At 57.9% G+C, this 69,849-nt stretch overlaps 2 long non-coding RNA genes across 3 annotated transcripts; both read left to right on the plus strand.

The window, feature by feature from the left end:
- Positions 1-10,986: 10,986 nt before the first annotated feature.
- Positions 10,987-13,695, plus strand: LOC118989369 (uncharacterized). The gene is made up of 2 exons (XR_005067002.1): positions 10,987-12,067; positions 12,305-13,695. It is a non-coding gene; the product is annotated as an uncharacterized LOC118989369 (long non-coding RNA).
- Positions 13,696-22,566: 8,871 nt separating this feature from the next.
- On the plus strand, positions 22,567-25,536 carry LOC118989363 (uncharacterized). Of its 2 annotated transcripts, none has more exons than XR_005067000.1 (4): positions 22,567-23,028; positions 23,292-23,377; positions 24,374-24,653; positions 24,834-25,536. It is a non-coding gene; the product is annotated as an uncharacterized LOC118989363 (long non-coding RNA). The 2 variants fall into 2 exon arrangements; XR_005067001.1 differs by having other exon boundaries at positions 22,567-22,894.
- The last annotated feature ends 44,313 nt before the right edge of the window (positions 25,537-69,849 follow it).

The raw sequence follows: 69,849 nt of genomic DNA on the forward strand, positions 1-69,849 counted from the left end.
GCCAGCCCTCCCTGTGGCCAAGCGGCGCAGCCCCGGCGCCATGTTGGGGCGGCTGGTCCAGCCGGGCTGCTCCAGGACTGCAGGCGGCCCCACTGCTCAGGGGATAGAGGCCGCATTGTTCCCATACTGGGCCCTGCAGAGGGGCAGGCGGCCGGGGTGCTCCCCAGCCGTGCTCCCCAGGCTGGGCTGCCCAGCCCCACCCCGACAGCCCCAGCCCTCCGAGGCAGCCCATCCTAACCGCTGCCCCAGGAGGCTGTGCCGTGGCCACCAAGAGCCCAGGACGAACCCTGAGCAAGCCACGCCACCTCTCCTTAGCCTCAGTTTCCCCATCTGTGTGAAGACCAGAAGGAAGGGCTCCAATCACCCGGGCTACTGTGACCACAGAGTGACAAACACATGGGGACACCTCTCGGGCTGCCGGTCAGGAGATGGTCGCCACCCCGAGGGGCCGGCAAATGGCCAGGCAGCCCTCTGGGGCCCAGGTACAGCACCACTGCCTGTCCCAGCCACAAATCCTTCCATCTCGCCAAAGCCAAAACTGACCACCACAGGGGCAGGGGGTGGAGGGGGAGGGAAGGCGGCTGAGCTGTGCTGTGCTCCAGCCCTCAGACCCGGGCAGGGAACGTGAGCTTTAACGTGGGCCCTCACGTGGGGAGATTGATCAGACTTCCGTGCCCTTTGTTACAGGCATCTGACCGGGCCTGCATGGCCAACCCTTTACCCGTGTCTCTCCTTTGGCCCTTTATGTGGCCAGAACCACCCGGCTGGCTCTGTGCAGGGGGCGGGGGCAGCGTGGTGACTGTGGCTATGCCTGCCTCCCAGCCTCCCGTCCGTGACAACTGGACAGAGGGAGGGGCAGCCCGGACGCCTCAGCCCGGGCTGCCAGAAGGACGTTTTAATGCTGCTTTGTGCCCGCTCAGGGCCGGCCGTGCCCAGAGCGACTGTGGTGGGGAGTGAGTGAGCCAGCAGGACGCACCCAGAGGAGCCCTCAGGTCCTCCCTGCTCCGGCCTCGCACACACGGCCACGTGACCAGCTCACCAGCTGACGCCAGAGACAAAGCAGGTAGGATTCCGATGCCACGCACCCGGCCGGGAACGCTGGGAATTCCATTCCCGCAATGGCTTGGCAGGCCTGCCAACAGCCCGGCCCCCGGAGGAGAGGGTCCCTAGGCCCCACGGGGGAAGCCCCTGAAAACCGGGTGGCCATTTTGGGGTCTGCCCTTGAAGGGAGAGGAGGCAGCGCCTGGGTGTCAGCAGTGGGAGGAGGTGGGCACCCGCACACTGACACACGCAGGTCGCCATAGCCAGGAATGTGTCCAGGCACAGCCGCCACTGTGCCCAGCCGGCCACCCAGGAGATGACGGCCTCTACCCAAGGGCCTGCAGGCCAGCGTGGGACCCAGGACAGGCCAGAGCAGCCAGGCCAGAGTCAGGCTCTTCTCAGATGGGGCAGCCGGCCGGCAGCTTTGGCTGTCTCTCCCTGGTGCTGGAGCCAGAAGCCCCATTGGCGAGCCCTCCTCCTCCGGGCAGGGCAGGGAGGGCCCCACAGGGACATGCTCGGACCCTGACATGCTGAGGACACATGTGTCCCTGTGGGCCCAAACCTGCAGACCCTGTGCCAGCTGGGAGCCCCGGTGAGTCTGGGTGCTGAGATGTGCACCCCACAGGCGGCTCACGGCAGCGTCTCTCACTGTTACAGCATGTGCCGTGGATGCCCGGGCACCCTCATTTCGTTCTGATTTAAAACGTAATTACGCAAGGCTGATTGGAATGCAAATATCGCCCTTAAACATATGAAAGGCAAACCTAGACTTAAGAGCCCCAGATCGGCAGGCAAATATTCCCCCTAAACACTCTTCCTGCCTGCCGTCTGAAATTCCAGGGTGGTGGGGGGGCCGAGGCAGGGAACATAACCTTCCTCTATCAACTGTTACGGGGAAAAAAACCATTACTCCTTAATAAAAAAAATTGGCCTTTCTACTCGGTCCACCCCAGGCACACTCGTTCTGACTACGACCCCCAGTCCCTGCTGCCGGGGAGAGCCACGGGCGGTGTGCCCACGGCACCACTCAGAAAGCCCTGCAGCCGCCGATCCAAGGGCGGGCCTGCCACCTGCGGCTCCAGCCCCCACCCACACCGTGTCTGGGCTGTCCCAAAAGGCACAGCTTCTGGATCCTGCCTCGAACCACAAGTTTCCACCTCACATTTCATGAGATGACTGGGCAGAATTTTACTTGTGACTTCCTTCCCCCGCCCCCAAATAAATACATAAAGGTGGATAAAAGCTTGCGTTTTGGGGTTCTTCCGCCCCCTGCCACGAGGTTTCAGGGTTTTCCATGACAAGCCCCATGTGGGTCAATGCCTGTCTGAGTCCCTGCCGTGAGCCTGGGACCCGGGCCGCCCTTCCCAGGGCGGCCTCCTGGCGGCACGGAGGCTGTGGTTAGCAGGAATCTGGTGGAGCTGCTTCCGCACCATCCCCAGCAGCCGAGCCGGGAAGGGGAGGTGGTGGGGCGGGGGGGTCGTGGTGGGCAGGCCTCAGAGGAAAATTCTGTTTATTCTACTAACGCAGACAGCTTCTGCCCAGCGCGGACTCTGGGCCGGGTCTGTCCGGGGGCTACAAAGGCCGCCTCTCCGTCCGGGGAGGGTGTTGGCGGGCCTGTGAGTTCCTTCGCCGAATCAGGCTAGACTCCCATAAACCTGCAGGCCGCCCCAAGTCCGTCAGAGAATGGGATTGGGGGAGGAGTAAGGAACACCAGAGAATCACCAATATTGTCCCATATTGCTCTCTATGGCTACTCTCCAGCCCTGCGGGACAGACCCTTTCTCCTCCAGTCCCTGTTTTTCTCACTTCCATTCCGCAGACCCTCACACTGCCCCCCCACCCCCACCCCCCACCCCCACCCCCCGCCAGCAGACAAAGGCGGGCAGGGCCTGGCCAGAGGGAGGAGGCCCCGTGCCGTCCCTGACCGGGACCCTGGCTACCTTTCTAGTGCTTGTGAATGTGTCTCTGGGGCCGTTCGGAAGAAAAGAAACCACAGAAGAAAACAAAATAAACTTGTGAAAGTTCTAACTCCACTCAACAAAGAAAGTCAGGCGTTCCCACTGAAAGCCCCCAAGGACCCGCAGGCTGGGGGACCTTCTTTCCTCCCTCTCTATAAATCTCTGCCCGGGACTGAGCTCTCGGGGTCTGTGACGGCCAGACACTTGAGCTCTGCTGTCCCAGCCAACGGGTCGGCCCGAAAATAAATATTTCATATAAAAGGTCCATTGTCTTTGCACTCAGAGACAACTGTTGCTTTTTCTTCCTCTTTGGTCCCAGAACATCAGAAAGCGGGACCGGTGCCTTTTGGAGCCCTTTCTTGTCCCAACAAGACGCTCGGAGGGAGGCAATCTCGCTGGGCCTCCCCGAACGCCTGGCTAAGAGAGAAAACGCTCCTCGAACAAATAAATGGGCGTCTGGGTTAGCTCCCGTGCGGGTCAGGCTGAAGAGCAACACACACATCCTGGCGGTGAGCCCTCCCCGCAATGGCCACCCGCCTGGCCAGCTAGCACGGGGTGGGGGGTGCTCCTCAAAGAAGAGGCACCTCTTCCGTGAGCACATCCTGGGGACCCCCCCAGGGGACTTGGCCCCATCTTGTGTGCCCAGGGAAGGCTGGGCTCTGCAGTCTCCTTGGTCTCCCTTGAAAATATCACCAACGTTCACTGTCACCGCCATCTGCGGGGTGGGGGGTACACTTCTAGGTGCCTTTTCTAGTGACGCCCCAACTGGCCTCTGCTTCTTACAGACTCAAAAATATAATGACCACTAGCAATAAAAACCGTGATTACCGCTGACAACAATAACAATGATGACGGCGGCAGCCATTTACGGCACCCCTGGCACGCGCCCGGGCCTGTGCTTCGTGGAAATAATTTCATTGCCCCCCCAAACGACCCTCTGAGGTTGGGGTTATTATTCCTGCTCCCAAGCTCGGGGCACAGGCCCAGGGAGGGGATGTGACTCGTCCAGGCTCATGTGCTGAGCCAGGGGCCAGGCTGGAGCTGCCCGGATGTGAGCCAGGACACCCCACTAAACGGGGTCCTCTCTGTGGGTCCCCCAAACACACAAGTCTGCCCAACAACAGACAAGCGTGCAGGTTTCCAGATGTTTTCCTGCCTGGTCTTGAAGAACTTCCCCATCTTCCAGGGCACTGTCCCTGGGGGTGGGGGCACACACAGGTGCCTTACAGGACGCTTTTCTGGACACTGGTGGGTGCCCCCCAAGGTGGCCAAGCCCTCCGGCCCCTCCCTGGGCCCCCGGGGGGCTGCCTTCGAGTCTGACCTGGTCCAGGCCAGGAAGGAATGGGCCCCAGAGCCCTTCGGGAATGGGAGCGAAGAGGGCAGATTCCCAAAGTCAGCGGTGGGCAGGCACGAGCCTCACAAACAGAAAGGAGCCCTGCTGCAGAGCTCCCCCCCCCCCCCCCCCNCTGCAGCGCTGCCCCCCCCCCCCCCGGTTCTGACCGGGCGAAGCAAGCGCGGTCTGCTGCAGTTCACGTGGTGTGCTCAAGACTGGGGCACGGTGGAGGCTCCCCATGCCCTCACACGCCGCCCAAGTGAGCAGCCAGCCCCCTCCCCAGCACCCCGGGGACCCCTCACACGAGGTCTGGGGCCACAGGTGGCCAGGGGCTGGGCATGGCGAGGCCCCAGGGCAGGAAGGGGCTGCCCTGGATTAAGGCAAAAATGAGAATGCCAGGGCCATCTCCCCACCAGCCCACCCCAGCCCACAAGCGCCTGGCCCCCGATAGGTGCTCAGAACTGATGAAAGAAGGAGACAAGACAGGAACCAGTTTCGTTTTCAGAACACTGTCTTTTGTGCATGCGTCATCAAAAACGAAATTTGGCCTGGAGGGGGTACCCCAACACGTAAGAGGACCCTGGCGGGACCGCAGTTGCCCCCGAAACAGGGCTGGCCCTCAAGAACAAGGACAAAGGCAGAGCCTGGGCCCATGAGGCAGCCCCTCCGTGTCCTGGCAACTCAGCTTCGTCACATTCCACAGGCCAGGGGCACACTTCAGGGCAGGAGACGGGCCTCCAGGGCTGTGACGCATAGCAACCCCCGTGAAGCGGCCCGAAGGGCGCACCCTTGGGCGCTCAGGCCTGTCCCTGTGTCTGGCCCGTGGGCCCGTGGGCTCGTGGAGGAGTGGCGGGCACCCCCTGTTTTGCAGTCTGTTTTAATCCTGGGGGATACCCAGCAGCAGCGGCAGAAGGCTGCGCGTTACAGGTCATCTGTGCACCCAGAGGGACAGTCTCCCACATTTTGCAGGCGAGGCCCCGAGAGCAATGGAGCTTCGCATAATTACCCACCTCGTCACCGCCAACACCACACGCCGTGCACGGCTCCCAGCTGGAGTGCACGCCTTCAGCAGCTGCACCCCGATTCTGAGACCACTCCCAATTGTTCCACCCCAGGTTTCTTGTCTGCCAACTGCCTCGGATTCAGTCAGAAATAAAAATTCAAAATGGGGGGAGTGGGTTATGGGAGGGGGGTAATGGCCTAGCCAAACAGCCGGGCCAGGTGAACCTGCGGTACCCAGGCAAACTTACAGCCTCCAGGCCAGGGAGGGCCAGACCTCACAGAAATGCTGCCCCGGTTCTTCCGGGGACCCAGGCAGCCAGGCAGCCCGGAAGAGGGCGGCGGGAGGCGGGCCTGGGCTGCTCAGGCCTCTGTCCACGTTCCCGGAAACGCGGCCTCCAGCGCCAGCTCACAACTCCGAGTGTTATGGAAACAGGCCGTCCCTCCCCAGTACACTGTGGTCGAAGCGCCCAGCAAGCTTGTCCGAACCACACCAGAAGCTGGGGGAGAGCGGCAGGGAAATCGTACCTGCAGATGTGAGCGGGCTGCATCCCCCACAGGGGTGGGTTTCATTTTAACAGGGAACACAAACACAAGTACGAGCAGGCATTTTCCAATCCCAAACAGCGAGAACCCATGCATGAGAACAAAATGAGGCCATGCTGGCCTGCGGGGCCGGCCTGGGCTCCGGAAACCCAACTTTGAAGAAATTCACGTCAGCATTACCTGAAACCCCTGGACCGACAGCAAACGTCCTTCACCCCCTTCTCGCTCCCCACAAACTGGCCAGAGCCGGGGCCAGGCCTGCGTGTGAGCCACCTATAAAGAGGGGTTTATTACGCAAAGTTATGAGTTGTTTTCGTTTTACGCCGCCATAAACAACAGCTTGCACGCACAGCCTTTCGCCCTGCTGGCCCGGCTGCTGCCAAGTGCTCGGCCAGGGGACCCCTAAATCAATGCTCCACAAATGTGGGGCCAGCAGAACAATTAAGAGGCAGCGCTGGTGTAGGAAGTGAATGAAAAAATTTTCAAGGAACTGTAGCTTCCAATAACCCTTCCAAACATATGTAACCTTTACATAGAGCTTCCTCTTTCTTTCCTTTCTGTTTAAGATGCCTGCTAATGCTACTTTATGCGTTCAGCAAAATTCTCTCTGGCCAATGGCCCACACACCTGAGTTCAGAAGCCTTATTTTTCAAATTCTAAGTTCCAGGATGTTAATGACGGCCGTGGAGTTCTCGAAAGCTGCTGAGGCTTCGGGTTCAAGAGCAAGCCTCTTCGTGTGCCCCTGGTCTGCAGAAGGCCTGCCCCACACAAGGGCTCTTCTTAGAAATCTCTTCATTAATATTTAAATACCCACTAAGTAGTGAAAGTGAGAAATGCACTTACCGTTCTCGGGAGTCGCCTTGAACCCGACGGTGACCCGTGGCGCGAAGGTCGGCAATCGTGCCCTTGCGGGGAAACGCGCCCGGACGCAGCCCGCGCTGCGCTATGGTGCCCACAGCCCTTGCACAGGCCCCCGGCCCTCGGTCTGAGTCCTGGGCTCCAAACGCTTCCCTTCCTCAGGCGCCCAAATGGCAGAAAGCAAAACGGTGCCGTCTCCCGAAACTCTTCGCAGGGCAGGTCGGCTCCCTCACCGCGCGGGCAAAGCGCACGGCCAGGCCCCGCTCCCCCAGACCCGCACCGCGCCGCGGACTGCACTGCTCCTCTTCTCCCGGCTCCGTCTTCCCTATATTGAACCGCCAGACCTCGCCGAAGAGTGGCCCGCCGGACCCAGTCTCCGCGTCGGCGACTAGCGCCGCGAGGGACCTTTGTCCTGGACGAAAACGAAAGCGCGCCGGGCCCGGGGCGCCCACGCCCTGCCGCGGAGGTCCGGGCCAACACGCCCCGCGACTTTCTCCAAGTTCACGTGCATCCCCGGGCGGGCGGACGCCGTGGGCCCGAACTTGCAGTGCCTGGCCATCGGGCGCGCTGCAGCTTTCGGGCGGGATGGGGGCGACCTGGCGGCGCGGGCCCGAGGCACAATGGGCGCCGCAGGGCTGGCGGGCTGGCGGGCGGGCGCGGGGACAGCGCGGGCCCGGCCTCCGCGCGGCCGATCATCTGGTGCGGCCCGGGCGCCGAATGCGGCGGTGGCGGCTTGGCACAGACGCGCCTCGCGCCCGGTGCATGCTAATGGCCGGCGGCCGCGCCATGAATTATTCAGCAGCGGCGCGGAGAGAGCGAGCGCGGCGCGGAGGGCGGCCCGGCCCGCGCATCCCCCACCGCTGCGAAGCCGCCGCGGCGACTTCCCAAACTTTCCCCGGTCCGCACCGAGGATGCGGCCCCCGCGGCTCCTCCGTCCCCGCCCGAGCGCGCCAGCCGCGCTTCCCCCGTTGCCGCCTATTTTATGTCTTTTGTCTCGGAGTTGGCACCTGTCCCAGAGAGCGCGTTTCCCTGCCCACCCCTTCGCCGCCGGATCGGGGCGGGGGAGGGGGCACGGGGGGCCCGGGAAAGGAGGGGACGGTGGGTGGGGGAAGCAAGGCGCCTACGGGCCCCGCAACCCCGGGAGACCGCCTAGGGGCGACGGCCGTGCCCGCGAGCCCGGGAGACCGGGAGCCCCTGTTTCGCGGGGAGGTCAGAGCCTCGGCTGTGCCTGGAATACCAACGAGGCCTCCCGGGGCCCCGGCCATGCCCACTGCAGGCGAGGACAGGGCGCGGCCCCTCCCCGACTCCCCCCTCCGCCGCGCACCCTCCTCCCGAGGCCCGCGCGCGCAGGCGGGGCGGGAGGCGCGAGCAGCGGATTCGCCACCCGGGCCCCGCTCCTCGCCCCGCAGCCCCGCGTGCGCGCCCCCGTGAGCACGCTGCCCCGGGTGCTCCCCGCCCGCGCGCCCCCGGCCCGCGACCCCGCCCGCCAGCACGCGCGAGGCAGGGGGTACCGCGTTGCGGGGACCCAGCCGCATTTCGTTTCGCGCCCCGTAGGCCGCGCACCCAAAGCGGGTGGCAAGCGCGAGTCCCAGCCCGGCCCGCCCCCGCTGCCCTGGCACCCAGGCGGATGCCTGAGCGCGCTCGGCGGCTGCGCTCCGAGGCCCCGGCTGCCATGATTGCGGGCAGCGGGGCACGCGCGCGCGCACTCCCGAGCCGAGCCTGGGGACCCCGGGCCGACAGACTGCCCCTGGCCTGACCGCCGCCCCGCGAGCGCCGCGGACAGCAGCCGAAGTCGCCAGGCTCGTCCTTGCTGGGGCTAGTGTGCGCCATGGAGCTCTAGACGAGGCTCCGGCACAGAGCTCGGGGTCGTCGGTGGCAGCGGGTTTCCCCCGGGGCAGGGCGCGTGCCACGGCGACCCTGTGGCGGCTTCCCGGACACCGCGCGGGCCGGGCCGATCGAGGGTCCAGACTCCCAGTGTGGTAGGGAACGGGGTGCACGGGATCTGGTGAAGTGGAGGAGAGCAGCGTCCTGTACCCAGAGATGGAGGGGGTACGCAAGGTGCCTTGCCGAGGGGGGGTCCTCACGGTGCCTGAGGAGGTGTGGGATGGGCGGGGGCACCGTGTCCGGAGCCAGTGCCCAGCTCCGAGCTCGATCTCTTCCTTCCCCGCAGAAACAACTTCCTGCTCCCCAGGCCCAGGGCGCAGGAGCTGCGGGGAGAAGTTACAGGCCGCAGCTTTGCTCTTTCGGAGCCAGCCGACTACACCGCTGCCCGGGGTCGCGCTTCTCCTTCCCGAGCGCCTTCTGGGGGTCCCGACCGCCTTCTGGGGGTCCCGACCGGCCAGGCTCCAGGGTCAGGACACCGGTTAGAACGCCGGGGAAGCCGCAGGAGTTTTCCCTGCCTGCGCTGCAGGAACGCCTGAGTGGTTTTCCCGCAGAGGGGCCGGGCCGGGCTTCTGGTGCTAGGAGACATCGACACCGGGTCACTATGCCTGGACCCTGTCCCCCTGCCAGGGCATGCCCTAACTGAGAGCCAGATGGGCCTGGCTGTCCTCGGACGCCCGCGACGGGTGCCGGAGAGAAACGAGGACTCCTGGGCCCTATCCCAGTGTCTGTCTGTGCCTGTCTCCCCCCACACCCCCAGCCGGCCTTGGCATTCTAACCAGTGTCCCTTGACGTCACATCTCGCCACTTCTGTGAACCAATTGAAACTTGCCCGTTGTCATAAAAATATATATACTTTTTATGCTATTGGTAAATTCAAAAGTTCCTCGTGTGCCCTGCTTCCTAGGAAACTCCATTCCACATTGGATTGGATGGCCCAGGGAGGGGGAGAGGCCACAGGGGCCAGGCTGGGCTGGGGCAGCTGGAGCAACTCTGCCCGGGACTCTGCTGCCCACTGACTGCCTCTGAGGCTCCCCAGACCCCCATGACCTTGGCCTCAAATTGTGCTGGACACCCACCCACCCCCACACATCACTGCCCCCACTCGGTGACATACCCCAACTGGGGGGAGGGCAGGAGGGAGGAAAGCAGGCTATATTAAGAAATCTTCTAAAACTGCTTTCCTGGGTGTTAGATAGAGTCTCACTGTAGCTTCTTTCTAGGGATGGCCCTTTCCGCCCCCACCCCGCCAAGAGAAAATTCAGCTTTAGAAAATGGCGTAGAAATGTTTTCTGGTTAAATCTTTTCATCGAAATCCTGATCAACTTTCACTTTCCACGGCTGCTGACAGCCAGCCGAGACAGGGTGATTTCACAGTGAGCTGGTTTTCCTTCCTCTTGACGAAGGTCCAGGAGGGTCCTCTTGGCTTCAGGGGCCAGGGCTCTGGAGCCCAGGCATTCCATGCCCCTTCCTCAGAAAAGGACTCTCTCGGCGCCCCGTACTCAGGTCTCAGCAGCACGGCCGGGACAAACGATCTCTTGTCTGGCCCAGTCCTGGAGAATTTTCTGCACTATCACAGTCCCCTGCTAGAGGAGGATGCGTGGAGCAAGAGCACGCGTTCCCGTGAGACAAGTGTGTTGGGGCAGTCCCAAAGCCACATGCCCTCTGTCACCCCTCCCGCTCCGGCCACACCAAGGAAGAGCCCAACCACTAACTGCCATTAGAAATGCCCCCTCTCCCCTATCTTTATACTGTAGGGTTCAACTACTTTAAAGAACAGATTAAAGGCATTTTGTGGTTTAGCAACTTCAGGGTCTGCAAAGCAACAAAGTGCTTTAAAGGCTGGGCTGAGTGCAGACATGCAAACATCATAGGTACCGGCCCTCTCAGTACCAAATCTCGTTTTTCCAAAATAATGAGCAAGCTGGGTTAGGACCGAGTGGGCATTTTGCAAATAAATATATGGTTGATATTTTCACCTAAAACTGCTCCCAAAGGCAGAACCTAGAAATGCTGCATACCTTTGAGATGTGCGCACTCACACACGCACGCACACTGCGTCCAACAACCACACTGTAATCTATTTATAATCATTCCCTTAAACACAAGAAATATTATAACTAATATGATATATGCTTTGTGATTAAACGGGTGGATTAAAACATTGAATTTAAAAAGCCACAAAAAAAGGGAAATTATCTTCCATCATGCCACTTACAACTTTTGTTTCATTGGTACAAATACAAATCTGACAACTGTATCATTACTGAAGGCACAGGCTAGATACCATGATATTAGTGTTGTAATTCTCACCTGAAATCATGGCATAATCACACTGCTTTCTAACCTTCCTATTAGCTGATTTTTTTTTTTTTTGCTCTTACACAGGCTGTAAGTTAATTTAATGCCCTATTCCTTCCCAATTTTTATTTGGTAAAACAAGAAATTGGGGGAGTCAGAGCAATATTTGAGAACACACTCTTTGTAAAAATCCCCTCTTACTTGGCGGGGATTTAGATAGAATTTGGTTGCAAATTCAAAAATCAAATTCTGCTTTTGTTCATGGAAAATAACGGCATCCGGGGGATACCTCTGGGTGCTACTCAGCTTGGTTTTTTAAAAGTCTTTTCCTAACTCGCTAGCGTGTTCTGTTATTCAAAGTAAATAATGTAAAATAGTGCGTTCAGATGATCAAAAAGGAGAGCCAGAATATCTGCCCCTTGTCGTCCAGCGTTCTGACGGACGCGTTTCCCGGGGCAGGGGTCTGCCTGGGGGCCGCTTGGAGCCCGGGGTCAGAGAGTTGAAAAATCAGTCACACGAAGACTCTCGGTTGTACCAGGATGTTTATAGTATCAGCCTCATACAGTTATTTTTTCCTGGTTTCTCCCAAGACCTGCCTAATGGGAGGGAATGCAGCCGGCAACTTCCTGCTCTGCCGCCGCCGGCCCGAGTGTCCCGCCTCGGAAGGCTGGGGCGCTGCAGTCTGGCTTCCCTTTTCCCAACGTGGGGCCGTTTAGCAGTTTAAAATATTCCGTCTGCAGCATTCGTGGGTTTGGGAAGCAGATGCATTTAATCTAATTCAAGCAGGAGGATGAATGTGAGTGAAACTTACATTTTTCACTTGGTTTGGACCATGTAACCTGCACACCCCCAGAATAATGCAGAGCTTAAAGCTGGCCCAAGAAACTCGAGACTGGGAGTCTGCCGCAGCCACTTCTTCCGTGACCCTGTGTGTTTTTTTGAGCAGCCGGCGGCTGAGCAGCCTCCGGTCCTGTGTGCAAAGGCAGACCAGCTCAGGAATTTCGCTCTTTCGCCTTTGTCTCGGAGTGCTTCGCAGGCCTGGGGTTCCATTCTGATAGGCCGATTTTGTAATAACTTGTCCTACTTTATGAAGCTTCATTTTTACTCTCAATTATTTACGCATGAGCCTGTCAGCGCCGATTTACCTTGGGTAAGCATTTTTTTTTCCCTCGTGGAGATAGTTGAGGAAGTGGCGAGGGAAGCCTGCTAGTTTAGAAGTAAAACAGCGAACAGAGGAAAGCCGTTTACAGGGTCCCGGGCTGAGTATGGAGATGTGAGCGCACACCCACAGAAAGGCTTCTTCCCTTCCCAGCATAATGAAGCAATTTCCAAAATCTTGTGCTTTATAGTTCACTAAGTTTTATGTCAATCGTGGTGTGACAACCAGCAGCAGAAAGGAAACTCTGGCCGTGGGATGAGCGTGTCTGAGGGATGAAGCACAGGGCAGGACCCGGCACCAGCAGCCCCCACCCCACCCCCAATAAAACCAAGCACGCGGCAGACCACTTCTGGGTCTCCTTTCCTTTTTAAAAAATATATGAAGAACAGACCCGGGCGCCTGCAGCTGACAGCGATCGGCAGCACCTTCTCTGGGCTCCTGACGGGACCGCGGCCACTCCACACCCACGCAACACCCCCCTCCCCAATCTGTTTAGAAGCCTTCGGTCGGCAGCTTCTTCATCATATTTCACACACCTGGGAAGTCCACACATCGACTTTCGTAGGTACATGAAAAAGTCTAACAACCCTCAAAGCATTCCTAAGAAGTTAATTATTATTTTTCAAATAAAAGAACATAAACCTAGGAGTCTCAATAAATGTGCATTCTTCATATACACATATAAGTGCGCGAACACTTATATGTATAGGATGCATAAACGTCCGTGTGCAAAATTTCCCTCGCCGAGGAGGAATCGCCGCTGATATTTGCATTCCGAAGTAGCAGCAACACAAACCAGAAAATGTGAGTTGAGGATGAAGGGCCAATACCCCAGACGCACACGCTTCCGGACCTCAGACGCCAGAGCTGGGTCTCCACCTTCGCACCAGGCAGGGGAGAAAGCACGGCTTCAGGGACGTTTTGTAAAACTCAACTTCCTTTCAAAGCAAAGTGGGTGCTGAATTTATTTTAGTCTCTCCGTTCTGCGACTTCTGAAATGGAGTCACATAAATTGGGAAAATGAACATTTTTCTGAAGAATTTATTGTGCTGCTTACAGTAAACTTTTATGAGCAATTAAAGATACATTAGAGTGTGGCGTGTGACAGCTTCTGGTGGAAGAAGGTGCCGGTTTCCACCCAAGCGCAAGGGCCGCAGAGAACGCCTGACAAGAGCTTCACTCCCCAAACGTCCCAGGAATGTCTTCCCTCCACGGTCGCAAAGCCTCGGCGCATTTGAAGTATTTTTAGATCGTATTAATCCTTTATAGGGGCCTGGAATAGTCATTATTTTAATGATCACATCTGCTTTTTAAATCACATCCAAGGAGAATTTAGCTATTAAAAATTTAAAGCAATTTTAAACTTTAAAAACTGTCAAATGTTTATTTTAGAAATTTTTAAATAATGCTGAAATGCTTGTGAAAGTCTGTTGAAATTTTTTCTTCCCCACACACAAAATGAGAATTTTAGTACCCTTTCTTAGCCGTACAGCCCTTCAGGGAACGGGGTAAATTATAAGCCCTCTAGAATAAGGGGGGGGGGTGTGGAGGAAAGAAAATAAACCCTGCTTTAGAACTCAAATAGTTCATTGTCAAATTGCAAGAGACAGCAAGAACTTTAAAAAAAAATCAAGGCTTCACAAATCGCTTCTTTAAAATGATGACAACAAAGCCCGGGCTGCCTGCAGACCAGACACAGGCAGAACGAGGGCAGCGGGGAGGGGGGGCATCAGTCACAAGGCGTTTGAAATTTGACCACACTGGTCTTCTTTATTAAAATACCCCCATTTTATTTTTTTAAATCTAATGCAATTCCACACAGCACAGGTAAGTAATATGCTTTCTATAGAACGACAGTTTCGTTTTCCTGACTCTGTCTAAATCCCAGAGCTTTCAGACCCTGTTAGCAGAAGGCGAAGTTCAGGTCAGATTTTTCATACATGCCCTTTCTAGAAAGAGTAAAGAAATGTCTTCACTAAATTTATGACTGCAAGAGGAGATAACATTCAATGGCTACAAAGAAAAATGCGAGAGAAAGAAAGAAAGAAAGAAAGCAAGCAAGCAAGCAAGCAATGCTTTCGTTCTGTTTTGTTTCTTGCTATTCGTGAAGCAATTTCTGCTGTAATTCTGGATTTTATAAGAACCTGAAGTTTCGTGTTGTTTTGTTTTAACCAAAAGATGGTGGTCACGTAAATAATCCAACAAGGGGAAACATTAATTTCGAAAATAAAAGTCTACATAATTTTTACGCGATGAACATGTATTTTAAAGATGTGTTTTAAAAGAGGAGAGGTGGGCGGGCATTTCCACTCCTGGGCTTGCTTTTCGACAGTGTTCACGAGCAGGGATTTTTAACTATCAGCAAGCGTTCTGCTTTTGCTAAAACTGTAAGACTGGAAAACTTTTCAGCCCTGTATTCTACAAATCCTGCTTCCAGAGCGGGCCCTCCCAGCGTCCTTGTCTAAGAGGGGGCCGTGGACACAGGCACCGCAGCCTCTCTCCCCAACTCCCCCGCTTCCCTGAACCTGGCAGTCTCTCACACGTAGGACGCCGGAAATTTCTGGGACTCCAAGCCTCACTGGGAAACTTCTCGTGCTGGGAAAAGGCGTCTCAACGCACACCTGGATCTACAGATTCGGAAAAATTAACCAGCTGTGGCCAAAAACCAAAACACTCAGCCGCCCGAACACAGTCTGCCAGAAACACAGAGTTCTTTGACGCGCGTGACAAGAACACATAAATAAAGCAGCTCCAAGGCTGAATGAGCCTTTTAAGACAGCCTGTTGGTGCCTCAAACTTTAATATTAGAACATTAAATGTTAGCAGCATGAGGAAAACATCCTGGAATATGTGTGTGTGCATGTGCGTGCCCTTGAACATGCATGGGTGTGTGTGTATGGCGTGCCTGTGCATGTGTGCATGTGTAGAAACAAAAGTTTTGCTGCCCTTCGAGGGTGTGAGGCTGACTTGAGGTCCTAAGAGCACCCCGACATGGCTAAAAGGGAGGCCCTACCTGGGCTGTCTTTGGGTCACTCCCCCCCCCCTTTTTTTTTAATTCTAAAGTGCGGACACTTTTTCATTGTTCTCAGAAAGTGAGAGAAAGAGGGAGGGAGAGGGAGAAAGAGAGAAAAACCAATGTGAGAGAAACATTGATTGGTTGCCTTCTTGTATGCACCCCAACCAGAGATCGAACCCACAGCCTGGGTATGTGTCCTGACCGGGAATTGAACCTGAGACCCTCTGGTCTACGGGACACGGGACACAGTTCCAAACAACTGAGACACAACAGCCAGGGTGGGTCACTCCTTTTTCATTGCGACATGCAAACACCCAAAGCCAATGAAAACATTGCCCGCCGCAGATAACAAGGGCCAACCTGAGTGCAGGCCTCTCCCTGCAAGACAGGACTGTGTTTGCCGAGCGGCCGGCCAAGCCGACCTCAGGCACTGCCATGAGGACAAAGGCAGCAAGGCTGGTGCTGGGTGTGAGGCTGAGTTTGCCGGGGGGTGAGCTGAGGCCTCTCCACCTAGCAGCTCTGGACCCCTCGGGAGGGAAGAACAAACAGGGGGGACCGAGCCATGGCTTGAGCCCCACAGACCCTGGCCTGAGCTGGTGGGGCCTGCATCAGACAGACTCGGCCGTGGGCCTGGGAGCTCCTGCAGCGTGTGTGCCAGGAGGAGAGGGTTCTCCAAACCATCAAATCCAGTCCCCCAAGTTGGGGGTCATCTTGTCCAGCTCCAAGGCCGGATAGGACTGGAATGTTCTTTATCTTGCCCAGTTTCTCACTGGGCTTGGCCCACACCCTCCTGGGGCCACAGCAGACGGTTTCGACACAGTTCAAGTCAGCAGAAAGGCCCCATGTGTTCGGTGAGTACCAGGTACCCAGTGAGTGGCCAACATTTTTGTCGTAAACCCAGCTCTTCCCAGGCCGGGAGGCTAGCACCCTGGGTGTCCGCTGCTAGTGCTGCTGACCCGCCTCATGTGACACTCACAACCGAGAGGAAGGCGGAACAAGAACCGTCAGGCCACCAGAAAGACCAGGGCAGCGGAGGCCCGCTGGGTGCGGCAGGGGCTTGGCTGACACTGCACAGACCAGGGGCCTCTAGCCACGGCATGCACACATGCCACTTGGTTATTTTTTTTAATTTTGCTTTTTTTTTTTAAAGAAAAACACCGCCACCCCCCCTCCTCACGCTCCTACACACACAGGCTTATTTTATAGGTAAGAACAGTTCCCAGGAAAAACAGAGCTTCATTGAGATCTGGGTCCCAGAAGGGCCTAAAGCCGCCGGCTTGTGTGCCCCCCTCCCCCACCTCTCCCCTCCAGCCGGCTTCAGTCATCTGAGGCGCCCACCCCCCCTGCCAGGTGCATCCTGGTCACTCCCACACGTTGGGCTCGGAAGAATGGACCTCCGGTGTGAAGTCACAGGCCCGGGCTCCCCGCTGAGCCTGCCAGAATCCTCCTCACAAAGCCGCCTGGACTGCGCTGAGGGGTCCCAGTGCACTCCGCCTGCCGCCCTCTCTGCTGGGTGCTGGAACCCTGCGATTGAGTGCCCCCTGGCCAAGCAGCCCCACCGGAGCTTGCCCCCTGCTTCAGGCCCTCTGGAAACCTGGCAGGCTCCTGTCTGTGGTCTCAGGAGGAAAGGCCAGGCAGGCAAGCAGAAGGGCCTGCAACAATCCTGGTCGGCCATCAGTAAGGACACCTGATGACGGGCCCCTGGGGAGAGGCTTACTGTGGGGCTTCTCTCCTGGGGGGGTGGCCAGGGTGCTGGACACCAGCATTCTGCAGGGGCAAATATCTGCCATCAGATTAAGTTAGGAATCCTCCACAGAGGGGGAGGGGGAGTGAGCACCGTGGCCGCTGAAGGAGGGGACAAAGGGAGAGGGAGCCGGGTTATCTGGGAAACAGTTCTGGGGTAGACAGTAAGAGCAAGGCCCCGTAGGGCTTTCCTATCCAGCAGAAGTCTGCACAGCAACCTAGAAACCCGCCGAGCATCTGGCTCCCCACCCCCGCCCCACCGGTTACTGGCAGGACCCCAGGGCTGTCCTTGTTACAGCGAGGCACAGCCCCACCCCCCAGAACAGCAACTCTTCCCCAGGCCAAATTCCACATCAGAATGCCCCACCCCACAAAGCACAGAAACAAACTTCACATTTTAAAAAGTCTCCCTGGCCGGCTCTGGCCAGGCAGCTGGGTTACTTGGATCATCGTCCTGATACACCAAGGTTGCAGGTTTGATTTGATGCCTGCTCAGGGCACATCCAAGGATTAAGTGGAACAACAAATTGATGTGTGTGTCTCTAAAATTAAAAAAAAATCAAAGCATAAATAAAAATTAAAAGTCTCCCTGGCAAAGCCAGGTGAACAAAACCATGAAATCAGTGAGGAGCAGACCAGAGGCATTTGGTACCGCCAGGCTTGGCGAGGACGGGAAGCCACTCTGCCCTCCCTCCAAGGCCGAGGCTTTTTTCTTTTCCTTTTTTAACATAATCACAAGAGAAACTGTTTTTTTTTTTAAACAGACAAAACCCTTTAAAATAAGGTAAGTTACAAGATACTAAGTCTCCAAAGCTTCTTGGGGTGAAAATTATAACCGTGTCTAGTGTCTGAAGAAGAAAAAAGAAGCAGAGGACACGGACTGACCGAGGCCTGAATTTCGCGTGGACTGCCCTCGTCACACATGGGCATCCAGCGGCACCTGGAACTGCCCGGGATCCTGGAAAGGTGGTGGTCTCGGTAACAACAAGCCTGCGGAACAGAGCCCACTGCGGAAACGTGGAGTGCGCCAGGTTCCCCTCACTGGGGGCTCTGGGTTCTGCTCCCCTTTCCCATTTGCAGGATTCCCAGCAGAAGTGAAAAGCAGAGACAGAAAAGCAGGGCACAGTAAGTCACTCCTGTCTGCGCCTCCGCTAGCACCGGAGACACGATGCGGCTGCCCCAGCCGCGGAGTCGGGAGGCCTGCGCGCGCCTGCAGCAGATCGCGCCGGGCTCGCCGCGCAGGGCCGCAGCGGGTCCGCCGAGCCGAGCCCAGGCTGAAGCAGAGGCAGGAAACAGGGTGGTCTGGCGGGCGTCAGGTCTGGGGTCTGCACGTGGTGGCGTCCGAAGTCCAAGTGCGTGGCGCAGGTCCACGTGGGCCAGGGCCGGGTCTGCAGCAGAGCCAGGTGGGGGCTCAAGATCGACTCCGTACGGAGCGAGCCCGCGTCCAGGGTCGGGATCTGAGTCCGCATCCAGGCCAGGGTCTGCGCCACGGTCTGAGCTTGGGGTCCAGGTCCGTGTCCGAGTCCGTGTCTGAGTCCGTGTCTGAGTCCGTGTCCTGGACGCAGCCTGGTTCAGGGTAAGAGGCCCGGTTTGAGTCCGAGTCCGAGAAAGAGCTCGGGTCTGAGCTGCGGGCTGTTCCGGACTCGCAGTCCGAGCTTGTGTTCGGGCAGACCCGCAGTCTGGGGCAGGAGGCCCGGGTCCCAGCCCGTGTCCAGGGTCCCGTCTGTAGGGCGGCTGGTTGGGGTCGGAGAGAACCGCGGTCTGGGGGACTGTGGCCGGGGCGCGTCAGGCAGAGATTGCCGCGCGAGCGAGGGGCGCGTCCCAGTCCGAACCCGGAGCTGCGCCGGGGTCCAGGCTCGGGATGCTTCCGCGATCGAGTCAGGGTCTGAGCCCGAGTCCGGGGCGGAACTGGGGTCCAAGCTGCGGTCTGTTTTGGAGTCGGAGACCGAGTCCGCATTCGGGCAGAGCCGGGATACGAGGTGGGAGGCCCGGTGACAGACTGAGGAAGAGCCGGGATCCGAGCTGCGGGCCGTTTGGACTCGGAATCCGAGTCCGTGTTCCGGCGGACCCGCGGTCCGGAGCAGGAGGTCCAGGTCCCAGTCCGTGTCCAGGGTCCCGCCTGCAGGGCAGCTGGTTGGGCCCCGAGAGAGCCGCGGTCTGGGGGCTGCGGTCTGGGCGCGTCAGGCAGAGATCGCAGTGCGAGCCGAGGGTCCGCATTCCGGTCTGAACCCTGAGCCGAGCTGCGGTCCCGGATCGGGATGCATCCACATCTGGGTCTTGGTTCGGGGTTGAACCCGGGTCGGAGCCACGATCTGGTTTGGAGTCCCAGTTCAAGTGCAGCCCAGGCTCGGGATCCGAGTGCGTGCCCGGGTGCGCGGCAGCGGCGGCGGCACGAATCCCAATCGGCCGCGCTCCGAGCCCCGCTCCTGGGGTCTGACGACAGGTCCAAATCCGGAGCTGAGCGCGTGCACCGGGGTTGGGACCCGTGACCGGGTTCGTGTCCGTGGCCCGGTACGAGCCGTGGTCAGGGTCCGACACTGAGTCCGGGGCGGAGCGGCAGATGAGTACCAGTTCGGTCTCCCGCCGAGTCCGCGGCAACGGCGGCGGCAGCAACTCAGCGATCAGCCGCGGGCCGCTCTCGGGGACGCGCCGGCGTCCGTGTCCGAATCCAAAGCCAAGTCCACGTGTCCGTATCCGGGGCAGAGCCACGATCCGAGCCACGACCCGTGTCCGTGTCCGTGGCCAGGTCCGTGCCCGGGCCCGCGGCGGCGCGAGCCACAGTGAGCCATGGTCCACGCGTGGAGTCCGTGTCCGCAGCAGCGGCCCGAGTCTGACACTGTTCGCGTCCGAATCCACGTCCCCGTCCCGGGTGGAGCTGCGGTCCGTGTCCCGGTCCACGTCCGCGTCCGCGTCCGCGTCCGGGTCCGCGTCCGGGTCCGCGTCCGCGTTCGGGTCCGCGTCCGAGTCCGAGTCCGCCTCCGCCTCCGCGTCCGCGTCCGCGTCCGAGCCCAGGTTCCAGGCCCCGCCTGGGTCCAAGTCCTAGGTGGCGGGCGGCACGCGCCCCAATTAGCCGCAGGCGGGCGGCCCCATTGAGGGCGAACAAAGGGCACGACCCCGGGTCAGGGAGTCGCGGGCCAGCGGCCGCCGCTTTGTTCGCTGCACTGTTTACTTTGCCGAGCGAAGCGCACAATATAGTGACTAAAGCGGATTACAGGGTCGCGCCCCGGAGGCCTCGGGACCTCCCAGCTGGGCCTCCCGGGCGGCCAGCCTGCCGGGCGGGCCCTGCGCCTCTGGGGGGCCGGGAAGCGGAGGGCCCGAGCCGGCTCACCTGCGCCGCGTGGCGGCGAGCTCGGCTACTCCAAGCGCCTCCCGCCACCACCACCGGCCGCGAAAGCCAAGGGGCCGCGCCGCTACTTCCCGATTCCTCCTGTTCGCGGGACTGTACCCTTCCCGACGCTGCCGGCCAGGGAACGCATTTTACAGGGAAGCAAACGCCACTTGCTTGAAGGCTAAAATGTTTTACATGAAAACACAGACAGATTTTTTCATCTTCCTACACCCTCTGGCATTATGGTGAAAAAAGAAAATTCCCGCCTTTTACTTTACACAAACCACGCACCCCTGTGAATCAGCAAGAGATTTAACGGTGCAGAATAATAAGTTGTGTACAGAAGTCCTGAGAAGTGCTGCTGAGAGGAAAATTCTTTCTTTTTCTTTCTTTTTCTTTCTTTCTCTCTCTCTTTCTCTCTCTCTCTCTCTCTCAAGACAGCAAACAATGCATATCAATAAACTACTAAGATTTCGACCCAAAGACCACAGTTTATCATCTGGCATTATGAATTCAATATCTACGTACTTCTACAGTAGAAGCTTGCAGAATCTTTTAAATTGCCCTTAAACACCAAGCAGTCGACGCACGAAGCACAAACTCATGATTCCCGCACAGGGTCTACCCAGGGGAGGGCGCTCATCTGGCCCAGCACCTAAAGTGGATGACTTTTTTCCCTTTCTCAAGGCTACTGTTCAGAGGACAAAAAACACTTCTCCTTAGGTTCACAATAAATCTTGAGATGCTTCTGCCAGGATTGGGCAAGTTTGGGTAGGAAACCCAGTAGTGTTTATTAATAAGCTACAGACGTGCAGATCTTTTGTAAAAGAATGAATATTTACTCACTATACATATTTGTTGGCCTAAAGAATATTCCTGCGACGTGCCGTCTACCCACATCCACTGAGGCAACATATGCCATTTGTCTATATTTCCACTCACAAGCCTTTACAGAGAATTTCCCCCCTGCTTATAAAAATGCCGTGTGTTTAGAGAAGGCACGGCTAAGTCTAAAATGTAAGTCATTTAGGAGTAAAATGGAAAGACAGAAATTTAAGAGACAGACCATTTAAGTAGTCAGTGTAAAATATAAATAATGTGAGTACAAAATGCATGGAAAGAGAAAAATTCACCTATACGCCATTATCCAGAAATAACATTCTTTTCGTATTTCCTTCTCCACAGTCCACACGGGCCTGCAGTCACATTATTTGCATGTGCATTTCCTGTTTCTGAAATGTATCCCCTTGTCGTTACAAATGCTTTGTCAACAGCGTTCGCACAGCGGCACAATATCCCATTATTTTGTTACATGAAAATTACTGCAGGGTTCCCTGTTATTCCAGATTCCTTTTCTGGGAACTACTTCTATGCTGTGACGAACGCGGCAGCCAGCGGTCTGGCCTGAGAACTTTGTCTGCAGGGACGTCTGTCACTGAGAGTGTTGAAGCTGCTGCGTATTCTAAGGGGTTCGAACAGACCCTGCAGATTCCCCTTCTCTTCTCAGACATGAGCTCAGAAATTCTAGAACCCCCCTCGGCTCACATGGGTTCCAGAAGGCAGCCTGGAAGTCAGACCCTTCCCTGCCAGAGGCCTGGGGATAGTGAGGGTTCCTGCCATCTCTGTCCGGCAGATTTGGGGGACCTGCTGAGGCACACATCCACCTGATTTCACCACGGCGTTTGGGGTTGTGCGGGCTGACCCCTGCCTCCAAGTCACTTGGCACCAGCCTCGACTGCTTGGTGGCTTTAGGTCAGGACCAGAAGGTGGAACACCTGGGAAACATTATCTCAACAGTTGGATGAAACTTTGCCCGGCTGAGAAGTGGCACCTTTGATTTGGTCCGAGCAGTCCTCTTTGCTGAGTCTTCTGACCTCAGACTCGCTTCTTACTGGGCTGCAGGGGCCCTGCTGTCCCCCCACCGCCCTGCCCGTCCTGTGTGGGGAAGGTCTGTCTCCACGCTCAGGCCCTGCCACGCACACCCTTCTCCCCTGATCAGCCTGCAGGCCGGGCTCTGCCATGGGGTCCTGTTGGCAGTCTGTCTGATGCCTCCAGCCCGAGGTGTGCCCCCCCCACACACACCAGCGCCTGTGCCTGTGGCCAAAACAGAGCATCCGCCGGTGAGGAGCAGGGGACCCGGCCACAGGCACCACAGAGTCCTCCGAAAGGAGACGCCGCTCCGAGAATTGGCAGGGCCGGGAGGGATGGCCGCACAAGCCCGTGTGGCCGCAGCTTCAGCGGCCTGGGAGGAGGAGGAACAATTTTCCCCTCACACGAATTTTCCAAACTTTCTACGAGTTTCTGTTGCTCTGATAATTAGAAAATGATCCTCTTAGGGATGCAACTGTCTTTCTTGCACGTCAAATCGATCTAATTCGTTATAAGAATAAAATGAATTACTGTTCACAAGTTTACATGAATAGTTACAATCACATATTGCCGGGAAAGTTATAAAGACGATGATGGTAGTTCCTGTGCGTCTAGCACTTCATCCCTCAGAAAAACACTGTCAAACAGGAAACGAAACCGGGCGGCCTCACCAGGCGCATTCTGGCCGCCGCTCTCGGGTCCCTGCCACAGCCCTCGATGTTGGGCTGGAACAGACACGGGTCCTTCTCCTGTGGACTCTGGGCACCTGGGTCACGGAGGCTTTGCGTCTGCAGCGTCCTCGCAGCAGCGTCTGGCCCTCCGATCCCGGCACCTTCCAGCAGGGGAGATATTTCCCCAGCGAGTGAGTGTGTTTCCTGGCGTTCGAAAAACATTTTTTCCATTCCTGGAGGGGGTGCCTGCATCCAGGGTGGAATGGCAACGGGTGAAGATTTTGTTGGGTTTGCTTTGAAACAAGGCTGTTTGCACAGGGTCCAGGTATCCCTTGAGAGGGGTGCTCCTGAGTTCAGGGGGTCCGGGAGGCCCTGGGAAGCGGCCGGGCTGAGGGGGGACATCACCACAGCCAGGCAGGGCCTGTCTTTTATGACATTAGAGCCAGATGCCACAGTCTTCCGGAGAGGGAGGCAGCACGCCGGGGACGGCGCACAGGCCTGTGGAGCTGGGCTGAAGTCCCGCAGAAGAAGGCATCTGCCGGGGCGGGAATGCGCCTTTCCTTATCTTATTTATTTATTTTTTTACAGTGGGCCATTTACAGCCCCTTGATAACAACAGATGGGAACAAATCTACAAATCAAATGCGTTTGAGCCGAAGTCTCTTTCTTTAAAAGTGAGTGAAAAGGCACTTTCTACTGTAAAAGGCAATTTCTAAATTTGGTTTTTGAGGGGGGAAAGAAAATTTGTCCTCCAGCTTGAAAATCCAAGGGCTCTCAGAATGCGAGCACGATACACTCCTCTGTGTCCTGAAATCATCTTAACTGGTTTAAAATAAATCAGAACAAAACGACGAGAACTGAGCATATGTCTCCCATCACCCGCCGTCTGCAGACGGCCGTGGGACGCTGCACGCAGCCCGTGTGCCGCCAAGAGCCGGGGGGACGGCCCCCCGGCTCATGGCTGAGGATTAGGAACCGGGAGGCACGGGGCCCAGGCAGCAAACAGACCTCAGCTTTTTAGATTCCTAAGACAGCCTCAGTTTTAGACAAGGAGTCAGTGATAAACTAAATAATTCTAAAATGTAATCAACAGGTAAGATAAATAAATCGGAGACATGTATTCCCTCCCAGAAAAATGTCTGGCCCTTGGAGGTTTTAAGCTGTACATCGGTGGGCACTTTTTAAAAAGACCCCGTCTTTCCTCGCCCTCCTCACACGGGGCACGGCAGGCCCCCGTCTCCCAAAACAGAAACACACGCCACTCCGCTGCAGCGCAGAGCGGCCGAAGCGCCGAATCTCTGCCCAGATAATTCTTAAATTAAGGAGTCGGTTAGCCGTGTTTTATGCCTTTTTGGGGGGCAGTTACCTTCTCCACGTGTTAATAATTTAACTGTCAGAACACAACAAACAGCTAATTCCGCCTCCAGACTGCGACCCAGGAGGGGAGATTTTCATCGTAACTGCGAGGTAGCAAACGCCGACAGGAGCCCTGCTTTCACAGCGTCCCCAGACGGGGCTGGGACATGACTAATTTATTTTATCTTCTCCGTCTATCTAGGCACAGGACTAAAATATTTATATCAGTCTGTTCGCTTTAAAACGGGTGGTGCGGGCACCAGCTTCAGGGTCCCTCCTTAATTTTCACAGTTTGGGCTTCTCATTGTTTCCAGAAACGCACAGCCCTTGCACAGTGAACGCTCTGAAACACAGAGGAGACCTTTGCGCGGGGAGCTCGGCAGACTCAGCTCGGCTCTCGGCTCGGCTCTCGGCTCGGCTCGTCAGAAAGCCCTTCCTCAAGCCGTAAAAACAGCCCTGGGGACGACTGGGGCGAACGCCTGTTTCTCAAGAGGAGCGAGTGGAGAAACCTTGCGGGCCCCATCCTGGCTCCTAGAAGGAGCCCGCCTCTTGCCAGCTTGGATGATGGAAACCAGAGCCTGGCAGGGGTGCCAGGTAGGTAGTGGGCAGCAGGGGGTTAATCGGCCAGTGGGGAGGGGCCCAGACGAAGAGCCGGAGAGCCGGGCAGGGATGGGAAGCCGGCAGGGGAAGTGGCCGGGCGCAGACACAGGGAGCTCTGTCTGCCAGCCCGCTGCCCAGCACTGTGACTAACCGCCCCGCTATTGTACCCTGAAGCCAGCCCTTTGTGCCCGTCCCCCTGGCGTCTGGGAGCACTGTGGAGAGGCCTGTGCAGCAGTGGCCTCTCGCCCTGGAAACCTGCAGCCTCAACACCCATTTGTGCAGCTCCCGGAGAGGACTACAGGGGTGTGGGGGGAGGCGCCTCCTGACCAGGGGGGAGCATCCAGCGAAAAGGCAGTGGAAAAAGCAGTCTCCCAAACCTGGGGGGCCATGGGGGCCGCTGAGCCCGCACTGCCCTGTACACTAGTCTCTCTCCGTGAGCCACACGAGGCCACCGAGCCTTTGAAATGCGAAGTGTGTCGGAGACCAAGATGTATGTCTAAAACACACTCTGGATTTCAAAGACACAGCATGAAAAAAATGTAAAATATCTCATCAATAATTTTGTATTAATTACATATTGAAATATATATATATATATCAGATTAAATAAATAGTATGATGGCAGTGAATGTCACCTATTTTCACTTCTAAAACCGTGGCTGCTGGTACATGTTAAATTGCAGAGGCCAACCCTGACCGATGTGGCTCAGGTGGGTCGGGCATCACACGCAAAGCAAAAGAGAGGTTGCCAGTTCGACTCCTGGTCGGGGCATGTGCCTGGGTTGCGGGCTCGGTCCCAGCTCGGGGCAGATGCAAGAGGCAACGGATCACTGTTTCTCTCTCGCATGAATGTTTCGCTCTCTTTCTTCCTCCCTTCCCCTCTCTCTAAAAAGAAATACAATCTTTTGAAAAGCTGCAGAGCCGGCTGTGTGTGGCTCCTGGCATGTTTGTTTATAGCACAGAGCTGTGTCGGACCGTGGGTAGCAGAGGCTGTGAACGGGCCCCTTGGCCCGCTTTCAACGCAGGAGAAGGTGGTTGGAAGAGGCCACCACGTATCCTGCCCGGTGACAACCCACACCCGAGGGCCAGGAATATGAGGCCCTCATGGCCATACACAACCTCAGCCTCGTCGTGGATATTGAGCCTTGCACACCCAGGTGTCTAGGAGCCCTTTGGAAAGCACATGTGTGCAAAGGAACACACAGAGGCCAGAGCCCTGTGTTGGCCCGTCCTGGCTGGCCTTTAGAGAAGCCACATTCGCAGGGCCCCCAGGTGGCCCCCAGAGGACCCCTGGAGCCAGGTCTGGGACAGGCTGGCCCGGCCGAGGCCTCATCACAGCCTTTGTGTCCCCAAAACTTTTGCTTTTGTCACCGCTCCCACCAGAAATGTCGGAAATGCCTCTGGCCGCGCTGGTGTAAAGAGGAATACAATCCAGGCTGAATTCATCATTCTATGTTCATTATGATGATAGCCGTTTCTGATTCTGATTTTAAGAGACACTAAAATTAAAACGCATTCGCAAGCCCTGGGCCCCGTGCCTCGCTGGACAGTCCCGCCCAGCGCCCGCTCTGCATCCTGACCCCGGAGGCAGCCCCTCCTCTGCACTCGGGAGGCACCTGCCCCTCCTCCACTGACCAGACGCCCCTCCCCCCCAGAATGCATTCCTTAAGTCCTGCCCTGGTGTGTGAAGCCTCCACCAGATGCCAAAAAGCTTCCCGTGTTGTTTTTCAAACACCGAAATTCATCACAAGAGAGGCGCAGGATCCCAGCATGGCTGAGGGCTCCAAGTCGGCGAGAACCGGAGCCCCTTGAGCACAGCTGGGGTCCCCAGCCAGAGGCCAAGTCACCACACTCAACACCAAAAGACAAGCCCGCCAAGCACCGTGACAGTGGCATGAGAGGTGATGTTACGGTGCCTAGTGGCCCAGCACGTGCCAGCTCTGTGCAGGCCCCGGGCACCCTGACCTCCGGTCCTCACACCCCTGCACCGGGCCCAGCCTCCAGATGGGGTTGCCAGGGAGGCTTGGCTGCCCGGCATGTCCCAGAAATAGGCCTCATGAGCTCTGGCCAGTCCCCTCTCGTAGCGCCACCGTGCCAGGCCGGGGCCCAGACCCTGCCAGGGAAAACCTCGGTGCAGGAGATGGTTAAAATTCTGCATCCTTTTTACATCCGCCTCTAGAGGAAGCACTGCTTTTTTTTCCCTCCCAAGCAGGAGGAGTTAAAAAAAAAAAAAAAGCTGAGAGCAGCAATTTGCAGGCCTCGGGATGTTTTTCTCCTTGACAGCCCTGGGCCCCGCCTCGCTGGGCCTCCTCCGCCCACGGCCACAGCTCCGCGTCTGCGTTCCTGCCTGGGCCCCTTGCGTGCTCCCTGGGCCTCCCCTCGGCTGGTCCAGAGGGAGGGGGGAGGGAGGGAAGGAGAGAGGCCAGCCGGGAGGTAGCAGCCAGGCCTGGCACTGCCCTGCTTTGTGCCCGCTCCGTGCAGCCGCTTTCCCCCTGCAGGCCTGTCCGACACACCCCACCACCTGCTGCCCGCCCAGTGCCCACCCTGCGCCCACCCTGCACCCGCTGGGGTGCCCTCACCTTTTTGGGCCCTGGCCTCCGGGCTGGGGTGCTGCATGAGCCCAGGGCGCCCGGCCACGTCCTCGGCGCTGCCGCCGCTCGCCCCACCCTGCTGCCCGAGTGCGGCGGCGAGCCTGGCATCATGCCAGGCTGCCTGGGAGCCCAGCCCGGGCGGGGGGGAGGGGTGCGGCAGTGCCAGGGGAGGGAGAGGCCCAGATGCCCGGCTGGCCCACAGGGCCTCCCCCTGCCTCCCGTCTCCTGAGTCCCATAAAGGCACAGACAGCACGGGCAGTTTAGTCAAAACAGTCCTGTACAGGAGCCGGAGCCCCAACAAAAGCCCTTATTTTATTTATTTAGTTCACACACTCAGATAAGGAGCCCCCTTTGTGCACGTAATTTCACACACACCAGAGAGGAGGGGAGCCACAGTGCTCCCACTTCCGGAGCCTGGAGAGCCGCTGGGCACACCGTGACTCCCGGGCTGGGCATTTCCATATTTAAATTGGGCAGCCGCATATGATTAATTAAGGAGGAAAAAGGCAAAAAGGAAGAGACCTGGTAGGGGTGGAAAGCTGGATGTTCTGGGCAGCGCTACGTGCCAAGGTGCCCACCGAAGCTTAACTGCTCCTCTGCTGGGCATGGGGGCTCCAGGGGTGTAGCTTGGAGGGAGCTCAGACCTTGCCCCTGCGGAGCCCAGCCTTGGGCTGGGCCTTCATGTATCCCATGCCACCCCAAGAAAGCTCTTGTCCTGGCTTTCTTATTCAGAGCTGCTCAAGTGTGCTGCGTGGGGCTGGGAAAGGGACACCCGCTCCAGCTGGGACAGACTGTCCCCGCACCTCCCCTTCGCACAGCCCCAGTGTGCAAGCTGCCACGAGGCCCTGCCCCGGGGTGGGGGGTTCCGGACCCCTCCGCACCCACGCAAGCCCCTGTCAAGGGCTGCCCCGTGGCCCTCTGTCCCTGGGATCACCAGGCCTGTTCTGGGGACTCCTCTGGAAAGAGTCACGGGCCGTGGCCCAGTGAGAGTCGGGAAGTGCAGTATTGCTAGAGGGAGGCAGTGGCCCCATGGAACCCTGGGTTTAGGGTCCAGCCACCACCAAGGCTAGGCCCTGCCTCCTGTGGCCTTGAGCAAGTTATCTGGCCTTTCTGGGCCTCCGTTTGCCCACCTGTGAAGTGGGGGCGACAGTGCCCGCTCTGCCTACCCCGTGGGGTTGAGGTGAGGAAGAACGGCCCCTAGTTGATCATAGAACCTGCCTGGGTTCCCAGAACCTCTGCCCTGAAGACGAGCAGGGGGTGGGGCTATGGGCCTCTGGCAGGAAGTTCCTCCAAACAGTCAGAGCTCACGGGGCAGGTGGACGGAGTTACAGGTCTGGCGAGGTGAGAGGCACCTGGATTACCCAGGTGGGTGCAATCTAACCACACCCAATCTAATCTAATCGCACCCAATCAAATCTAATCTCATCCAATCTAATGCTTCCTTACCACCGGGGGCCCTAGCCCAGCTGCAGCCAGAGAGTCGAAGCACACCCCTCTGAGGATGGAGGGAGGGGCCAGGCGCCCCTGGAAGCTGGGAGGGCCAGGACACAACCCCACCCTGGAGCCTCCAGAAGCGTCAGCCAGCACCTTGATTTTTGCTGTGCGGTATTGCAGACTTCCAGCCTCCAGACTGTGTGATCACACACTTGCACTTTGGAGCCACCACATCAGTGAACCCTGTTAGTGCGGCAAGAGTGAACTGGCAGACCACCTCTCCTCCCCACACCACCCAGAGGCCTCCGAAGGAGGCCGCAGGGTTCGGCCTGGCCTGCCACCGCTGGGCCCCAGCCACGCAGCCCCAGCCACGCAGCCGGTCTGTGGTAGGCGCCCCTGGGCGGGGTCAGCAGCCCTCACCCTGGCCCTCGGGAACTTTCAGGTAGAGGCCAGATGCCCCGCAGAGCCCCCCTCTCCCAAGGTGACCCCAGCCTCAACCCCTCTCCCTCTCCTGCCCCTGTTCTCCTTGCCACCAGTCTGGGGCATCCCCTGTGAATGGCACTACGCTAAGGGGTATCTCACCCATCCCCGGCCTGATGGCCGAGGCAGCCCGACCCCCGAATCCTGCCCATACTGTGGTGGGACGCGGGGCCACCACGAATGAGTCCTTCCCACAGCAGGACAGATGGGAGGGAGGTCCCGGGGCAAGGGCCTCTGCCCACTGGCCTGTAAAGGGGGCTGAAGACAGCCCCTCACAGGGCTCCCCTCACGGGGACAGCCCTGGGGCAGGGCTGGCCAGAGCGGCCTGTGTAGTGAGGACTCACTGCTTCCCAGTCAAGTCAGCTCCGGGGAGGCCTGAGTTTTCCTCTAAGACTGAAAAGATAGTCAGTCAGGCAGCCCTGGCCAGTGTGGCTCAGGTGGTTGCAGCATCACCCCTTGAACAGAAAGGTCATGGGTTCGATTCCCAGTCAGGGAGTGAAGGAGAGGCAACCGATCTACGTTTCTCTTTCACATCAATGTTTCTCTTCCCTCTCTCTAAGATCAGGAGACACGTCCTTGGGTGAGGATTTTAAAAAGGGAAAAGATGCCAGGGCATTCTTTCAGCCACTGCGCAAGGGGCTGGGGGCGGGGGGCTGAGCTCCTGGCCCAGGTGCAATTCAGAACCAACCCAAGAAGCTTCTGGAACCTAAAGGTCTCCCAAACAGCCTCCCTTCCCTCAGGAAATAAGCAGAAATGTGCGCACAGACATTCCTCAAAGTGTTACTTGTAACCGGGAGGACAGGAAGTCGTTGGAAACATTCTGAGTCCAATGGTAAGGAGCCAGCGAAGGAAACCCACCAAATGGAATATTAAGTAGTCATTAAAAGTCAACTTGCAGGAGAGTTATCTTCTCACTTACAGAACGAGCCGTGATAAACCATTCAGTGGAGCCAGCAGAAGATAAAATGATACATATAATAAGATGCTAAGATGCTCATTTTTGTTTCAAATTATGCTTTCCATAGAAGCTGGGTGAAGGGTTCCCACTGGCTGTCTCTGAGGGTGGTTACACAGGCAACTGACAGCTTTTTCCTCCTTTTATGCGGCCTAAAAATGTTCTAAAATTAGCGTGTGACCTCAGTAATGGGACAAAACAATCCTTGCAAAAGAACGGGCATGCCTCCTCCGCGGAACTGCCTACGGGGCGCCCGGGCCCGGGCACGCGGCTCGGACACGTGCCAGGGACAGGGCCAGCACGCTGGCTTCAGGACCGGGCAGCCACGCCGGGCCTGCCCGCAGGTGGCCCCGCTCCAGAAGCACCCGAGCTTGGTTCAACGCGCTGTTGTAACCGTCTTAAAATTCTCGATCACTTTTGATTCAGAATCAAGAGAGCCCCGCATTTTTAGTTTGCACTGCGCCCTGCACATGAAGGAGCAGGCCCAGAGCCCCGGGCTCTGCACGTCGGAACTCTCCTTTCCAGTTTCCTAAACTCAACACCAGCTTTGGTAGTAGGTGCTTTTTACCCCCCACTCAGAGGTCCCCTCTCTTCTTCTCTTTGCTGCACGTGCCATCGGCAAAAGTGGGAAACGAGGGAGGTTTGTAAAAACACGCTTCAATCACTTGCAGTCCTTTCCCTGGTGTCTGAAATCAGCCCTTTGCCACGTTTTCAGGACCTTCTCACCAGGTGTGCGTTTTCGCCGGTGAAACCGGGTGCTACTGCTGGGGACTTGTCCCACATCTGGTCCTGCCGGTGAAGACTGGGCACCCCTGGGAAGCTTCCTCCTGCAGCTCCTGCAGCAACACTGCCAGAGAGGTGGTGAGCTGCTCATCTCTGGGGGCATTCAACAGAGGCTGCACACCCAGCAGCAGGAGCACAGTGTGGAAAACACCATCTCCGAATGCAAAATTAATTCAGAGAGCCTCATCCTGGTGTTCTAAGGTCACGGGGCATCCGGCAGCTCCGCACGGAAGGGCCTAGGTCATACTTAACTCTCCCTCTGCAGGGCTTGGCATGGAGCTACAGGCAAAAGGGGGAGGCTCAGGGACTTCCCTTTAGGAGAAGAAAGGAACCGCAAGAGTACGGAGAGGCCAGCCACTGCAAGTTGACATGAGATGCGAGGGACCAACTCCTGAGCCACCCCAGAAGCAGGTGATGGGTGACAGAGGCCAGGGCCCTCGGCCCACCCCGACTGCAGTGAAAGAGCAGCCGCTAACCGTTGCTGAGCGCCCACTGCGTGCTGGTGCCGCACTGAGCGTTTGCGCAGGTCTCATGGTTCTCCCAGTATTTGCCCGGAGTGAGGCAGTAGAGACCTCAGAGAGGGGAGGTCACTGTCCTGGGGCCACCCCGCAGGCCCGAAGCAGTGAGAGGGCTGGGGCACAGGCCTGGCTCCCCGCACAGTGGCCCTGCAGCACAATGCCCAGGCTTGCAGCGACTCTACCTCCTGAAAGGAGGAGAAAGGTTAAGTTCAGGTTCGATTTCTGCATCCTACCTTTCCTTTGGCACAAATGAGCACCAGGCACAGCTGGAGCAGGCATGGGGGCTTCCCAGAGGATCTGCAGACGGAGCAATGGGACCCCTCGTTTGGGGAGATTCTAACTTCAGATCAGCTTGGGTAAGCAGAACTGGCCGGGAGGAGGCAAGCCGGCCTCAGCCGCCTGGAGGACTCAGGGCTCGAAGCCAACGCGCCCACGAGATGTGGGTACAGGAGGCGCAAACTCCACTCTCTCCCTGGGCCCAGATCCACGGGGCTTCCTTTGCAAGCTTGGGCCCGAACAGGGGCTCTCCAAAACCTGCCTCTCTTTTGACACTAACCAGTTCATGTGCAGGAGGCGTCGTGGCCTGGGGGGGCCACGGGCTGGGCTCAGCCCCCTTGGGCCTGAGTGTTGCCTGGTGTTGCCTGCTTTCCAACCTCCTGTGCACAAACCTGGGTCTCCCTGCCCTGCAGAGGCAGAAGCCCTGGGACCTGAGACATTCATGCTCTCGGCAGCAACGGGTAGGAGCTGACGCGTGGGCTGCCTCTTCCCACCATCCAGCAAACTCTCCAAAACCTGGCCCCGGTGGACTGCGTGTCTGAGGTCCCTGCTGCAGTGACCAGGGATACAGAGGTGGTGACTTGCCCAGGCCCTGGCTGGCCCGAGCCCTCTCGCTGCCCTGTGGGCGCTGCTGCCCCCACCTTGCGGCCTCTCATTGAGCAGGGCTTTGAGTGCAGGTGCCATGGAGGAGGTTAGGGGTGGACTCTGGAAGGTTGGGGAGCCCACCACTGCCGGCCAGGCGGTCCCTGCTGTGTTTGGGGACCACCCAGTTAAACTCACACCCCCAGGCCCAGGTCCAGGGCAGCAAGCACCCTGGGAGCTTCGGCGGCTCTGCCCCCACCCTTGTTGGGTGGTTTCCCTGGGGGGGGGTCCCCCAGGGACCAGGCCGTGTGCGGCGGCAGAGGGAGGGAGGTGGGTGCAGAGAAACCAGCTGGGGGTGCGGGCTGAGCCTGGGCCTCAGGCTCAGGGCAGAGGAATTGGGGTGTCCCTGTCACTGCTCTCCAAGGTCGGCCCCGGTACTGGACTGTCTGTTGACCCCTGGCACTGCTCACAGCAGCCATGTTGTGTCCCCAAGCTCCAATTGCGTGGTGGCGTGGTGGCATGGCTTCCTTGACACACTTGCCCCAGGCAGAGTGATGGGGTGGTGGGCACCAGGGGTCCTGCTCAGGAGGGCCACCCAGGACTTCGGGGAAAACCCCAGGACCCACTCCCCTGGCAGCAAGTGGGGGCCTGGCCGGGCAGGTGGGGGACCCTCTCCCCAGCAGGCTCTGGACTTCATGTGATGCCCCGAGGCCTCAGTTGGTTACCACCTGAAAGCCAATTGGCACCGGTGCCCCATCCTCCCCTCCAGCCAAAGGAGGGGCACACAGGACGAGGGGAAAGGAGAAAGCCAGAGCGAGCTTCGTTCCCCTTTAAGAGCCCTGATGGCCGCCGCCCAGACCCAGCAGCCCGGGGGAGGGAGAACGTGGGGCAGACGCCTTCCCAAACTTCCCGACTCTTTGTTCCGAGGAAGAGGCGGCGCGCTCGCCCCCGGGCGCCCCCTCCTGGCCCAAGCCCCGCACCCCGGCCTGGCCAGGGCCCAACACCGCCGGCGGTGCCCGTGCCCCCGCGCAAGGGCGGGAGAGTGAGCGCCACTTACCAGGTCGTCCCAGTCCCCGCAGCCGGCGGTGGCAGCGCAGTCAAGTTCACGTCTGGCCCTCGGACTGTCCGAGGTCCCGGGGTGGCCGACCAGGGCAGTCCATGAGGGGTCGCGCCCCGGGTCACCGCCGCGCCCTGCCACGGTCACCCCGGCCTCGCGACCCCAACTTTCCGCACAGTCGCGGAGCTGGAAGTTTCCGGGCTTCGCGGGGCGCTGGGCTGGGTTTCAGCGGCGACGTCTGAGCTTGGCAACAAAGAGGGAGCGCGGCCGGGAGAGGGGAGCGGAGAAAGACAGACGGTGGAGCCAGGGCCGCTGCTCAGGCGTCCCAAGGACGGGGAATTCCACCAACAAGCTTTGGGACTTGTCTTTTCTTAAGGGACAAACAACCACCCCACTGGGACGTGGCTGTCCCCGGACTCTGTCCCTTGCTGAGGCACACTCCTCTGGCACTTGCCTGAGTTATAGCCCACACCAAAGCACTTGGGCAGTTTCAGGGAACAGACAGGAAGGTGGGCACAAGATGGTCCCTGAAAGGTGGCTGATGCTCAGGGCAGATCCCCACCTCCTGGGGTTGGCCCAGGGCTTCCTCTGGTCTCACCCACTCCGCACAGGAGTGACAACCCTGGGTTCCTGTTCCAGAGCCAGGGACGGCAGCACCCCTGGTGTCCAGGGTCCTGGGACGAGCCAGGGGGATCTTAGTGGTGGCAGAGTCCAGGGCAGAGACTGTGAGGGCGCTTGCAGCTCTGAACAGGAGCTGAGGGGCGCAGGGCACCTGGCAGCCATCGGCCTTGGGAGGCCCTGCACGGGCATGTGTGTCTGTTGGTCTACCCACCCTTCCCTGCAAGACGTGTTGATGGAGAGGACGCCTGGTCCCAGGCCTGACTCCAGGGGCTGTTTCAGGCTGGGAGGGTGGGGCTGTTTGCTTTTTAAAGAAAAATGAGCAAAGGGGGCTGGGGAGGCCAAGGTGAGGGATGCAGTGGGTGGGGGGAAGCGGGGGAATATGTTGCTTCTTGTTCCAAAAAAGGGGGGCGATGCCTCAGAGTGCCAGAGGTGCTGCCTGAGTGGGAATGGAGTTTCCCTTCCGACGAGGTCTCCGGTGAGACCCCGCCTGCCGTGGGTCCGGACCTCCACACGTGGCCCAGGGAGAGGCTGCAGCCCTGGGGGTCCTGGCGGGACTCATCCACCCAGAGGCTCCTGGAACCTGACGAGACGACTCAGAGACGGAGGTGGGCAGGCCGGGCCCAGGGCTGGCAGGAGCGGCACGCAGAGCTGGTGTCTGAAGCCTCAGACACCTGAATGCCGGTCAGCTTGCCCACAGTGGACCTCGCCTGGGGGACAGTCCCCCTGCCAGTGGTTGCTCTCCCAGAGGAGGTGGGATGAGGGTTCTGACTGTGTCTCCACAGGAGAAAGCTCGGGTGTCAGCTCGCCTCCTTTCTCCCAAGACCGGGACTCATCAGCCATGCCTGCCCCAGCAAAGCCACCGTAGCTCTGAGACTCTGGGTGGCGGGGGTGACATTTCATGAGCATGTGCGACAAGTGTCCCTCCTTGCAGAGGGAAGCTCATCCTGGGGCCTGGCCCTTTCCCAGGAAGGGGGGCGCGCCCGCGTGCTCCCGTGGCGTCCTCCCCAGGCCTCCTTTCCTAAGCAGCCTCGGTTTTATTTTCAGGACCGGAAGGCGCACGGGGACCCCGCCTCTCCTGGAAGTGCGAATCCATGTGCTTCTGGCCCCCAGCCGCCCGTGTCCCTGCTGTCCCTGTCTCCAGCTTTCTAACCCTTCCCCAGCAAGGGGGCCTGCTTTTCCTTTTGCCCTGGGCCCTGAAAACTGTGTAGCTGAAACTTGCTTTGGCCATTGGTTAACAGGATTGTCAAGCTTAAAAAAATGATTTATACATTATTGTTCACTACATTCTGTTCACAGAAATAATTCCAGATTCCATGTAAACAAGATAAAAGTGTTTTAATTGAAGATCACTGCTTCTAGGGAAAATGTGCACCTTGAAGGGGCAGATGTCGTTCCAGAAATAACGTAGTTCTGAGTCAGAAGCATCCATGCTCGACCCCCAACTCTGCCATGTGGGGCCCCAGTGCCGGCCATCTCGGGGCCTCCGTTCCTGAGTGCAGGGGGCGCGGCTCCCACCTGTGGGGTCCTCTGAGGAGCCAGGATGGTGGGGGAGTTGAGCAGACCTGGCACATACCAGGTAGGTGTTCAGTCCTCTTGATTGTCACGGTAGCCCTTTGACGTGAAGGCTCAAGTACGTTGACTACGTTTAATATCAGTGCATTTTATCCCTTCTAATTATGCGAGTAATACACACTGCTACAGAACATTCAGGAACACCAAGCGAGGGAGGGGGAAGGCAAGCATTTCCCTCTTAGTCCCTTCACTTCACAGCCTTTGGCCGGTCCCGCGACAGCCTGGCTTGTTTACGGCGACATAGTAGGCATGCAGATACGTTCCATGTTTTAAATTTTCTCCTTTGACATCACTGACTTATTTTTAAATGGAGATGCTGGTGAGACCTGCTGGAGAATCTGAGCAGGACTCGTGACCCCTGGGTCGTGAACTAATCCCAAGCAGCCACACCTGGCAAGCAGCATTGCACGCAGGTAGGAAACTCCAGCCTTCGCTCCCTGGTTGCCAGGACCATCCGTGCAGGACGCCCCAGGTCACGGAAGTGCTGGTGGTGAAAACCCCACGTCACCAATGTCCTTAACCTGCTGCCACCTCATCTTTCCCATTTGTGTCTTGGTTTAAAACATGTATTTTAACAGTTTGGAGCTCTTATTTTTAATTTCCACAGTCTGTTGTAGAATCTGCTCAGTCACGGAGGGGAAGAGACTGTACCTGTCGGGTCTCCTGCATGGCGGCCTTTTGAGACCAACTGGCTGGGCAGAAGGGGCCAACAGCAGGGGCCTGACGCTGGGCTCCCAGCAGCTCCGAATGGCGGGCAGAGCCCTGTCATCAGAGAAGCTCACTCCGTGTAACTGCTGACCCCAGTGGACGGTGCCCTGGGCGTGCAACAGGTTCTCAGTCGTGCCAGAACCTGGAGTGGATGGCAGGTGGAGGAAAGATGCAGCCCGGGAGCGCCCCCCCCCCCCCACTGCCTTAATGAGCAGTTTGAGTGCTGCACTCCGGGAACTGACGCTCCCAGGCTGGAGAACCCAGGCCTGGGGGGGAGTCTGAGCTCCAGTGGCTGCCAGCTGAGTGGCTCTGAGCAAGTCACTTCTCTGTGTCCCCAGATTTGGAGAGGGTGGTGGTGGTCACGGGGGCCCCGACCTTACAGGGCCGTGGTGTACTGTAGGTCAGAAGTGCACAGAGTCTGCCCACCCCCCAAGACCCCCAGTACCAGCAAGTCTCACCGAGGGGTCTCCTCTGGCAGGGAGAGACCTACACTCCACTCCTCGACCAAGGCAGGAGGCGGGGCTGGCACCCTCTGGAGGTGTGCGTGTAGGCCAGGGTCCCGTCACTCCCAACGGGACCCCCCAGCTGGCCCAGTGGGCACGGTGGCCCCTGAGACTGACCGCACACAAAAACGGGTGGGAAGGAGCCTGCCCCGCCCACCCCCACCGCCCACTGCTGCCACTGGGCAGGCCCCTCTCGCTGGGCCTGGCGTCCTGGCCGCCCTGGCCTGGAGCCACGAGTCTCTGGCTGGAAGGAAGGAAAAGAGATGTTCTTTGTCTTTATTTCACCAGTGTGAAAAAAGTGTTTGCTAGAGAAAATTTGAAAATACAGAAAAGCACAAAAAAGAAAAAAATTACCCAGGAAATAATTACTGGGTACATGTGGCTGGACGCCCTTCAGGTAGTCACCAAATGACGTACGTAGAGGCGCTGCGTGTGTGCGGCCACTCTGGGCTATTTCAGAGTCTTTCCGTTGCGTTGTGAGCATTTCACGTCGTTAAATATTATTCTCTACAGGATTTGAAAAATAAAATTGAAACACCAATGAAGTTTTCAGATCCACTTTACTGAGGAATAATTTCCAGGTAAGGCCCCTGGTGCTGCTGGGTGAGTTGTAACAAACGCACACACCCTGTGGCCACCGCCACAGTCAAGAAGGAAAACATCTGCCACCCCCTGAGTCCCCCAGGCCCCTGAGGGTGGCCCCTCCCAGGCTCCAGGGCCCACGATGCGCGCGAACCCCATCTCTGCTGTAGTTTTGCCTGGATCACGTGGGGTCCGAGTACAAACTCCTGTTCCTCAGAAATGCCATTCGTCCCATGGCCGAGTCGATCAATATTGCCTTTGGTGTTGATTTATGATATCCCATCCTATGCCTAGCTCACTTTACCTGCTTCTCTGTTGGTGGACAATCGGGTTGTTTCTGGTGGCCTGGCTATTGTGAATAGAGGCTTGTGAACACTAATTTTGAGAAAAATTTCAACCGATGCCTGGCTACCCAGTGGGCGTGGCCTGTGAGTTCGGGCCTAGAGCCCCAAAAGCCACGGAGCAGCCCATCCCATGGGTGGGTTAGAGCGCCTGTCAATGGTGTGCCACACACAGTCCCTTCAGAGGTTTTGCTGTTGCGCGTGACACTGTCTGGACTGTCTTCATGCCGACGCCCCTCTGAGTGGCCCAGCTTCTTTCCTAAGGGTGCACTCCTAGAGGCTGAAATGCCGGGCCAGAGGGTGTCCATGTCGGTAAGGCCTTCGCCACACAGGCCAGGACGTTGGGGTATGTTTGGACTCACTCTTCTGCATCTGCCCCTCCTGTGAAGGAGGGTAGGCATCGTGGTCCCCACTGTCCAGAGGGGAAAACCAAGGGCTGCAGTGGCCAGCCAGGGGCCGCACGGCAGTTCAGGAGGGACAGGCAGGAGGAAACCCAGCCCAAGTCTGGGGCTTTTGCGAGACAGCTGCCTGCCTCACTCTCACACATTTGCCTGTATCAGAAACACTCAGAATTTTCCCACAAAGATTTCTGCGAAAATGAAACCGTGGGCCGACACATGAAAGGCAGCCTCGTGTTAATGAGCCTGGTTGTGCTCTGGTCCGTCCACCCCACTTGGGCATGTGGGACTCTGTGTGTGTTTTTATATGCACACACACTGGCACTCACATCCACCAACACCAGTGGCGGCTACTGGGTCCATATGCTCCCTCCAAACCCCCCTCGGAGCTGAGCCAGGAGCCACGGGGGCGCCGGCTTGGCTTCCACACATCTACTTAGCAGACTTGGCCCAAAGGACGCCTTGTTATTTCCCAAAACCAACTCTCCCCTCGAGGACAAAGATCAGGCTGCTGGGTTACACAAAAGAACAATCCGTTCCCGAGGCGGCTGCTCCCAAAGAAGAGCTGCAGCCAGTCTGGGGTGGCTGAGCCCCGGCACTCGTCCAGGGCCCAGGAGAGGACGGGGGGTGTAGACGTGCTCCTTGGAGTGTGGGGGGCCTAGGTGTGTGTAGCAGTCTCTGAGGCCACTCTGGGGCTGTGAAAATAGCTCAGCATTGAAGGAAACGAAATTCGATTGCATTCTCTTACTCACTGCCTCCTCTGAGTCTGACGGGGCTATACCCGTATCTCAATTAATCCTCAACAACCAAATATTGGTATCCCCATTTTATAGATGAGAACCCAAAGGCTCAGAGAGATTAAGAACCTTCCTGAGGTCACACAGCCCTTTGCAGACAGCAGCAAGGTCTCTGCCCTGTGTGTGGTTAGCAGGTCCCAAGGAAGCTAGCTCAGGGAGAACCCAAGGTGACTCTCAAGTCCTGCCAGGTTCCTGGGACCATACACCAGCCCCACCCCACAAATGAGCGGCCCCATTTAAAGTCCAGTCTGTTCCTTCATTTAAGAAAGTGGATTTGTCCCCTGAGTTGGACCTAAGAAGAATCACCTCCTTCTCAGTCCTGGGTCTCAGGCCTCCCTGCTCTTGACGCCAGGAGACCTAAGGGGGGCTTTGTCCACGCAAGAAGAAACCAGGAAAGGAAGAGCCCATTCTTGCAGAAAACATGTGTTTTCTGTTTACAGAGGGGCCTATCCAGTTCCCATGCTTTGTTCTTTAATATGGAGCCAAGAAAAAAAAATCGAACGTGCAGCTTCCTCTCTGAGGTACATCGGGGGCTGGAAAATCTGGACTGCTGTGGGCACAGTGCTGGCCGTGACCTGGCCTGGTCAAGGTCTCCAGCCCCGTCTGCTGCCAGCATCCAGCATCACCTGACCTTTGCATACCAACCTGGAAAGCCACGTGGAGAGCCAAAATGCCTCCCTGGTGCCTCCCAGGGAGGCAGTGGGTGGAGATGAGAGAGGCATGGGGCCTCCTGTAGCTGGGGTTTGGTTTCTTCAGCAGGATCTGTGCGGGTCTGTGTGTGGGATACCCTGGGGTCCTTGCACACACTTCCTGGCCCTGTGCACTGGTATGGCCCACTTGGTCCAGCAAAGGAGCCATCCTGGAATGACCCATTTTTCCCTCTTGTCAAATGCTGCATACAGGGTGCCTTTTCCCATAACTGGACCAAAGGGACCCTGGGTAACAGAAAGGTGGGTGCTAATTGGGCCCAGATTTCCAGGCTCCTGAGGGTAGAGCTCCTGGATGCTGGGCACCTTGAGAGTGAGGAGGGGTTTAACTCCGGCTGGGGAGAGGATGAAGCAGCAGCCCTCTAAGGTAAGTAAGAGCTGGTGGCCAGTTGGCCCACTGAAAGGAAATTACCATCACGTCACCAGGTCAGCACTGAGTGTAAAAGCTGAGCCGCAGAATCGGGGATCTGGGTCCAAGAGCAGGCTATGCCCTTTCTCTTGAGTGGCCTTGGACAAGCTGGCGCCAATATCAGGCCGCGCGCCGCAAGAGGTGACTCAATGGAATTATTCTAGGGAGTAATGAGATGACACTGGACATGTGTCTCAAGCCTGCCCGGCACTGGTTTTCAATAAACGATTTCTGGGGGGACTTCAAACTTCTTTGAGGCGGGACCCTAACTTGCAGCTTAGGCCCCAGTCACTGCCAAAGGCAGGAGCCCAGACAGACCTGGTTCACTGGGCCTGGCTTCCTCGCTGTAAAAAGGATGACAGCAGGCAACGAGGCAGAAAGGGAGCTTCGCGCCTGGCCTGCCACTGGGAAGGGCCAGTCCCGCACACTGCGCTTTAATCCGCCAGCCTTCTTTCCAGGACGAGCAGGCCGAAAGCACAGGTCCCAAGGTCCCCACTGGCCCATCCCTCTTGGATTTCGGAACCCTCCCCCCCGCCCCCGCCTGTGAGCTCTCAAAGGCTGCCTCAGCATCCCGCGCACATTGGGGCGGAAGTTGGGGGGGCGACAGGAGTTGGGGGGACAGGAATGAGGAAGACAGGAGGACGTGCGCACAGGACCTCCTCCTGAAGCCGCGCCCTTCCACGGCAGCGTTTGGTAGCCTTGACCTTGCAGGCCGCCCACCCTTCCGTCCCGCTCCGGAAGCCAGGCTGCGCGGAAGTAGCGTGGCAGCGAGGGGGCGGGGCCTGTATGCTGTGGGCTCCGGAAGCCTGGGCAAGCCGCTGGAGCGCCGCGCGGGAGCCCGCAAGGAAGGGGGGCGTGGCGTGGTTCTGGGCGTGACCTATGCTCCCTAGGGGCGGGGCCTCTAGCAACTGTCTCCAATGCCTGGGCAGCGGGCCGTGCGGACGTAATGTCGTAATCCAAGAGGCGGGATCTGGACGGAGCCTTAGCAGCCATAGGCGGGGCCCCTGCTCAGGTGGCCCAGGAGCTCCGCAAAGGCACTGCGGTGGCCGTGCATGGGGCTTGGCCTGGGCGGGGCCTCCGTGCGTCCCACGCTGCGACGTTGACTTGTTTCCGTGTTCCGGCCTCTCTGTCTTGACCTGTGTGGCCTTCGCTCGCGTACCAGAGACCTTTGAGTTAAATTTTATCTAATTCACATTTTTGTTACTTTAGATCGTCATGTTTTAAAGTTGGATAATTATTTTTTCCTCCTCCCTAACCAGATAATCAGGCAGTGGACAATTTGGAAAACAAATAAAACTGAGAAATCTTTCAGAATCTTACAGCCGTCAGCTCAGAGGGGGCCCTGGTCTTGAGTCTTTTTTTGTAACTAGATAGATTTTTTAATTACACATCATACACTTAATGCTTTAAAAATATGGCCGCAATGCCATATGTTTTCCTTTTCAACACAATTATAAAACAAAATTGTACTATATATTGTACTATCGTACTATGTACAGAACAATACCATTTGCTGTATGTAGTTGTTTTGAACCTTCTGCTTTTATTACAAATGTCCCCACATTGCCGAGCGCTCACCTACAATGTGATCGCACAGCCCAGTGTTGGTTAGTCTGTGTCTTATTTAACCTGTTTGCTATGACTGGACACGGGTGTTCACAGTTTCCATCTTTTCTGTTCTTTCATGATGCACATCCTTGTAGCTAAATATTTGTGCATGTTCATGAAAATCCCTTATAAATCCGTAGATGTGGAGTTGCTGAGTCAAAGGATATAATCACTAACACTTCCTGTCTCTTCTTCCTTATGTTTCCCAAATATAAAAGTAAATAAATGTTTTAACAAATGATATGACTCAAGAACACAAAAAATTATCTCTTAATCAAATTATATAAAGAACTCAGCTTAATGAGAAACCCAATTAAAAAGAGGGCAAAGGACTTAAATAGACATTTCTCCAAAGATGGTATAGAAATGGCCAATAAACACATGAAAAGATGCTCAACATCACTGATTATTAAGAAAATGCAAATCAAAACCACAATGAAATACCACCTCACACCTACTAAGAAGGCTATTAACAATACACAAAATAACGAGCATTGTTGGGGATATAAAGAAATGAGAACCCTGGTGCATTTTTAATGGGTACGTAAAATGGTGTGGCTGCCGTGGAAAACAGGATGGCAATTCCTCGAAAAATTAGAGATAGAATTATCACATAACCCAACAATTCCACTCCTAGCAGGGCATCCAAAAGAATGAAAGCAGGAACTTTAACAGAGAGTTATGCATCCATGTTCAGAGTAGAATTATTCACAATAGACAAAGGGTGGAAACTACTCAAACGTCCATCAACAGACAAGTAAACAAAATGTGGCCTATACATAAAATGGAATATTATTCAGCCTTTAAAAGCAATGAAATTCCTTGCTACAACATGGATAGGTCCTGAAAACATTATGCTAAGTGAGATATACTAAACAGAAAAAGATAACTATCAAATGATTCCACTTACATGAAGTACCTAGATTAGTCCAATTCAAATTCATAGAGGCCAAAAGTAGAATGGTGGTTACCAGGGGTAGGAGGAAGGGAAGAACTGAGGAGTTACCCCTGACTGGTGTGGCTCAGTGGATTGAGCGCAGGCCTGCAAAGCAAAAGATCACTGGTTCAAATCCTGGTCAGGTCCCATGCCTGAGCTGCAGACCAGGTCCCCAGTTGGGGGTGCGCAAGAGGCAACTGATGGATGTTTCTCTCCCTCTCTTTCTTCTTCATTCCCCACTCTCTAAAAATAAACAAAATCGCATTTTAAAAAAAGAATAGGGAGCTAGTGTTTAATGGGTACAGAGCTTCAGTTTGAGATAATGGGAAAGTTGGGAAACTGGTGTCGGTTACAAGTATGTGAATGCATTTATATGCATTTAATGCTACTGAAATGGTAAGCGGCCAATTTTATGTTATGGATACCATACTCACAAAAAGACAACTCTGCTGGGGGAAAGATTTCTCTTAGATGCACATTGGGTGAGAAAAAGCCTGCACATGTGATAAGCTCCAGGGGTGGCCCTGCCCAGGTGGCCAGGGATAGCCCTTCTGGGGGGCCCTGCTTGGAGGAAACAGAGGCCAAGCCAGACCTTACACATCCAGCATTTTCCATAACAACTTCCAAGCTCCGAGAGAGAAACCTGCTTTGAGGAAGCAGTGCTGATGTCACTGCGGATCTTTTATCTGAACTTGGTCTTTTCTTTCTGGGCCATTGAAACACACACACACACACTTGACTCTCTTTTCCTTAACTGCAAGCACAATACACATTCACCATCAACGATGTTGCCAATACCAAAAGGCGCCCATGAGCAAATAAATACAGAGAATACCAACTCAGAGCAGCCGCAGCTGACACTTGGAGATATACATTGTTATTGTCTAGCCTTTCTCCTCTACTCACATTACTTCCTGAAGTTCTGTGGCCATACATCATGTTTTATATCTGCATTTTCACGAATATGCCATGAACCATTCACCTGACGCAAGAGAGAAGCATCGACTGTTTGCCTCCGGTGTGCTCCAGACTGGGAGGACTGGGGCTGGATTGTATGCTTCCAGACAGTGGTGACGGGGCATTGTGAGCCCTGGCACTGGGACAGGAGATCGAACCCAACACCTGGGTGTGTGACTTGACTGGGAAGCCAACCCGCAACCTTCGCATTACAGGACGATGCTCCTGTAACCAACAGAGCCACCTGGCCAGGGCTCCATCGCCCACTTTTTGACAACTGCAGGAGCATCTGTGGCTCAGGTGCCCCCTAGGTAGCCTTCACCTTGCTCCCTGTTGCTGGCTGAGTGGGTTATTTCCTATGTGCTGCTGTGAACACCCCCAGCCCAGCTCCAGTAATTCCCCCACGAGCAGGGGGTAGGGGGGGCCGGGCTCTGAGCTCTGCGGCCCCAGCCCCCTGGCCCCTGACCCTGGGGGAGGCTGATGGCTACTTGTCCATGGAGGCCGCTAACAGCGAACTGCTTGTTTGCTGGTGCTGTCATGGCTGTTTGGGCCATCTCCAGGGCAGGGTGGGAAAAGCCCCCCGACCTTCCCCCAGGCCCATCTGGCTCTTCTCTGGGACTTGGAGGGTGGTCCACCGCCATAGGTCAATGGCCTCCACACCTCTGTGCTATGAAGTGGGACTCCTCCATCAAGCCATCCCTTCCAGGCCCACCCCAACCCCACAAGCCTCCCTCTATCAGGACGCCCGTCACGCCAGCACAGGGTATCTTGTGTGACCTTCCCATGGCCACTGCTCTTGGCCTAGTCCCATAGGGGTTCAGCCAAAAACCTGAGGCCCACTTGGGGCACCCTCTCCACATTCATCCATCTTGGCTATGAGCAAAGCCACCAGGGACACCAGAGACACAGTCCTGGCTGTCCTTCCTCCAAGGCCCCATCCTCATAATCAGCCCATCCCCTGCCCGCCACAGCCCTCCCTCACCCAGAGAGTCACCACCCTAACTGCTGCCAGTCCTTACTCTTCTTAAAACCCTCTGATGCTTCACTGCCCCCTGTGCCTGCTTACCTCTCATGCCTCCTGTCCCACTCTTTCCCCATCACTCCCTCCCATTTCTCCCCCCACGGGCTGTTCCCTCTGAAGGGGCGGTTCTTCCCATGCACATTGCCCTCCAAGCTTCTGCCCTTCCTCCCACTGTAATAACAAAGTAGCTAATGTTATTGTGCAAGTACCTGCACCAGTCTCAGCTCAGCTACCACCGCCTCCAAGAAGCTTTCCAGGATTGATCCTGTGGCAATGACAAGCCACCCCTGCAGTGCCCATCCGCTCCAGCCTTGGTAACAAGTCTTGCATCACAGGCCCACTGGGCTGTGAGCTTCTGGAGAGCAAGCACCCGAGTCTTCAGGGTACTGAGAGCCCAGCACAGGGCAGCACGGGCTCTACCCCATTTGGGGGAGCCAGCAGCCCCACTGATAGGAAGAGAAGCGCTGGCTAGAAATTAATTCAGACCACCCAGTTTCAAATGTGCGATCATCTGGAATCAAGAGAAGCTTGAAATTTGTTCTTGAGGGAGAGGGATTAAAAAGGAAAGGAAAACCAACAACAGCACTCACTTCCTGCTAAGTAGGAGCAGTTGTTTGTCCAGTGTGCCCCTGCTGTGTGACCTTGGACAGACATCCTCCCTCTCTGGCCTCAGGCCTCCTCAGGGCCACGCTGCCTTCAGTGATCACCCAGGGACCCCAGCTCTGAGGCCGGGTGCAGAATTTTGACGATAGTTACCGACGGCGCCGTCTTCCAGTTGGTGAGGTGTCCAGGGCACGGCCTGCGGCTGGTACTGAGGGCGAGCCCCTGTCTCAGACACCCCGCCCAGCGTAGCACATGAGCTGCCCTCAGTCCAGAGCTGGGGACTCGCTGGCCCATGGCAGGATGGGGCTGACGCCCCGGCGTGGCACAGCCCCTTATCTGCTCCTTCCACGTCCGACACACTGGGACAGACAGACAGACAGAAAGACATCTGGGCTTTGTCCCCACTGTGGCCTGAGAGAACTCTGTCATAGCTGCAAGGCACCCATGAAGACTGTCCTCCCAGTGACCTCACTGCTAGTGACGCAGTACCCTGGGTGGGCCTCTGGCAGCCACCAGGTCAGGAAGGCGCAGTGGAACCAAGGGGCCTGGCAGGGGCCCCACGTGGTCCAGTGGGGTCTGAAGAGCTTTGCTGTGAGGGGGCGGGGTGCCACCAGTGGGGGGGGGGCAGGGGGCGGCGGGGGGACCTCTCCTTGGGGAGGCCTGTCCAGCAACTGTCGCAGCTGCGGGGGCTGGGCGGAGGAAGGACAGTCAGGAGGACATCGAAAGGCAGGCAGGACAGCATGTTCTCTCAGCAGGAAGAAATGGCCTTTGTCTTGGGATTGTCTTCCTCCTAAAAAAGTAGGTTTAAACACATCCTTTCAAAAAAGGGGAATTGTAATTATTCTAAAGGCTCCAACATGGAAAAACAGAGAGTTGGCAATTTTCAGTAGGTCTGCAATATCCCCTTTGAAATTTGACCAGTCTGTGGATTCCAGATGTCTGAGGCCCCTTTCCTGCGCTCGGGCTCCGCAGGCTCCACGCTGAGGCCCCTGGAGCGCGCAGCCACTAGCCCCCACCTAAAAACCCTGCTGTGGCTCCCCATTGCCTTCAGGCTGGAACCAAATACCTTATCCAGGCAGGTGGGAGGGGGAGAGGAGGCAGGGTCACAGGCAGCTTCCTGGAGCAGGCAGGTCTGCACCAAGCCTCTGACAGGTGGTGCTAGTCAGTGGGTGCAGAGGGGATGGGGGGAGGGGTGGTCATCGGGTCCAGCCCCAGCAGGAGGGGGCTCCTAGGCTTGGCTTCCTGGCCAACCACTCCCCCAGGGGCAGGGTGGGGGGGCTCCTGGCAGCAGGGGTGGGGACTCCTGGTAGGAGGGGTGGAAGGCACCTGGCAGAGAGGGTTGGAGAGTGGGGGCAGGAGGCCTGGCAGGAGACTTGGGGCCTCGCGAGTACGTTAGGGGGCTCCTGGCAGGGAATGCGGGGGGCTCCCAGCCGGGCCGCCGGCCCAGACGCGCTGCCAGGCTGATTAACATGGGCGAGGGGCGCTGGCGCAGGGGCGCCGCCGACCGAGCTGGCACGTCCCTCGCAGGCCCAGCTGGCCGGGCCGAGACACAAAGCGCCTCAGACGGCGGCGGCGCTCGGCCATTCACGCGCAGGGGCGGCCCAGGCGCGGGCGGCGAGGAATTCCCGCCGCCGGGGCAAAGAATAGCGCCTGGGCCAGGAGGGGCTCGGCGGCCCGGCGCTCCTGACCTTGAACCTTTGTGACTGGAGCGAATGCAAATCACGGCGGGGCCGCGCCAAGCCTCGAGGGCGCTGCGCCGCCCGGGGTGTCCAGGGGAACAATGCGCCACTGTCCCCGTGCGGCGCCGCGGGAGGGGAACGGCGCGGGCACGCACCCGGCGGCGCGGCGCGGAATGCCAATGCGGGCTCGCCCGGCGCGGGCCCATGAGCCTGGGGGGGGGGTGGCGGCGGCGACCTGAGGTCTGAAGGCGACCCCGCCTTGCCCTGGCCAGTGTGGCTGGTCCCAAAGCTCTCAGGTTCTTTTAGGGCAACTGCTTTCCTTTCTTTGATTCGCTTTATTTTTTTTTAATTCTCCAATTGACCGGTAACAAAATAAATTTCGCCCCAATAACAGCCTCATCCCCAAGAGAACCTGCGCTTCGGGGGAGGGGGCTGTCCCCTTCTCCTCCGCTGGGCACATTCTTTCTCCCCGCAGTCCAGCATCTTGCCTTTGTCACTGGGCATAAGCATATCCTTTTGTCATTGACACTGATCACCAATGTCCCTTTAAAAGGCTCCTGGTATTGTTCTCCTTGGCTGAGCCTAGTCCCTGCTTTCTCGGGTGTCCCCACCAAGGGACACCAGCTTGTCAACAGTGTCCCATCAGTCCCATAAGGCGCCTTGTCGCCTTACAAGAAGGAAAGAGATGGGGTGGGGGTGGGGGCCTCTCCAAGGCGCTAAATTGGAAGTTGCTACACAGAGCCCAGAAAGGTTGTGCCGGGCCAAACCATGGGCAGGTAGGAGGGTGCCCATGGCCACTGCACATCGTCTCCACCGTGTGACCAAGCAGGCCAGCACAGCGTGCCAGAAAGCCCACGTGCCACTGGCGAAGCTTAGGCCAGTTTTTCTGCACACATGTGTGACCAAGGGGTTCCAGCACCTTCTGTGCATCTGAACTGGACACATTCGAAGTGGGAGATGGAGCCCCAGTGCAGTCAGGTGTCCCTGCCCTGAAGCCAGCTGTTGACTGGTCACTTGACCCCCAGGACTCAGCATCCTCATCTGATAAGGGGTCTGGTGCCTGCTTGCCCATCTCACTGAGGCAGAGGACACCCCCAGTGTGAGGGAGACCTCTGTGTGTGTGTGCATGCATATGTGTGTGCTCATGCACGTATACGTGCAAATAAGTGTGTACACATGTGTACATGTTCACGTGAGTGCAAGTGTGTGCATGCTTATATGCTTGTGGGGAGCACACACATGCGTCCACTCCCACCAAGGCGCTGCAGCCCCGCTCTGCCCCGACAGGTCCCAGGACAGGTGCATGAGGTTCAGAGGAGGTGACCTTGGGCAAGGCCCTCCCTTGCTACGCCTCAGTTTCCCCCAGGGTTTGAATGGGGGGCTGTAGAATGGCTCCGTGGAACCACTTTCCAAAGGCAAGACTAGAGCGCATGGCTCCTGAGCTGCCTTCTCCGGGTCCCAGCAGCTGCCTCACCCACTGAGAACTCCTTTGGGCTGGTCACTGGAAAAGAGTCCCCAAAGGGCATGAGACCCAGTCACTGTCCTTGGGGGTGGGGGGGTTCAGAGCCTGGCTGGAGGCAGAGGGTGGGCGGGGACAGGTAAGGAGGCAGGTGGTGAGGGTATAAGGGAGAACACTGGGTGGATATTGGGCAGGGTGCAGGAGAACAGATGAGACAATGGAGGGGCCAAGGAAGGCTCTCAGGGGGCACTGCCGAGCACTTCAGGCAGAGAGACCACTGTGGGGACAGAGGGCGCCCTTAGGATACGGGGGTGGGGGGGAACTCCGGGCGGAGGGAATATTCTAAAGGGCAGAGGACATGGAACGTGTGCTCTAGGAAAAGCCCTTCCTCAGGCAACTTCGCTGCTTCTTGGCGTTTCTCTGCGCTGCCACCTCCCAGGGCAGGGGCAGCTGGACAAGAAACAGCAAAGGACAAGTGAAAGACAGGAGCCAGTCTGGCTGAGGCAGAGGACGGCTGCGGAGTGGGCAGGGAGTTAAGAACTATTTGCCTTGAGCTGGAGTAGCAGGCAGGCGGAGGCGCCTCTGCCCCCCTCAGGGCAAAGGCTGCTTCGTAGCCCCAACCTCCAGGTCCCTGCATAGCAGAGCTGTGGGGTCTGCAGGCCTCACGGGCGCAGTGCGGGGCGCTAGGGCTACAGTGCGGAGTGCCAGGGCTCTGGTGTTCTCAGCATGGGCACGACTGGGAGGCTGGGTGAGCACAGTGCAAGAGGCTGGAGGCTGCCTGGCAGAGGTCCTGGGCAGGATTTAGGGGGTCAAGGAAGGCTTCCTGGAGGAAGCAATGGCAAAGGGTTGATCTGATTCTGGCAGGAGAATGGCTGCAAAACAGCAATGATGATGGTGCAAAGCTGCCAGGGTGGGTGAGAATGGAACAGCCAAGCACAGGGAGCCTCAGGGGCCAGAGGCCCCCCTCCCCATCCTCAGCTTGCGCAACACCTGGCTGCTCCAGGGACCGAGCTGAGACATGGGAGGGAGGCGGGAGAATGAGGGGGCCACTTTGAATTCTCAAGTTCTTTGTACTCGTAATAGTAAAATACGATTTTAATAAAACTGGTAAGTCACGGTTGACTGGTCTTCACTTCCAAAGACACGTTTTGAAAACAGACAAAACCCAGGAAGGCCCCAAGCCCCACATGTCCACTGCCGCCGTCCTTCCCTCCTGCGCCTCACCAGCATGGGCATCTGCGTGAGTCAGACAGGCCTGGCCCTGGGCACCATGGCCCCTGGCTCCGGACCCACTGGAAAGGAGACTCAGGCCCGAGGGGCCCTCAGCTAAGGCAAGAGGGCCAGGGAGGGAACCAGGCCTCCCGCCCTCCTGGTCTTTCCACTACTTCACCGGATTCCTCGGGAATTAGCAATGGAAAAGCGATCCCACGCTGGGGGAAGGAGTGAGTCATGTTTTCCATCCGGGCTCCTGTGAGCACCTGGGACGTGGTGGGTCCCCCGCCCCGGACTGTGCAGAGGAGCTGGGTTATGTCCTCCCCGGGGGGTGAGCAGTTAAGGAAGCTGCTCCGGCTGTGCTGACGTCATGGGTGGGGCTCTGGTGTAGAAACAGCCCCGAAGGCCACCAGCTGGTGGTGGCCCTGACCTCTTCTTGGCTGTGAAGGTCCTACAACACAGGGAATGGGATTAGGGAACTGGTGGCCCAAGGGTGACGGCAAGGTCTCAGAGGCATGGGAGAGCAGGAAGGAAGCCCTGCTGTGCGGCTCTGGCCCCACGGCATATTCTACTCTCGTCCGGGGCAGATGTGGAGGCCGGGAAGCTTGCACGGGGGCTGGCCTGCTTGGGTGCGACCCCAGATCGCTACTCACTGGTCCTAGGCCTGTGGGCATGCTTCTCCTCCCAGGCCTCAATCAGACAGGAACCGTAGCATGGTGCCGGGCACATAGTTTGAGTTCGGTCAATGCCAACTTCCATCCGCTGCGCATCCTGGGCTCATCACATGCTCCCTCAGGCCTGCGCTGTCATGGACGCCTGTCAGCTGTGTCCTTTCTTCCCTGTTTCTGCAGGTCCCCAAGGACTGAGGTCCCAAACTGCTCCAGGTGGAATGAGCTGGGAGCTGGAGAGAAGGGGCCTGGGTTTCTGAGACCCATCAGGGGGTCCAGGCAAGGCCTGCTGGGCAGGGCTGCTCTGCCTGGCCCACCGGGGACAGACAAATTCAGACGCTGAAGCCCACAGCTTTGAGAGTGGCCTGAGGGCTCCGAGGGAGGTGGCTAAGAAGGGTGTTGATCCCCACTGGGCTGGCAGAAGGTCACCTGGGTATCCAGGGCTAAGCCGGTCTCCTCCCTCCCTCCCTTCTTCTTTCTATCTGAACTCTTGGTGTCTGCTTCTGGGCTTGTCCCCGTGGTAGGTACGGGGAACAGAGTAAAGCCAACAGCCCTGACTGTTGCCTTCTGCTGGCAGTGACCTGGCCCAGGGCTGCAGGCGGCAAGCAGATAACCCAGGGCAGCACTGTGGGGATGTGTACTAGCCGAGCTGCCTGATCCACCAGCCACTGGCGGCGTGTGACTTATTGAGCATTTGAACCAAGCTTAGTGGAGATGTGGAGCTGAATTTTAAATGTTATTTCCTTTTAATTCATTCAAATGTGATGTAAACAGTTCCACGCTGGATGGCCTAGTTACAACCTTGGGCCACCGCTTTGTGTGAATAAGTGTCCATAGCATTTATGACATTTCTGCAGGCTTGAGAGGCTGTTTGGGGTAATCTATCTATCTCTCTGTCTCTGTCTCTCCAATGGCCTACATCTGTCCCATCTGGTGTCCCCGAAAGCAGAGGCTGAGATGGGGACGTGGCTGCAGGAAGTTCTGCTGGGAATGAGATGTTGGGGTAACCGAGGGAGATGGTTTGTCCAGGCGGTCAAGGCTGCCGGTCAGTGCCAGGTCCTACAGGCACTTCCGGGGCACGTCCGGGGCACTTCCGGGGCACTGAGGAGACTCATCTCAGAGCTGTCTGCCTGGGAGGGAGCATTTGCCCACCAGCTCCTGACCACTGCTGGTCGAACACGGCTCCGCGGAGCTTGGCTTCCTGGCGCCCCTGGGTTGTGAGCGTGAGAGTGGAGGATGGGTGCCCCCGGGGGGTCCTAAGTCACATCCTCAGAGGGGCACCAGGGCGGGAAGCAGGGGCACAAGGCAAGCCGCTGTCCGGTTGCATCCGCGCAGCGCTGGCGGCAGCCACTGTGAGGCAGAGGTGGCTGGAGTGAGAGGTGGGGCTGGGGGACTCCAGGAGGGTGCATGACAGGTGCACGGCACAGTTACCCCTTGCGTCACTCACCCGTGCAGCCTCCCGACGTGCCCCATGGTTCCCTTTAAGCCCCCGGCCAGACGCAAGCGCTGTCAGGCTCGAGAACCAGGCGGTGGGCGGAGCGAACAGCAGTTTCCGGCGCCACGGCGCATGTGCGGCTGAGAGCGCTGCCCGTCATCTCCGTCCGCCAGTGCGCGTCCACTGCACATCTAGGTGGCCCGGCAGGTGAGAGGACCCAGACCTGCGACCCAGACCTGAGCCGCAGTACGGCCCTTGCTGGGCCGGAGTGACTCCCGCTCCCTGCTGGTGGCATCACCGCCTTGGAGGCAACGAGAGATGTCCAATGAAGCCCCCAGTTCCTACCTTTCCTCCGGGCCCAGCTCCTCTGGAAGAGCAGCACAGTGACCCTGCCAGGATGCTGACTGGTGTTTCGCCTATCCGTGCCCCAGTATGAGAAGACCCAAATCATCCACGCGTAGTGGCGGCCGAAAGATGACTAATGTTGAGTGTGTTCCCTGGTGGAAGACTCCCGATGTGGGGACCAGGGTCTTGAATTTACAAAGCCTGAGGCTGTGGGGTGGCGGAGGAGCCGACCTACTGCCCCGACTCGCTGTTTCCTTTGGTCCCTGGGCCAGCGTAGTCCAACCCCAGGGGCACGGTGCTGTGCGTCCACGTTTATTCCTCACTCTCTGGCATTGAAAGCTACCTTCTGTCCACCAGCTTTTGAAAGGTGAGCAAAGTGTGTCTGAATGGAGAGTAAGTTCTATGAAGAACGGATTCCTGTCTGCGGTGGTCATCAGAACAGTGTTGGACTCAAAATCGGAGCACAGTTCATATTAGCAGAATAAATAAAGTAAGTAATTTTGAGTGGGATTTAGTATCAGTGGTATGTATTACAAGGAAAACATTGTCCAAAAAGTATGAGACTGTCACTGGGGGGCACTTCTGGTCAAGATGGCTGCACAGGTAAACACTGCTCACCTCCTCGCACAATCACACCAAAATTCCCACTAAAATGTTAGAACAATCATTACTCAGAACCATCAGAAATCGAGGTGAATGGAAGCCTGGCATCTACGGAATTAGAGAAATCACATCCATCGAGGCTGGTAGGAGGGGCAGAGACGCAGAATGAGCTGGTCCCACATGCACGTGTGGTGGACGAAAATTCGGGAGGGATATCTCAGGAGTGAGGAGTCCCAGCCCCTCACCAGGCCCCCCAGCCCAGGGTACCAGTGCCAGGAAGGTAAGTTCCTGTAACTTCTGGCTGCAAAAACCAGCAGGAATTGAGTTGGTGGAAGAAACTTCTGGAGTCTCAAGTAGTTCCTCTTAATGAACCTGCACAGGGACTTACTCAGACTCACTCCCTCCAGGCTCCAGCACCGGGGCAGCAGCTTGAAAGGCACCCGTGTTGTATAGGGAGGAACTGAAGGGTCTGGCTTCAAGGTGAGAGCTGGGTGACAGCTTCCTCCCAGTCAGAGAGGCAGACAGAGGCCATTGTTCCTTCTCTCCACCTGGCCCCCACAGAGCCACAAAGCCCAAAGGCAGGTGTTGTATCTGAGACTCCATCAACCTGGCTCACACTATTTGCCCACCCTGGAGATCCCCAGAAACCCCGTCCCACCCAACTTATGGGCCCACCGAGATAACTTTTCCGTATGAATGGCTGGTCTTGGCTCAGGCTTCACAACTTCCTAAATCCTCTCAAACAAGCACCAGCTGGCCTCAGTGAGCCCCAGGCCCAGCCCTAGCAGCAGCCAGCCTACATTCTCAGTTTGGCTCCGCCTGGGAACCTCCAAGCCCAGCACAAGTAGCAGCCATCTCAGATTGCTCTATAGCTCAGGCAGGGTGGCCCCAGGCAAGACACAGGTTGGGGCTGACCTTGGGCTGCACCATCCGGGAAACCTGAGAACCCAAGCACCCCATGAACAGCTACAGACTATGTCAGAGCACTACCACCTGCCCCTGCACAGCTGTTTCTCCAGGGAGGGCGGAGATTGGTGGTCAGTGGTCACAGGAAATCCTTACAGCTGACTGGCTTGGGTAAACCCCTTCCAGTGACCAGCCAACAGCAGTTGGGGATCAAGCACAAGAGGAGGGTGCACTCAGCCCACACGAAGGGCACACCTCGAGTACCCAGCCTGGGTGATAGGGGAGGCTGTGCCACTGGACCCTCCAGGACACCTACTACGTTAGGCCACATGACCAAGGCATGGAGTCAAAGCAAATCTACCTAATACATAGAAACAAACACAGGGACGCTGCCAAAATGAGGAGACAAAGAAACATGGCCCAAATGAAAAAAAAAAAAAAGGTCAAAACTCCAGAAAAAGAGCTAAGCAAAATGGAGATAAGCAATCTATCAGATGCAGAGTTCAAAACAGTTTATAAGGAAACTCAAGGAACTCAGTGAGGACCTGAGCAGCATAAAAAAGACTGTCAGAAAAGAAAGATTCATGAATTGGAATAATGAGCAATCTACAGGGAAACAACAGTAGAGTCAATGTAGCTGAGAATCAAATCAATGATTTGGATCACAAGGAAACAAAAAACAACCAATCAGAATAAGAAGAAAAAATTCAGAAAAGGAAGATAATGAAAGAAAACCTCCCTAATTTTTTGAAGGAAATAGACATGCAAGTTCAGGAAACAGAGAGTCTCAAATAAGATGGATGCAAAGAGGCCCTCTCCAAGACACATCATAATTAAAATGCTAAGGCTAAAGATAAAGAGAGACTCTTAAAAGCAACAAGAGAAAAGCAGTTAGTTACCTACAGGGGAGTCCCTATAAGACTGTCAGCTGGGTTCTCAAAAGAAACTGCAGACCAGAAGGGATTGGAAAGAAACATTCAAAGTCATGAAAAGCAGGAACCGACGGCCAAGATGCTCTACCCAGCAAAGCTGTCATTTAGAATCAAAGGGCAGGTGAAGAGCTTCCCAGACAAGGAAAGACTAAAGGAGTTCATCATCACCAAACCATTATTATATGAAATGTTAAAGAATTTTGTGTAACAAAAAAACTATGACCAATGAGTTGGCAATAAATACATGTCTATCAACAATTGAATCTAAAAATCAAACTAAGCAAATAAGAACAGACAGAATCACGGATACGGAGAGTGTTTTGATGGTGGGAGGGGGACTGGGGGGATGGGTGAGGAGATGAGGTCAGGGAGTAGTACACACAGGTAGTCACAGGACAGCCATGGGGATGTAAGTCCAGCATAGGACATGGAACGGCCAAAGAACTTACTCATGATCCATGGACGTGAATGATGGTGGGGGGACTGCCCGAGGGGAGCAGGGGGTGCTGCGTAGAGAGGGGACAAGGAGAAAATTGGACAACTATAGCAGCATTATCAATAAAATGTAATTAAAATATTTTTTAAAAGACTGTTACTGGGGTGAGTGGATCAGTAAACAGAATAGAAAATCTAGAAAGAAATGAAGGTGTGGGGCATGAGTTTCCCTGTACAGGCATTTAATTATCTGCTTTTAATCAGGGATGGAGAAATGGACAACTATTCCAAAAATGACATGACTTTAGATCTGTGTTTTTCTTCTTGAACCAAAATAAACCTGAGATGGATTAAGAATCTTAAGATAAAAAATGAGACCATAAACACACTGGAAGAAAATATAAATATTGACATAATTTCAGGTGAATAACAGTCTTGCTAAGCAATGACACCCACATCAGCAGGATTTTTTAAATAACAGAGGGCTTTGCTGTACAAAAATAAAAATTTCCACATGGAGCCCTGGGGGGTGTGGCTCAGTGGGTTGAACATCGGCCTGAGAACCAAAAGGTTGCCAGTTCAATTCCCAGTCAGGGCACATGCCTGGGTTGTGGACTGGGTCCCCACCTGGGAACAAAAAAACATTTTTTCCTCTTGGAGGGAAACAGTATAAACAGAGATGAAAGGCAAGCAACAAACGGGAAAATATGTGCCAGACAAAGTACAGTTGAGGCCTGAGTGGTTTGGGTTTGAGCTGCATGGTCCATTTACACGTGAATTTGTTTCCAGAAATCCCTCTACTGTTTACGATGCGCAGTTGGGAAAGCACAGGTGAGAGGGGCCGATGCTGTGTGTCAGTCTGCACCAGGGTACGGGGGGCACTTGAGCGTGCGTGGGGTTTGGCATCGGTGGGCGGTCCTGGAACCAGTTCCCCATAGATACCAAGGGACGATTAAGTTTCAGGGTAGTCAAAAGTTATACGTGCATTTTCAACCGTGTGGGGGGTCAGTGGCCCCACACTGTTCAAGGGTCAACTGCAGTTCTAACTCGGTACATGGACATCCTGTTGCAAATCAACAAGGCAAAATATTTGCAAAGGAAGTGGGGAGGAAGCCTACAGGTGAGAAAGTTCAAATTCCCAGTATGTGCATGGAAAAGGCTTATTTTCAAAGGATGCAAAGTCATCAAAGATAAGACTCTAAACTATTAAGTTGGAAAAGCTTATAGAAAGATTAAAGAAAGTGCTTATGAAAGATTACAAGTACCAGTGAGAGCCACGGCAAAGGACACTCCTGAGCGGCTGGTGAGACAGGTCAGGAAAGCGTCCCGGAGGCAAAGGGGGCCACGTTTGCTCACTGAACAAACATTTACAGAACCCCGTGTGCCAGGCACACGGTAATCACGCAGCCCTGCTCCCCGCTCCCACCGCCCGGCCAGCGTAGTCGGGGAGGAGACAGGGAGGGAGAAACTGCAGCTGTAGAAAGTACTAGCACATGTGTTTAAAAGGGGGTTCCAACCTGGGCAGGGTTATTGGGGAGACTTTCCCTGGCGCAGGGAGCGAGTCTGAAACCGAGTCAGGCGGGTGAGGAGGACCGAGTGAGGAGAACAGTGAGGAAATGGCTCCGGGCAGGCAAAACGGCAATGGGAAGGTCGGGATGAGTCCGGGGCCTGCCCGGGCCCTCTCCACCCGGTGTGTGTTCCCCGAGGCTGAGCTTCCAGCTTCGGAGCTGCTCTATGATGTGTTCTTCAACAGCCAGTGTTCAAACAAGCAGTGGTAGACCCTGACCCGTGTGGGTCAGCCGCTTGAACATCCCCCCGCCAAACGGACGTCGCTGGTCCCACTCCTGGTCAGGGCACCGACCTGGGCTGTGGGTTGCCCGAGAGGCAACCGATGCGCCAGTGCCCATCAGTGTTTCTCTCCCTCTCCCTCCTCCCTTCCCCTCTATCTACAAATAAATCAAATCCCCAAAAGTAAAAAGAAAAGTAAGAAAGGACGTTTTACAAAGCAAGTCCAGAGACAAGAACTCTGAGTGGGCCCGGCCTTCAGATTCAGCGGTTCCTGCTTAGGCAGCTGCTAGAAACATGTTCAAAGAGCTGAAGAAAATTACGTTCAGAGGAAAATATGTCCACGGAGTTAAAGGAAATATGTCGTCGCCCCGGCTGCTGTGGCTCAGCGGACGGTCACTGGTTCCACTCCTGGTCGGGGCACACGCTAGGCTGTGGGCCGAATCCCCGGCTGGGGCGTGCAAGAGACCACAGATCACTGTGTTTCTTCCTCCCTTTCCCTCTCTCTAAAGAGAAATAAATAAAAACGTTTAGAAACAAAGAAAATATGGTACCCCTGTGTGCACAGACAGGGAGTCTCTGCGGGCAAATGGAAACTGCTCCCGGACATTTAGAGCGGAGAGGACAGACTCTGAGAGGTTGCCAACCCGCGGGGGTGGGCTGCGTTTCCAGGCGGCGAAGGGAAGGCCGAGCGCCCCTGGAGCTGAAGCAGCAGAAAGTATCCCACGGAGAGAAACCAGGCTGCAGGGCGACCGTACAGGGCGTAGCGACCCCAGGGGGGGGTGCGGGGGGGGGGGTGGTAGCCGCATGGCCGGCACACGGAGTCCCAGACAGAGAGCAGGGAGATGCGGGGACAGAAAAAATCTGAGGAAACAGCTGAAAACGTCCCAATATTCATGGAAACCTTTAAGTTACAAATCCAAGAAGCTCGACAAACCCCAAGCAGGGTAAACCCAAGCAAAACCACTTTCAGGTAAATCCTGGTCAGACTTCTGAGAGCCAGAGGAAAAGGAAAAAAGCTTGGGAGGTTTGGAGGGGAAGCAGGGAAACCGAAAAACCAAACACCTTGTTCTGTGAAGGGGAATTGTGACGCAATTGACGACTGGCTTCTCATCAAGAAACCAAGACAAATGCTCAGGTTCTCTGAGAGTCCCAAGAGCAGATACCAGTGAGCAGAGAGGGGACTGGTCAGTGGGCACACAACTAAGGAGGGCTTCCCTAGGCCCGCAGGAAGACGGGGGCTTGGGTGGGGCCCGCCTGCCTGCCAGGCGGGAGAAGGGAGGAAGAAGAAAGAAAAACCTCAACATCTTACACCAAGGCGCAGAACACAGGAATTTCAGGACATCCGGAGAAAAATTCTAAAATGATAGAAAATCCTCAATTACTGTACTGCTAGGTTCATATAATTATGAAAAGGTAACGAGGTAGTGTACAGTACAACAAGTACTGATGAAGGCGTGTAAGTGACGGCTCTGTGAAGGCAGAAGCATCAGGAACAGACTGAAAGGCTAATGGCACTTGTCCGGAGCAACGCGAGCGCACGTGGGTGGCAAGCCTGCAACTGGACGCTTCCTGGGAGTGAGGCCCACCCGCACCGCACCCTCGGCCGCCCTGCCGGGTGCCTCTGTGCCGATGAGCGCACCCCGCCTGCCTCCCCGAGGCCTGCCCAGCGGGTCCTTCAGGTTCTCCTTTGAACTGCTCTGCGCCTCTCAGTGGTTCCCTTGTGAGTGAGTTCAGTCAAACTCAGGAAGGTCTTGGGGGGGTTCATTTTCTATTTTTGTGAGAAGTAGGATTTAACTTCTATAAAAATTATCTTTCAGCAAGAATTCGAATTTGTAACGTGGTATACAAGTACAAAAGGAGCTCCTATGCATAAAAAAACCCCAAAAGACAAAAAAAAATTTTAAACGAACAAATCAGTAATCAGAGAAAGTAAAATCAAAACAAGGATTTATCATTTTTCACTCACAGCCGGTGTCCACCAGCCTGAAATCATGGTCCTTGATGGGGAGAGGGGCCTGGGGCCGGGGTGGAGGGAGCTTCCAGGGGCGGGGGGTGGGGGGAACAGGGTTGGCCAGGTGGGGGGTGGCGGTGGCTTAGACCCAGGTGGGAGCAGAGCTAATGTCCTGAGAAGTCCAGATGGCTTGGGGCATCTGTCTGGGGTCTGGGAGTGACACCCCCGGGAACTGACCTCTCTCTCTGCGCCCTGGGACCTGAGGGAAAAGTTCGGTCACGCCAAAGAGTGGGATAGAGGTCAGAAGTCACAGGAGGGGAGGTGCCCCTGGTCCAGAAGCGGCAGGTGCCCTGATGGGGTGGGTGCATTAGGACACCTGGAGGGTGTCTGCTATCCCAGGAGGGTGCCTGGTGTGCTGTGCCACTGGTGATGACGGGGGGCACAGGAGGCCAGAGGCAGGGAGGCCTGCAGAGAGTGGACACGCCACGCAGAGCTGCCCACTTGCAAAGGGAGCTCTGGTCCGAGCTTCTGCGCAGCCCTCTGCCCCCCACTCTCCCTGCAGCTGGCACTGCAGAGACACAGAAGGCAGGGACTTGGGGCTTGGGGCTGGGGCAGGGCTAAAGACAGGGACGTGGGAAACCTCCACGTGTTTGGTCTTTGAAGTCTGGGAGTGGTCAAGGTCAAGGAGGACAGTCACAGCCCGGGGAAGGGGCGCACAGCCAGGGTGGGAAGCGTCGGGCCCCAGGACAAGGACCTTCCCATCTGGGAGGGGTGTGTCAGGCACAGCGGGAGCCAGGATGGAGTCAGAGGGGGCCCGGCTTTGGCAAGGTGGAGCTGGCTGAGCACCCCGATAAAGGGCATTTCAGCAGAGCATGGCGACAGTACCCAACCGAAGTGGGTGAGGAGCGTGTGGGGTGGTGGGGGGCAGCGAGGGTCCTGTCATGGGGGGCTTGGCAATGGGAGGGAGGGGTGGTGGCTGGTCTGGAGGAGGGTGTGGTGCCGAGGGTGTTTCTCCCCAAAGAGGGAGAGGCCTGTGCACACGGAGTGCTGGAAGGAAGGGAGCGGTAGCTGATGCGGCAGAGATCCGGGGAGGCTGCCAAGGGCCGGGCGGGCCGGGGCCTGGGTGAGCAGGTGGGGCCTCGGAGGGCAGGGTGTGGCCTCCTGCACTGCCAGGTTTGGTGGGAGGGAGGGGAGGGAATGCGGCCCAGAAGCGGGTGGGTGAGGCAGCGACTTGCCCTGAGGTAAAGGGACCGCCCTCTTCCATCACCCACCACCGGCCCGCCCAGCACCTGGAAGGGTGACTTCTCTGCGTGACAAACGGGTGGGCTGTGGCAGCACCGTGGGAAGGAAGGCGGCTGGAGGGACATCTGAGTTCAGAATCGGACGCGTTCCAGCACAGAGCCCTGATGAGCCTGGGAATGGGCTGCTGGGCCCCCCGGGGCAGGCAGGGCCCCCTGGGGAGGCAGGTGAGAGGTGGAGGCTGACTCAAGCCCTGACTCAGCAGGTGGTGCCTCTGGGGCACTGAAGGGGGCCTGCAGGACCCGCTGGCACCCCAAAGCTGCTCAACCCTGCCCCTGGGAAAGTTCCAGAATGCTTCTCAGTCCTGAGTGAAGGGTGGCTTCTTTCCTCCTCCCAGAGTTCAAAGACACTTTCTGAACAGGTCCCCCAGCCTGTGAGCTCAGGGCTCCTGCTCACACTCCAAGATTCCTGCACCGCCTTCAACGGGACGAGGCGTGGGCACAGCCCCCCTGGGAGCACGTTCACACACTCACACGCTCACAGGCTCACACACTCACATGCTCACTCACTCACTCATTCACACGCTCACTCATTCACATGTTCACTCATTCACATGTTCACAGGTTCACTCATCCATCCATTTGTTTGTTTCTTTGTTCATTTGTTCTTTCCCCATGTTCGCCGAGGACCCGCTGGGCCATGGGCCCTGTGTGGGGCCCAGGATGCCATGTGAAGGGGACAGGACTCGGTGCCCCTGAGCCCATGTGGGTTGCGCTGCAGTGGCAAAGCCAGTCAAAGGCCAAGAACCTTGAGCTGGCCCAGGGCCAGAGAGGCCTCCTGAGACCCAGCTAAGGACCCGGGGTGGGGGGTGTTGGTGGGGGAAAAGGCGGGGGTGATGAGTGGAATGCAGGGGCAAGGGCCACAGGCTGTGTGACCGGGCGAAACAGGTATGGGTGGAGGTGGCCAGGGGCAGGGGCCGTGGTGGGAAAGGTCACTCTGGCTGAGGCATGGAGGCCAGGGACCTGTGAGGTCAGGCCCCCAGGTAAGTGGCGGGGTGCAGGCGGATGGCCAGGCTGGCACTGGGGGAACACAGCTTCACCAGACCCACGGCAGGAAGCAGGAGGAGCCTGGGGAAGGCGCTGAGCCCCGGGTGCTGGGCTGAGTGTGCCGGCCCGGAGGATGCCCAGGGCAGCTGCACCGACCCAGGGCCCAAGGCTGCACCTGCTTGGTGGAGCTCTGAGCCTCCCCTTTCCACTGCAGGGTGCCCTCCAGAGTGCACCCCCGTGCCTCTGGCCCCACCAGGGTGGGTCTCGAGCTGCAGAGACTGGCTGGGCCCAGGCCTCTCCAGGCCAGCCATACCCAGTGATGGATGCCGCTGATAGTTTAAGGTCTTGCTGACGCTTCCCACAGGCTCAGGCCAGCCCTGGTGGCCTGGCCAGTTCCAGAGCTCCTGCAGGGCAGGCCCCTGCCCCCACAGGACTCCTTCCCCTCCTGGCCACAGCGCTGACCCCAGCCCCTCCCTTGCACGGGGCGAGCCCAGCAGGAGCATGCTGCCCCTTTTCAGCTGCAGGGGCCAAGATCCCAGCAGGCAGGCAGGCCAGCCCCAAGTGGGGAGGGCAGTGGAGAGGAGCAGGGAGCTCCCCGCCCCAGTGGAGGTGCAGGTGATGGGCGAGGGGCTTCTGGAGGCCCGGGAAGTGCGATCTGGGCAGAGCCCTGGCTCTGGGAGCCTTCCCTCGTTCCTAGAACCCAGCTCCCTTTCTCTACAGGCACAGCCCAGCACCCCTCCATTTACACTTTCCTGGTCTGTCTGGCCTCAGTGCCCCCCAGGGTCACAGTTCCTGGGACGACCCAGTGCCCCACTTCCTTGGTCTCCAAGTTTCAGGACAGCAGGGGGGCCCCAGCCGCCGGCAGGAAGCCTCGGTTTGGGTGATCGCGGCTGGTTTGGGAGGAAATCCCAGGAGACACGAGGAAGGAGTGAAGGGGGCCAGGGAGGGACCCAGCCAGCGCAGCCTGTGTCATCAAGCCAGTGACCTCTGAGGACACGGGGCTTGGTGTCCAGGTGGGTGCTGGGAGATGGTACCGAGGGTAGCTTCATCTGCCAGCTCCACCTGCCCTTGGGCTCAGGCCCGCTCTGGGCACCCGAACCCCGGCGCTGTGGCCTTGCCTGGCGCTGTGGCCTTGCCTGGCACCGGGCCAGAGGCAGCAAAACAAACTTGACATGTGGGCCTATGTTTGTCACTCTTCGGGGCACCCCTTGGAAGGGGAGGCACCCCTAGCACATTGGCTCACCCAGAGATGACGAGAGAGACCCACACTTTCCCCCCCAAGGAGCCCCCGCTGTCTCCTGTCTGCCAGGGGCTGGGTGGAGAACTGTGGGCCCGTAGTGCAGAGCGGAGGGTGGTGCTGCCCGGCCCTTCTTCCCCCACCCCAGCCCTCAGCCCCAGCTCCGCCTGGGCCCCAGGGACAGGCTGCGGACCAGCAGCTCAGCCCCCAGTGGCCCAGTCCAAACCAATGCTCTGCCCAGCAGGCGGGTTGGCCGCCTTGAGCTCCTGGACCGCCCAGCCTTTGTCCCGGGCAGGCGGTCACAGGCCCCGCTCGCTCAGGGCCTGGCTTGTTTTTCCCAGGCCGGGCTGGGAGGGCGGACACAGGGAAGCCGGAAGCTGTGGAAACCGTACACACTGCCCATCCCGCCCAGCGCTTCTCTCTGCCCAGCTGCTCTCTCAGCCTCTGCAGACCTCCTGCTGCGCTGGCCCTGCCCCAGCTGGGTCCAGGGGAGGACACCGCTCGCTGTCCTCTTCTCCTCCCCAGCCTGGGACCTCAGCTGGGCCATGGCAGAGAGAGCCGAGGGGTTTCCAGCACTCTGGGGTCCCCTCACCTGCTCCCAGCAGAAGCCCCTCGCCCATCGAATGCTGTCTCTGGGCCATGGGTACTGAGGGTCCCTTCCCTTGCTGCACACCCCTTCCCTCCTCCCCCAGTAACCCCACCTGGGGTCCAGAGGAAAGGCCAGCTAGGGAAAGAGACAGGATATTTTGAAAGGTGGTGAGCTCCCCATCACGTGAGACATGCAAGAGTAGACAGCCGGAGTTACTATAAGGGATCCTTGCTGCATGTGCATAAAATTGATGGATTGGGAGAACGAGTACAGGGAGAGCTCATGATCTCATCCATTTGCCCTAGACACCCGTGGCGCCTGCCTTTTGGGCCAGGCCAGAGCCAGGTGCTGAGCATGGAGTAGGGAGGCTACAGTCATGATCCCTGCCTTAGCTGGGGGTGGAGGAGGTGGGGGCGGATGCACGCGTGAGTAGGTAGCTCCCCCATTCAGGCAGACTAGGAGCCCAGTACCCTCTTCCATGGGTGGGGAAATTGAGGCACGAGAGGACAGACAGGCCACACAGCACCAGGATGACCACCAGAGATCTGGGTCCGAGATCACCCAAGCTGCAAAGGCCCCTGGGAGTTCTGAGTGGGGCGACCCCTTCCAGGCTTGAGGGGTGACTCAGGTTCATTAAATGAGACTTCAGCGAGACTGGACATCACACATTCATTTATCAAGGACAGGTTGCCTATTAGGCCGCAGAACCCCAAGAGTGTTTGGGGAGACTCCGTCTGTGGGACTAAATTCCAGGCACGGGTCATCTTGCTTCTAGAGGCTGTGTGGCTGGCTGGAAGGCCAAGGAGCTCTGAACCTCTCACCTGTTCTGGTGAGCGAGAGCCATGACTGCCCATCTCGAAACAGCAACGTCAAACTACATTTCATTCCGCTCACCAATTCTGTGGGTCCAGTGGCCTGAAAGGGCACAGAGGGACAGCCTCCTCCGCTCTGCGACGCCTGGTGCCCCACCTGGGATGGCCCCCACAGCTGGGGCTGCAGGCCTGTGAAGCTGGTGGAACCACTTCTGAGCTGCCTCCTTCTTTCACAGGCCCCGGGGCCTGGGCCGGGCTGACCCGGAAGCGGAAACTCTCACCCGGCTCGGTCACGTGGGCTCCTCTTGGCCTGGAGGACTCGGGGCACTTCAGCATCCTTCTCACAGGGTGACCCAGGGCAGAGGCCATGTGGCCTTTAAGACTCCACCTGAGCCCGGCCCCGCATGGCTCAGTGGGCCCGGCGCCCTCCCACAAAGCCAAAGGTCGCAGATTTGATTCCCGGTCAGGGCACGGGCCTGGCTTCTGGCCTTGGTCCCGGCCAGGGAGCGTACGAGAGCAGCTGATCCATGTTTCTCTCTTATATTAATGTTTTCTCTCTCTTCTTCTTTTCCCCTCTCTCTAAAAATAAATAAATAAAATCTTTTTTAAAAAAGACTGCACTGTGGAAGGTGACTGGCAGTGCCATAGTCACGCTCAGTTGGCTGAAGTGGTCACAGGCCTGCCCAGGTTCAAGGGCAGAGGACAGAGCCCTGCCTCCCAGTGTGGAGAGGACCAGGGACTTGCGTATTTCAAATGGATGCATGGCTGACCATTCCCAGCCTCAAGTTTCCTCTTCTTCCCTTTGAAAAGTCTATCATCCACCAAGGCCGGGCTTAAATCCCCAGCCAGAAAGCCTTCCTGCTGACTGCTACCCCCCAGCACCACTTTCAGCTCACCTGTGTGCTCTTGGTCATGACCTCTTTCTAATTCCTACAAGGTCACACTTCTCATGTGAGAACCATGTCTGTGTGCTCCCGTGTGTCCGTTCTTGTACCAGAGCAGTCCTGGGAGACAGTTCGGAGGAGGCGGCACCGGGCCCGGAGCTCTGCAGGGCGAGTAGGGGTCCTCCAGGCAGACAGTCTGGGGGAGGTGTGGGCAGCCGGGGCACAGTGCGGTCAGGTGAGGCCACGGGGGAGTTTCACTCCCCTTGGGCCAGCGGGTTTTTAGCGGGAAGTGTGCCCAACAGACCTGGGTCTCAGGGGTCCCCTTGATGAAAATCCCCTCTGCCCCCATCTCCTGTTCTCTTTTCTACATGGTTTCAAGGGTCCTTTCAACAGTTCTCTGGGGTGGGGAGGTTGGGGCCGGGCATTGTTAGTTCCATTTTGTGCCGCGGAAACGGAGGCTCAGCGAGGTTTCTCTGGAATCCAAGCTGGGTGCGGGGTTGGGGGCGCTGGGAGCTCCTCCTGGTCCCATATCCTGGTCCCCAGCACCCCCGCAGGCAGGGGTGGAAGCTCCTCCTCCCACCCCGCACCCAGCGGCCCACAGCTCCCCGCCCTCTCAGCCCTGACCACATGGCCCAGAAAGGCCCATTCGGAGCCAGCTGCAGGCGGCCGGGCCTCTGGTTCACATCAGCAAACAGCAGGGTGCGGTCACGTGCTCTGCTCACTCACGTCCACTGCTCCTTGTGGCCACAGTGGGGGAGGGCAGGCACTAGGTGGGGAGGGGAGCTGGATCGAGGGGGAAACTGAGGCCCAGAAGAGGGGGAGGGCTTGGCTTCTGCTATTAGCTTGCACCTGGCTTCCCCTCCCGCCCAGCTATTTGGTCCTGGCGCTTGAAATAAATCCCCTGCCCGCCTGATAGCCAGCCGGCCGTGGGCAGTACCATGCTGCCGGCCCGCTCTAGCACAGCCTGGTCACCCCGAAAAGCTGACAAAAGCCAGCTGCCTTCCCAGCGGTCACTGGGCAGGCAGACGCCCGGAGGCGTGACGCCCGCCCTCGTCTGGCACAGGCGGCTGCCAGGAGGGCCCCTGGACCGCTCCGCTCCCCTGCGCTCCCAGGGGCTCTGCGGCTCCTTTCCGGAATGGCTTCCCGATGAGGTAATGCGCTCTGAGCCAGGGAGGAGGCCGCTGGGAAGCGCTCTGGCCCGGCCCCAGCTCGGCCAGGATCTGCCGGGCCTCCGGCCCTCCTGCCCCGAGGCTGCTGATGTGGAGGCTAGGGGGCCAGGTGGGGAGCAGGGCTTGGCCAAGGCTCACGGCAGCCTCCCCTGGACAGCTGGGGGACCCCAGACATTTATTCATCACACTGACCCTCACGCCCCTGCTCTGTGACTGTGTTGCCATCCCCTAGAGATAGGGTCCAGAGAGGGCATGCTGTACCCAGGGTCAGCAGAAATGGGGTCCCCCTGGGGCAAGGGCAGCCCCAGGCGTGCACGGGTCAGGAGCCACGCCTGCGTGAGCTGCGACCCACCAAGCTGCGTATTCCTGGAACATGAGCCTCTACCAGCCACCGAGCTGCTAGAGGGCTCCGGGTGCCACCGCCCTGTGCCCTGGCCAGCGGGGAATGCCTGCCGGCTGTCCACCCCAGGGTCCTGAAGGTCCCCTCGTGGCCCCACAACAATCCCGGAAAGTCCCGTACCTCTGCTTTCCCGGGCTCCTTGCCAGGCTCCCCTGCAGGAGGGACCCACCTGGGGAACCTGGTGAGAGCCAGGGACTCAGTGGGAAGCATTCCGAGGGGTGACTCACCTCCCTGTCCTCCTCTCTCCCACTCCCTGACAGGCCCTTACGGGGCCACAGGGACTGGCAGGACCCTGTAGCTCCTGACTGACCGGGTGGAGAATGAACGGACACAGAGCTGGAGCTGCCCAGGGAGGGAGGGCTGGGGCGGGCAGCTGGGCCATCGGGCAGCGTGAGGCCCTGGGAACCCCACCCAGGAGGGTCGCCTCCCCGGGATGGGCCCAGCCAGACCCCTGCTCAAGGTGGAGCTTGGAGCACTGTGGGTGTGCAAAGGGAGCAGAGCAGGCCTCAGGGCCTGCAGGCCCAGCCGGTTAGGCCCCTGCCTTGAATTTGTGGTGGGACACAGGCCAAGCCCTGCTCCTGGCTGGGCCTCAATTTCCCCATCTGCAGACGGGAGGTGCAGGGGAGGGGGTGGGCCTCTGCCGGAAGCCAGGAGCCCCTGGCCTACTGGCCAGGGCTGCAGCCGTGTGGGGGGAGCCTGTCTCAGCTTCCCTTTGTCCACGCTGGAAAAGACCCAGCAACCGCAGTGCAGCGCCCGTGCTCCCGAGTCGTGGGGGAGTTAGCGCAGGGCCCGGATCCGAGCCCAGACTCCTCCACAGGCCCCAAGTGACCCCGCTGGGCCTCCTCCACCCGCTCTTGCTTTTCCAGCACAAAAGCACGAGCTCTTGGAGGGAGAAACGCGGGCTCCCGAGCGGAACCGCTTCCCTCTGCTGCCCCCTGGTGGCCAGAGCGACACACGGCGACCCAACCTGTAAAACCCTGGGCACCCACCCCTGGGGCCGGGGCACCCACACATAGGCATCCACAGGGTCCCTAGGAACCGGGGCTGAACATCACCTGTGTCATTTCACTGGGTTTTCTGGTCCTCCCCTTGGTAGGACCGTCGTGGCTGGTTGGAGAGGCAGCGGGCCAGATGGGTGACCTTTCAGGGAGACTGACTGGTCAGGGGGCTCAGCAGGCTTGCAGTCAGGCACCTCAAGTGGAAAAGTGCCCCCATCCCCACCAGCAGCCCCCTGGGGCTGGAGGCCATGGGAGGTGAGGAGACAGGGAGACGGGGAGGTGGGGCTCCCTATTCTTGGGGGTGGGGGTGGGTTGGTGACCCAACTAAGGAAAACTGGGGAGTGGAGGGGCCAGTTTGGGGGAACAGGGCCCCAGGTGCAGGGGAGGCCATGGGGCAATGTCCAATCCAAGGCCCCTGGTCCAGGGCAGGGCACCCCGACCGAGCGCACGGGGGTGACAGCAATGTGGAGCCGGTCCCAGAGCGAGCTGCTGCTCCAGAACAGAGGCCGGGGCTCCGAGAGGACAGGGTGTGGCCCTGCTCTGGGGGGTCTCCCAGCCTGATGTCCATGCCCCAAGCAACTGGGAGACGCACAGAGGGGCTCATGGCTGGGCGTGGGGGGGCTCGGCCCTGAGGAGGTGCAGGTGTGAAGCCCATCGCCACACTCGGGGGGCAGGCTCTAGAAGGTCTGGGCTTGCACTGCGAGGGGCCCTCAGGCCGATGGCTGAAAAGGCCATTCATTTGTCCCCTCCTCTGATGGCCACGACACCTCCATGGGCTGGGCCGACGGAGCTTTGCTCCCTGGGGCCTGGCACAGACGGGGCACCTGGCTCCCATCACTCCGCCTTCTGTCTCAGTCACACGGGGACCAGGGCAGGAGCACCTCCGTCACGAGGCCCTGCCCTGCGAGATGCCACGAGGACGTGATGTGATTATCTGGGGGGTTGAGTTGAAACTTATCTCCCCAAGGGGACGGCCACGGCTCCCCAAGGACACATTCTCCTGACGGAACCCCGTGGGCCCCCCAAGTGGGGTCCCCAAGTTCCAGGGCTTGAGGCAAAAGGACAGTAAAGGTGATGCTGCCCACTCGGTCTGGCTCCGTTGGGACGGGGGTGAGGACACACAGCACTGGCCAGTGCTCTCTGCGCCCCGCCTTCCGAACCGCAGCTCAGGCCGCCCCCAGGCCCAGGCTGCCCCGCCTCCTCCTCCCACCAGAGGCCACCGGAGCAGTTCTGTTAACATTCCCGGTGGGCCCTGATCCCGCCCAGCCGGGGCTCCTTGCCCCTGGGGACAGCTCCCGTCTCCATCATGCCCTTCAAGGCTTTCCCACCTGGTCCCCACCCCCACTCCCCTCACCCAGGCCCTTTGCCTTCCACAGGACACCCACGACCTTGTCTGCTGACCACACTGGGGGCAAGTGTGGACCAGAGCGGGACAGGCATGCTCAGCAGGTCCTGGGCAAAGCGGCAGAGCTGAGCCTGCGATGCTGTTTGCTGGGTCTGAGTGTCCCATCTGCGGCGGCCGAGCCCTCGTCCTCCCTCCAGCTGTCCATCAGTCGGGGCCCCTGCCCGGGACCAACGGGGAGGGGGCTGCTGCCACCTCCAGGGAGGCCCCTCTCTTGGCCTTCAGCAACCCCCGAGCAGGAAGGCCAGGCTGCGGGGGGCCTGCGAACCTGGCCCCGACTGTTTACTCAGCTGTCGGAGTCGGCGCCAGAGCCCCCACTGGGGCCCGTGCTTCCTGGGGTCAATGCCCTGTCCCCACACAGGGCAGCGGCTTCTCTGAGGGGGGCCCCTCTGTGGGAGGCTTCAGAAGAAGCCACACAGTGGAGGGCTGGGCCCCGTGGGGACAGCGTGACCCTGGGGCTGCCCTCACAGGGCACACACCTCCTCATTCCTGTGGCTTCTGTGTCGGGCAAGGCCCCTGGGCACAGCAAGCAGACAGCGCCCTTGGTCTGGGTCATCTGAGGGACATTTTATAAAAGGACACAGTGTGGGCAGCTGGAAGGAGGACCCTGGAGGACACCAGGCCGGACAGATGGTGGCCTGGCCAGGCCCTGGGCAGGGAAGCTGCCGGAGTCGGATGCCTCTGGAGGACAAGAACCCTGAGTGGTTGACCAGGGTCTGCTAGAACCGGAAACCTGGGCACCAGTGCTGCTGTGACCAAGTGAGGCCCACGTCCCCGAGCCGCACACAGCCACAGTTCCTCAGGGCTGCTCCGGGGGGAAAGTGCTTGGTGACCCTGAGGCTGGGTGGGAGAGAGTCAGGCAAGGGTGTTCCAGCCTCTGCAGCCCCCAGCCCAAGGTGGGCACCACAGGGACGCACCCCTCCCCCCCCAATGCAAGCCCCAGGGCCAGGGCGGAGCCCCCTTGTGGCCTTGCCTCCCCCTGAGCCTGAGCAATGGCTGGTGTTCTGTGGGAAGGCGCCGCCCAGTCCGGGAGCCATTTCGCTGGTCAGCTCCGTCTCTGCTCTTCTCCCCTCCATCTTGGGTCACTGCTGGGAGGTAGCTGCTGTCGGCAGCAGGGGCCAGGGGGGCTGGTCACCCCACCCACACCCCTGCTGGGTGACTGAGGGGTCCTGAGGGGTCCTGGGGGGATGGAAGGACAGGGGTGGGATCCTGGCCTGGGTGGCTGTGCAGGCGGCCTGGGCCGGCCTGTACCATAACCACCCCCCTTGCTTGCCATTCCAGGGAGTCCTGGGGGCCCGGGGGGGCCTCCCCGAGCCCAGAAGTCCAGGCCAGCGGTGGGTTGTGCCACCTGGGCGGCCTCTGTGCAGCCCCGGGGCCATGGTTCCTTCCCCACACCCCACCCGCCTGGGCAGGAGCTGCTTCCGGCTGCAGGGCGGACAATGAGCCGGCGGGAGGGGTGGCCCAGGGCCAGACCCCCCTCCATCCCAGCCACACAGGAAGACCGAGTGTCCTGGAGTGAACCCGCCGCCAGCTCTGCTATTTGGGACGCTGTGTTCTCCTC

This window comes from Sturnira hondurensis, unplaced genomic scaffold, assembly GCF_014824575.4.
Source record: "Sturnira hondurensis isolate 20B ecotype Veracruz unplaced genomic scaffold, ASM1482457v3 Scaffold0000780, whole genome shotgun sequence".
In the NCBI taxonomy this organism is placed as follows: Eukaryota; Metazoa; Chordata; class Mammalia; order Chiroptera; family Phyllostomidae; genus Sturnira; species Sturnira hondurensis.